Consider the following 65,121-nt stretch of genomic DNA (forward strand, 5'->3'; position numbering starts at 1 on the left):
ACACGAAAGAAGCAGTTTGATTAGGCCATAAATCAAATAGCACTACTATTTAGGGTTGTCACCTTCCCCCCCCCCCAAAAAAAAAAAAAAAAACGGCCCTTTAGAGCAGGGGGGGGAGGTACATGGAATGTTTAATTTGTGTTGAAAAAAGACGCCATGTTTTGACATGCAGTGCCATTTATTGTAGCATTTTCTTGGAGAGAAATCAACATAACGTTTGTACTCGAAGTGATTGAAAGCTTAGTTATTGCTCTGTATGTGCTCCACTGAAAAGCAACCGCAATTGCTAACCGCGGCGGCAGCATTTCGTTGTTTTGTTCCTCCCTTAGGTCCCCCTCCATCTCAGGCAGCGCGCTCGCCCACGTGATTTTTCTGCTCGGGTGTCTTTGCGGAGCTTGTCAACACAAATTTACCGTCTTAGTTACTGAATTGACGCTTACAAAACACCAAAACGAACATAATCATGGCACGCGGGCCAAAAAAAAAAAAAAAAAAACGGCCAATGACGGCCCGCTGTTTAAATAACCGCTCGGCCCGGTCGAAACCGGGCAGGTGGCAACCCTACCACTATTTGAAAATTTTTAATTTTTCAAGTATTTCGAAGTTTGAAAACATGCACTGGCTGCCTCACACTAGCAGTGACGAGCTTTCCCACACTGCTTTGGTGATGTGTGGCTAAACGGCAAGAGGAGGAAGGTGCTTTTCAGGAATGCCTATTTTCTTGGCATTGCACTGACTCCACACGCCTGCCTCTCTTCGTGCCCTGATAACCTCACTAGGCTAAAGCTGCTCTGGCCAACACTTTGTATCTAAGACACCAGAGCTACATACTCTCATAGTCCCTCAATCCCCGGTTTTCTGAGCAAGTGCGATGCATGCGCAAGGTTCATCTTTTTTTAAAACCTGTAAAGTTCCTTTTTTGTGTATGGGACAAAAAGGGAACGACAAACTTGCCTCGCGTTGCGCTCCTGACACAAGCCCTCCTCAACAATAAAGCACTGATACCGCAGTACTGACACTTTTTGTACCCGTGTATTAGGCATATACAGTCACACCTCGTTACTACGAACCCCCCATTAACAAATTTCTCCCATTTACAAACATTTTCAAAATCCCTGCCACATTACCTATAGTATTTTCAATGTAAAAATGTTTCAGAACAACGAATTTCAGTAGCGCTGCTGAGCACGAGGTCACGGGTTCGGTTCTCGACCTCGATGGCCGCTTTTCTGATGGAGGCGAAAAGCAAAAACGCCCGTGTGTACGAGATTTCGGCGCACGTTAAAGATCCCCAGGTGGTCAAAAATTAATCCGGAGCCCTCCACTACAGCGCGCCTCGTCGCCCGCGTTGCGTCGGCGCGTTAAACCCTACAATCAATCAATCAACGAATTTCAGTATAGTGCATATTGCAGAATCACGCACGTAATTTATTTTTTCCTTCACAGTCGAGGAACATTGGAATTAGGAATTCGGGTGAAGTAACACTGCCGCAGCTCTCGAATGAAACAGACACCACCGTTTCTGTGTGTGCTGCCCCAAGTACAGTAGCTATCATCAGCACTACGTTGAGTTCCAATTGCTAGCACCACCACAAAGCTGCAGTTTATAATGTGCAGTAGCCAAGGCAGCCTAGCCACATTTGCCCCTTTTTCCTTTCGTTGCTTTGGGTGCTAGTCGGTGGCCGGTCGGAGGTTCGGTTGTTTCTCCTGCTTCAGTTTGGTAACATTAAGCAGAACGCGCTTCTGGAGACCGAAAGAGTTACCACGGCGTAGTAAACACTGAAACAACAATGAGGGCCACTTGCTAATGCAACACAATGACTGGCTCAAGAACTACCCTGCAGTTGTCCAGTTCAATCCCAGAATGCACCGTTGCAGTGAAAGCACGCGGAAAGCTTTCAGCCCACAATTGAAAGACGTACTCTGGCATCACCAGTGAGTTGGGTCACCAAACATGCGCACTTGCCATCGCTCCCTCCACTCTGAAAGCAGCACTGTATGTAGAGGGGCAAAAGAAAAAAACAGAAACGCTCACTTTTTCGAAGTTGCAAAATGCGCAGCATCCTGCAAAAGTGCGAAAAGTCGCACGACGGTTTGGTCTCCCTTATTTTCCTGTAAGGGGAAGGAAAATTTGTTCATTAGGAATACATACGCAGCTAAAACAAGTTCGACTCGGAACAATTTTGGCAACTGCCTGCGCTCACATCAGACATCTTGCTGGTAGGAAGCACCATGCTGCTTTGAGCCACTGTAAGTACAAATTTGACGCCGTTAAATTTTACCAGTACATAGTTGCACCTTCCAGCCGCGTCCCCAGCATAAGGAAGAGTCTTGCCTTCCTCTTTTGCACTGCTTTCTCAAAGCCATTCACAGTTACAGTAGCATCATGTCAGCAGCATGTTGAGAGGGTGTTTCGGCAGCCCACTGCCGCCACTGAACACGGGTTGTGACACGACTGTGGCATACTCTGCTCATTAAAATCAAAGTGTGCACCCCGGAGGCTTCAAGGTCATCCGATGATGGCCTGCAATGCGCAGTACAAGTAAAAGTCGCACTTTAGTGCAACAAACGTTTTGCGTTAAACAGATCAGTTACCAAGCTCGATACGCTTTACACACAATAAACTGATACTTTACAAACCCGGTACACCAAAATGCAGCAGTTGATCAAGTCTATTGACCACAGCAGCCCAAACATGAAGTTAGGACCAGTTACATTCAACCACCTCGTCAGGTTTTATTTGATGTTCGATTTGAGTACGTGACATCCCTTTTACCGACTACAGTAAAAGCTTGTTAATTCGAACTTACAGTTAATTTGAACTGACGCCCTGGTCCCAGCACAGCCCTGTATATTTCAACGGGGGAAAAACTCCTGATAACTCAAACTCGGTGGTATTCAGAGCGGTTAATTCGAACTGGAATCCCGTGGTTTTTATCGCTCCTCACTGAAGACGTTGGCCCAGGCTGATTACAATGTGCTGCAAACCCAAAACCAACCAAATTTACTAGATATGCAACACAACGAAACAGAAAAATTAAGAAAAATTAAAGCTGTTGGAAGTGCAGAGCAGTGATTCGCCATAATGGGCTGCAGAAGCGTTATCCGCTCACTGCTGCCACCCAATGCATTTCAAATTTGCCGCCTTCGCAGTGCTTGTGCGCCCCCTGCCTGAAACTGCGCCAGCCGGAGTTCTGTCCTTTTTGCGCTTGCTTTAATTTCCTGGAGCTGTTTTGCGTCATTTTGAATGCGTAATTTTTTTCTTGGGCGGCTGGAGCCTTTCTGCGTCATTTCGAACGCGCAATTTCTTTCTTGCATGGCCGCTTTTTTTCGCTTACTATCGTAAAAACCAATGCACCGAGCATTCCTAACTAAATGAACGCGGGGGCTGCCGGTCATATACACAGATTTTGCCTGAAATGTACCTGCAGTTTTCTTTGCGCTAAACAACGGGGAGATGTATGACAAGCGCCAAGCGGCCCACGAGGTTTGAACGGTAATGACTATTCAAACAGCGTGGTTTTCAAAGCCTCAGCGTGACTCCCTGACGCCGGTACAGAAGGCTCTACTTGGGTCCGTTATCTTACTGCGCCGCCTGATTCTGGCAGTCGCATCGACTGTTAGCAAGCTAAGATGACATGGCGAGCCCGTAAAGTGCTCTGCACTTAAAAACAACGCTGTAGCATGCTTGCTACACTGCTGTGATAGCTTATTTCACTGCAACGGCGCATGCCATGCAGGTTTCCCTAGCGCCGCGATCCCTGGTCTGGGCCTGCGATCACGTGGTGGCATGTGCCACAAACGTGTAGTCGCGCCTAATTATGGATAAGGAGTCCAGGGGTGGCTTCGTCTGCCCGCGCAGTGTGGTGCGATGTCCATTCATTCCAGCGCTTGCCCGCTAATTCAAAATTCGCTTAATTCGAACAATTTTGTGGTTCCCTTCGAGTTCGAATCAACGAGCTTTTACTATACTACCACTGAGACAGGTCGTAGCTACCACATCATGTGGCATCTACCCGAGTAAAACAACTATCACTGAGGTTCTTCATTAGATGCCACGCTTGCACATGCATGATCATTTATAAGGTAAAAATGAGTCCGTCCAAGCTGACTTGTGCAACTTCGGAGCACAGACCTATTGACAAAACAACTGATTGCCATGATGGCACAAACCATTTAACTCATGAAGGTAGCGAGAGCAGAGGAGGCAAGCACCTCAGAAGGCTCCCCTATGTACGCCTCGAGTCCGTGAAGGATGATGACGTTGGGCAGCACAGGGAGGTGGTGGAACTTGAGGAGGTAGTTGAACAGCGACTTGAGGTCGGGCATGAACCTGGGTAGAAGGCGCAGGTGAAGACACGTGAGGGGGCACGTTTGACACACACACACACTCTCACTTTCTTTTCAAAGAGGCCTTTTTTAAAGGGGGCCATGAAGAGAAAATACAACATGGTTCAGTTTGAGAGAACATGCACGAAAAAACATGCGAGTGTTTTGACACCATATCCTGTGTGAACATTTGGTTCTGTATTCTTTTTTGTGCAAAGTAGTCGCACATTGAGCGTTCGAGGAGCACGACTGCAAATGTACTCTCTGTAGTCTGTAGCCCTCTTTTTTTTTTTTTTTGTACACTCGACTGCAAGTGTGCTATATAATATACTGTGCCCGCATGCTGCCTGCCACCGGAGCAGGGGCCCTGGTCAGGCTCCAAGCCTTTTGCCTCTGCTCCCCTTTCTGTATGGAAAGAAACAAGAAAGAAAGAAAGAAAGAAAGAAAAGAAAGAAAGAAAACCTTTGGTAGCTCACTGGGCTCCATACCAGACAAGATAGAGGTTTTTAAAATGAAAAAAGAAAGCAAAAATTAATAAAAAAGGTTCAAATTTTCCAGCACAGTGATATAATATGGGCAGGACTGATGCATTATGGGGAAGCGATTAAAACGTAGTTATCAGTGTTTTAACTGCACGTAGCATTCAAGTAATACAACCAAACAGAACTTGAAGCCCCACTACAATCGTCCAGTTCCTGGCTGTGGCTTAGGCTGGTTTAAGCTTACATGGCTGTGGCTGTGGATTAGGCTTGGCTGTGGCCCACTAATTGAACAAACAAGATTCCGTGACGTCCTGCAGAAACCGGCGCAAAGTTGCCCCTGCCTGATCGGTTTTCTTTAATAAGTAGATTACTTGTTTGAAGTTTCCTACGATATCGGTACCATTGTTATTGATATGCTGCGATCGTTTTGAAGAACATTAAACTTGTGTTTTGTCTTCACGGCTCCATTGAGACACAGGCATACTGCATCATTTATTTTACTTTCTTCGTTAATTGTTTTCATTTCGTTTGAAATGGTTGAAATACAGTAGGGCTTCGTAATTTATCGATCGGCATGCAAAGGACAACACCCAAACAGGAGGGCGGCACTCACGCAAGTTTATTTTTTGACAAAACAGGAACCTTATACTCGCGCTTCAGTTACAAGTGTGGCATCAAATTATCTCATAAAGAGGCACCATCAATGAAATTACTACACAGCCGCAAACCATACTACGAACGCGGCTAAACAAGGGCGTTGTTTAGAAGAAGCAAATTCTCATTCATGTAGCACCATTTGAGGCATGCTGATGCACCAACACGCAGACTGTCGTATGAGGGTAGGCCTCTAATCTCTCTAGCTGTTTGATTCCTGTGCTTCGAAAGCAACGTGGCATCTAAAAAAACCAAAGCACAACAAAACATTCTACAGTGTTCTGTCAAAAGGTAGCACAGATTTTCCAGTAACGATCGTCTCTGCTCTGAAGGCCTAAAGCTAATGCACTACCCAGACTGACCTATGAATTAGACACCACTCAATTACTTTTGTCAACTTGGTGCACAACAGAGGAACCTTGAACCAAATAAAAGCGAGTTGAAATAGATTTAGAATAAAGGACTGTGAAAAAAAAAAACATGTGCTCAAAAGCAAGCTGACTAGTCTCACCAGCCCCTCTTAGAAATTCAGTAGTTGTAATGGGGTATTTGGTTATATGCTAAAAGTAGGCAAAAAACACACACCAAATAGAGAATAAGGGTTAACGAACACTAGAACAGGAATCAACAGCTAACAAAAAACACAACGCAATACCACATTACAGAACGAAAAATACACACTTAATCGACGTGACATTTACACACAATGACCATTAAATACAGTCCAATTTTAAGTACCTTGCAGACAGACCTTCAAGTTCCTTGAGAGCTAATGACAAAAGTGATTGGAGTAGTCAGAATTATCAAGACAATGGCTATTACAAACGTACTAAACAGTTAAAGGAAAAGAATAATGTGGGTATGGGCTAGTTCGTGTCACCAATCCACAGCTTCATTTAGCGCAAAATAAAAGCAGCCAATGTGGAGAGGAATTGCAAGGGGCACAGCACTATACACTTGTGAGCATTAATCTCTCTGTGGTTGTCTGCAGCTGGTTTCATTTTGTTAAACAAATCTATGGAGAGCAGAAAAGGGTCCTTCTAACCTTGGGCGTATGAAGTCGACCAGGTCTGTACTAAATGCAGGCATATCACGAACGTGGAAGGCAGTCTCGATGGCGTTGCAGCCAAGAAGGGCCACGTATTCATCGGCGCAGGCAGACGTGACGGCTAGTTGAAGAGCCAGGGAGTCCAGGCACCTGAGGAAAATCAGTTGGTAACGCCTCTGTTATCCAAAGCCATAAAACTTGAGTTTGGGCTAGTTAGTTGCATGACATATTGGTGGAAACTGAGAGGGACAGAGCTTTACTTGGACTTGCGCGCACAATATTTTTCAGACACCCGCCGCAGTGGCTCGGTGGCTAACGCGTTGTGCTGCTGAGCCCTTGCAAGGACGCCGGTTCGATGCCGGCTGCGGTGGCCGCTTTTCTGACGGAGGCGAAAAGCGACAACGCCCGTGCATTCGAGATTTCAACGTATATCTAAGATCCCCCGGTGGTATAAGTTCATCCAGAGCTCTCCACTACGGCGCGTTAAACCCACCAGATATTTGCATTTTGAGATTTTTGAGCCCGACAAGTTAGCGAAGAATGGTGAAAATTGTGTCAGTCAGCCCTCTGTGCTTTAGAAGGAACTCGAATACGTTGATGGCCCATGTCAGTAAATACGGCATCGAAGTGGTGTCGCCAACAGGCATCGTTGCCTCGCCATCGGGTGCTTCCCTTGATTATTTTTACTTACTTCCGTGCTAATTAACTGTCTCTTATCCTGTGAACCTCACGAAAATAAATTGGTCGCACTAGTTCAGCAGCGATCACGAGTCGTTTGTCTGTCTGCGCAGCTGGACGTAATCACTACCGAAGTAACCAACGTCCCATTTTTTTCACTTTCAGCTCACCCTCAACGTCGTAGCGCGCTTACATATGCCGCAAATGTAGGAGATGGGATATCTCACGTGCTGTCATCGCCCAGTAGAAAAGTTTCAGCGGAGGTCAAGCAGGCGTTGAAGCAGTGTTCCCGCAACGGAAAGATGCGTTGTAAGCTCATTGCAGCGGTTTAAACCGAAGAATTTACGTTTAATCTAATCGCACAGATTTTGCGCGCTCAAAGTGGGCGCACTGTTTTGTAAACAAACGTGCACGCTGTAATAATAACGAAAAGCAAAAACAAAGCAAAACAAGACCACATCACCTTGGTTGCCAGTTGCGTGGTTACGTTGACGCATGTTCCGTTGCAAAACGTACTTTATGATGTAACAAAACAAGCTGAGCCTACCTACGGTTTATGTCCTCGCAAGTTATTTGAACAGCTATGCAAAAAAAAAAAATCAAGTTAATGTAGCAACGAGAAGCTACGGTGTTTCTGCCAATATACGTTTTTGTCGTGAACAAAATCAACAAATGTCGGCTGTCACAGCTTCCTAATGTTCATTAGGCAAGGTGCAGCCTCTGATTTTTCTACATAGGCTGATAAATGGGTCACGAAAGTGCGTAAGGGTCGGGATTCAAGTCCGGCTCCCGTCACGCTGTAAACAAGAAAACGCTCATGTTTGCAACTATGAGGCTAAGGTACGTCGTCTGCTACGTTTGGCGCTCCTTTACCGCTGGTCGCTGTGGCCCAACCATGGCCTCCTTTATACTTTCCCATACACAAAAGAGATGGAACAATCACCGGTTTTAATTGAATGTGGCAAGTTTGACAAATTAGATGGGCTGCAAAAATGCGGGGAGCAGAAAAAACAAGAATGGAACAAGGGAAGAAGAAACAAAGCGTCCGGCTACTACGCCGCATGGTTCAATTTTTTTTTAAACAAATATGCCGTAATGACTTCCAGCTCGAGGCAGGAAAAAAACTCGGTAAGGCGTCGCCCAGTGCTTAAAAATACCTCTAAAGAATGCTTAAAAATAAAATGTCTAAAGTTGCATTAATTCTTGTGCACCAAGAACTAATTTGAATGAGATAGTCCAATGACTTTTTTGTGTCGGACCTGAATTTTTAATGATTCAGTGCCAAACTATTGCAACAGGCTAACAGGTCGCTTTGCTTCCTGCAAAACTTAAACAATTTACACATGTAAAGAAGTAAAACATGTAAAGAAGTAAAAAGCTTGCGTGATTAGAGGGGATTTGCAGCAAACATGTTTCCAACCAAAGCCCCACTTCTTTATATGTGTAAATTGTTTAAGTTTTGCAGGAAGCAAAGCGACCTGTTAGCCTGTTCCAATATAGTTTGGAACTGAATCATTAAAAATTCAGGTCCGACACAAAAAAAGTCATTGCATGGACTATCTGATTCAAATTATAGTTCTTGGTGCACAAGCAAGCCTTATATTTAGATTCATTTATGTCATTCTACGCGCGTCCAAATGGATCTTGCTTGTTCTCTGTGACGCGTGTGCACCAGACTCGAGCATGCATGACCATGGTCTCATGCGCACAAATCACATTCATGCTAAAACCAAATAAAGTCCATTCTTTTATGCCATGACGTAGTTACTTAAAATGCTTCATTTATCAATATATATCTTGTGTGATAAAACTGTTATGTGAAGACACATCTGTTATTTGTTTTGAAGTTCTACTCTGAAATTGTGCGATTTTTTAAAACTGAAAGCCTGTTTTTTAATGTATTACTCTGTAATTGTGTGATTTTTATTGTTACTGGGTGAAATGCTGCGAAATTTGATCATTGTTACTGAATGCCCTGTTTGCCAACTGCATATATATACGCGCAGGTTGTCAGACTGTAAAGTCTTTATCCTCTGCGCCCGTCCCTGTAAAGACCCAGAACAAATAAATTCTTTCTTCTTCTTATTCTTAAATGACTTTGTCCGATTCCCCTCCGCAGGCACTTGCTACCCTGTGGTATTTCCGCTAGGCTTAACAATATGCACACGTACAGATTTATTGTGTGAAGCTTTCACAGGAAGCTTTAGTGAAGGCGTGTTAAAAAAAAAAGTCCTGGGACAACTCCACTATACGTGAAACATAAGGGAGGGGCAAAGCATGCTGCTAAAAGTGTATTCAAAGAAGATGTCTCTCTTTTGCCGCACGGCGCGCGCTGATTGCGTGACGGAGAAGCGCCGGTGGGAGGACCAATCGCGCGCTTGCTGAGACGGTGGCGCCCTCTCTTGCGTTGAACCGGATTTACGCGATTAAATGACACTGGCCGTAAGTTGTCTTCCGAGTCACACGCCGCAGCAGGCGTTGGAAAACGAGTGTCCCTGTGTGTTCTTGTAGTACGCGTTTTTGCCCATGGAGATGAAACGTTCCAGCGCGAGGCGTTGAAAACGGGTGTCCCAGTGTTTTAGTACCGTGACTACATGAGACGCCGACAGCCCGAGCCCCTAAGGTGCTTTGCTCCTAAAATAGTCAACCAAGTTTTTTTTGCTCCTTTAAATGACATGCGACTACTGTGAATCACATGCGAAATATTGACAAAGTAATGCTTTTAAAAACATGCGTTTGTTGATTAATCCTCGCCAACATGCAAGTCCTTTAACGAAGCACAATTAATGTTAAGAATGTGACGAAAATGATGCTACCATAGGTGAATGCAACTAAAAATAATTTGATATTCCTGCATTTTTTTTTAAAACAAGCTTTGCAACTGTCTAACAAAACTCACGACAGTAACGGCAGGGTCCACACACAACGTGCCAGAAACATTTTTATTGGGGCCGTGAAAAATCGTTCCCGACTCCTCCACTGCTCCGTCATTAGCAAATTACACTAACAATTGCAAGATGTCAAAAAATCCCACTTGTCGTGCCTGCCACAAAAACATCGACAGACAACTCAACGTGGTGACAAAAAAAAAAGGTAAACAACAGTCAGTCCATCAAAAAACAGACCCAAATACACAAAAGGCGTAACCCGTTGATTACCCAGCGGCGGGGGTGAGAACCCAAGCAGGTGACCCTCGCAGCTGGCACCGTAATGTTAAGAAACAGACGTGATATGTGTGTCACCGTGGCAACCGTAGCACCGATGTCACATACCTCCGTTGGCTCAACAGTACATTGTACTAAATAAACAAAACTCTCTCCACAAAGTCTCAGCCCTCATCACTTCGTTTTACATTCAAGTACTACTTCATCGCTCGCGCGATGCGAGAGTATAGTGCTGGCAGCATTTGTCAGACCTTTGAACGGAAGCAATACAAGCACATGACACCAGGGGCAGAATTCTTAGTTTTGTCCATTTCATGTTCATTTCAAGCGAGCCCGATTGGCTGATGCAGCACAGGCAAGGCGGGGTGGGGCGTCGGTTTCTGTGCACACAATTGGTCAGAGGCCTCACAAGTGCACCAACGTCACGGCTGAAACAAACTTCAAAAGGGGCATTTTTGAAATGGACAAACTCAGAATTCTGCCCAAGGAATCACTGCTCGCAAGAACAAACCACACCAAGTTTTGCACGGCTCGCTGCCCAAGTGTTGCAACACCTTGCACCGAAGAAGCCCCTTACACTCAACAACTGAGCACACCCATTCATCCCAGAGAGGGAGGAAAAAACGAACACGGCAACATATCGGCCACGGACCAAAAAACGAGTAACAATGTCATGCGGGAGAAAAAAAAAATTTAAAAATGGAGCTGTAATGCCCATTAGCAATTGTCATCGACATGTTCTTGCAACTGGGGGAAAGGGTCAACAAAAGGCCCTCAAGAATGCTGCAATCATAAACTACGCCGTAACGATGGCGTAGTTGGGGTTTAAGAAAGCAGGTGAAACAGAGGAGGTGAGTAGTCTGTGAACGTAACCTCTCGCTGATTTCTGATTTACTATTACCGTTAACCGATGATGTCAAGTTTCAATTATTCCAGCTACAACTATAGGGCCTCCGGTGGCAATGTTCCGTTCCGAGGTGGTACACGCCCAGCACTTCCGGAGTGATGCAAGATGTCACACGTGTGGAAACGCCACGCTCCATCTTTAAACCGACCTAAAAGATACCAAACCGCCATGTTTATGAAAAGAATGAGTACAACTGAGCTAAAAGAACATCTTACAGTAAAAAAAGAAATCACGGGTCTCGCAAGAACTTTACCACTGCTGGGGGATTGAACCCAGGCCGGCCATGCCAAAGCCCGCCATTCTACCCCTACGCTACTGGCTGAACGGCGGGGCCCTTTAGCAGTTGCTCATAACAATACAAGGAGTGTTTGAAGTGAACCAGTAGATGGTGCCAGGTGCGTACAGGAAATGGCAGGCTTGTACCCACTAGGAAACGGAATATCGCCTCCCACACTCCCAGAACACGCGCAACCACCTACGCACTCTGTGGCCCATCGCAAACAAGCCAACAACCACAGCTTTTATTGTTCAGGATAGACTTTCCTGGCCGTTCAACAAACAACTCACGTTTTTTTTTTTCTCTTTTCACTGCTGTACAGTACTTACAGAACAGTAGACAAGCTCTTTGTAAACAACACGCACGGTCCACCCGCACTCTCACAGAATAGCTGCACTGAATTGTCCGTGTGCCCTTTTGAAAGGGCTGGGTCTAAGGTGCTGTCCAATTGTACTATAAGCACTCCAGTGAAGTGACAATCACTGGTGTTCCGTAAAAAAAATGCTGCGTCGGGGCCCAGTTCATTCTTCATAACGTAACGTATCGTAACGTAACCTAACGAACAGAAAGGAAATATTTGAAACAGCAAGAACTAACCGAAGCCATCAAAATTAAAACTGAAACTAAAGATGCAACAAAATTATCATAAAAAAGGCAAGAGCCAGATTTGAATACGAAGAGAATTTAGAAAAAATTAGACAGTACCAGTGGCTTATCAATTCAATGAAGTATTCATTCTTTCCCAATACGATTAATGATTGGAACGTGCTCCCAAGTGAAATTGTGCGATCAACGGATATTTTGACTGCAACTGAAAGTGTTTTCCGAGTGCTACTGTTTTAACTTGTTGGTGTTGATGATACCTTGTTGCTAAGTTCTGACCTGTTAAAAGACAAACCTGTATTTCTATTCCCTAGATTGCTTTTGTATGTTTAGTTGTTATTGTGATTACTAATTAACCCCCCTATAATATATGCTCATTGGGTGCTGTAGGTATTTCGAATAAATAAAATAACGTAATAAACTTTTGCACCCTAACGACAGAAACTGCCACCTAAAATTTCGAATGCTGCTGGCCAACACTCTAGACACTCCAGACAGTCAACAAAAACAAGGCTCCCTACGATTTCTACTGGCTTCATGAAGGTGACAAAAGCCCGATGTAAGCGACATGCTCCCATGCCGGAAACCAATGCCTGCCAAAAGCTGCTCCACTCGTTGTGAAGCCGTTTGACGCGGGAAACGGCGACGAGTTGGGAATTTCGAAACGGGTGAAGGTCAGGAAATCAAGCGAGGCGAAACAAACTGCAAACACGTGATGGCATTAGGAAGAAAATGCCCAAAGCATTGCAAAGCACGCAATCTAACAACTGAGTGGGCCTGAGACTGCAAGCATCGTCAGCACTTGTTTAAAGGGGCAGCCAAGACAAAATCCAACTTTCCTCAATTTGAAAAAACTAGTCTTTTGGTTATTCACTCAGCTCCTTCTTCCCAGCCCTGAAAGGTGTTTGGAACTGAAAAAACTGCCAGAAATATCAAACATTCAAATTTTGCGCCACAATGACTCATGGGCCAGCAGTAGAAACATTAACAGTGTGTTACTGCGCATCAGGTTCGAGTGAAACAAGCCCCACTACGATTGTCCAGTCATGTTCCTTGATGGCAGCATAGGCGGGCGACCGCCAATCGCACAAACTAGATTCTACGACGTCATAAAAAAACTGCATTAAGTGACTGAGAGTTGCCACCGCCTCATACGTTTTCTTTCGCCTTCAATATCAAGTCGTCGACTCCAACTATCGAATGCGCGACTCGACGCAATGTCCGCTGCAGCCCCAAAACCGTTAAAAAGGCAGTCAAGCTCCACTCAAAACAGCATACAAAACAAGGTGTCAGACCATGAATTTATGTAATGAAATGACAATATCGTACCCGATGATGCCATCATTAACCGTAACGGCATTCTCATTGGGCTGTGAGATGCAACCAAGTTGCCTTGGTTGCGAGTCAAAAAAGAAAACAGAACTGTGGGACGCGTCTTAACAAGGTGCGTTATACATTCATAAACCACCAGAATCAAATCAGAGCGAAACACCACTCCTTCCATTTCCTCCTCGAAAAAACGATGACATCATGACAGCATAACATTCTGCATAACTCTAGTGCAGTGAGTTTGGTTAATGAAGCCTGTGGCTCAAAAGAACGATGACAAAAGAAGGGGCCATTAATGGTAGCTTGCTTCAAGCAGAGCAATAACAATGCCCTGCTCTCGAAAGCTTAAAAAAAATGACAAAACAAGATTCGCACAACACTCGACCAACTGCCTTATGCACCTGTATTACCCTGTGTAAAAGGTGATGTCTCGTAACAACATGCGCTCTCGAGAAAGACGCAAGAAAAAAAAAAAATGACACGTTATAACAACTAGCAAGTTATAACTCCACAAACTACCAGGGATCTCTCCTGACCAAACATCTCTTATGAGACCGCACTGTGCCAAACTAACAAGCACTGGAGTACCAGATTTGTCTCCCAAGTGGTGTCCGCTACAAAGCATATCAAGACCACAGTGACCAAGTGAACCCAGCACCAATGCACTTTTCCACTAAAACAGAGGTGAAAAAAGAAGCTAGCACCATTACGTCTCCTTTTTGAAGCTTTTTTTTTTTGTGTCGTCGAATGCCACCACTCTCGCACTATTTCTTGTATAGAGTATAAAAGCTGGACATGCGATGCACAAAGTTATTTGCACCTTCTCAAAATTTTCGGGTTTAACGTGCCAAAGTAGAGGGCTTGGGATTAATTTTGATCGTCTGGGGATCTGCCACATACGCCGAAATCTCGACAGACAGGTGTTTCCGCCTTTTGCTTCTATCTGAAAAGCAGCCACAGTGGGTGGGATCGAACATGCGTCCTTGGGCTCAGCAGCACGCTACTTTGGCCACTGAGCCACCACGGAGGGTAGCAAAGTTGGCTGCAGAACCTAAAAGATGGAGAGGACAAGTGAAGCTAATGATTGGTTAAATGCCCGTGTAACCTTCAAACTTTTCGTGCTGTGAGCCAACACCCGGTGACTATTAAAAAAGTTTTGCCACTGAAACACTGTTGATCAATTCCTTTTGCCGTAAAAAAGAAAGTAGTTAATTCATGGCCGATTCAGTAACAAATTATTACGGAAATAAAAGATCCATGGTTTTAAAGAAAGGGCACTGTATTTTAACTGACGGCAAGAACCTCTTCTCTTTTCCAGTTGGTACGAATCAATAGGATGTGTATATGAGGCTTGTTAACATTAAATTAATCCGTCTTCGCTGATGCTTTGCCAAGAAAAGATGGGAAAACCTCAGAATTTTGGAATTCTTCAAAACTGCCTAAACACACAGTGTAATCTACGACGTACTCTTTGACACAATCATCGGTAGCATGGGAGATGTTTCCGCACCAAAGCACAACCACACCAGGTACTGAAGTTTAACAAAAGTGTGTCATTCATAGCTTAAAAACGTGCACAAATGAGTTTTCCTTGATTCGCAGCCAGCGAGTCTTGGTGTAACCTCAAAGATTTTGATGCTGGTGCCATCCACTAGCTCGGCTTAAAAAAAAAATCAACAAATAAAAGCCAGAGACAAGTACCATCAGCTCACCACAGTCCAAGTACGTCAAACGCCTCAGAATGTCAAAGATCTCTCGTAGTGATGTCATCACACAGAACTTGCACAATGAACACACCATGAGGAACACTTCTGTGCAAAAGTGCCTGTCACACAATGTTCCTCAGCAAATTTTTCTTGCACAAGGGAAGCTTGGTGTTCGCGTGCGGTGGATGTTCCAGCAAATGAGGAACTCCTCAAGGTCCTGTTTTTTACCCCATGCTTTTCTTTTTTTTTGAAAAAGAAGCGATCAAAGAGGGGTTGTGCACTCACCCCCCCCCCCCCCCCCCCCCCCGTGTTAATTTTGATTGCACTCCCAAAGTTCCTGTCACACAGCTCTACGCCATTCTGCAGCAACATTGAACACTTACACTGACAGCTCCTCAAGAAAGAAAAACATCACGGCTGGCTGGAAAACCCACAAACAGTTTCCACGTTTTTTTACAACCGACGTCAAACAATATCAGCACTCGGCATCGCTATCATTCAAGAATCGATGAGACAGCATACTTGATTTAATTTTGCGACTAAACGAACCTTCCACAAACTTTGAAGCAAAATAAAAAATGGTGAGTGAGGCGAGCCTGATAACACTTGAAAGCCAATCTTGGGGGTGAAAAAAAAAAAAACGGCGTTGCTTGTGCTGCTCACGTCACATGTGCAGTCAGCTGTGTCACTTAATTTGCCAGTTCCCGCAGGCCAGTGCAAAAGTGTCGCTTCCATGAAAAACTCAATAAAAAGTATTTCCCATCTAGGCCATTCCCCTATTTATATTCGGTGTTCTCAAAGCAGTTGCACTTTGCACTTGCCTTTTTTTTTTGTAACAATGTGCATCCACAATACCTCCTTAATGTGCTTACAACGAAACTAGAGTAATTTGACAAGTCACCCGATAGCATGACAATAAGCACTGCTGGATGCAGCCAGCAATTTCTTCCATAATTTGGTGTTAAAGGTAGAGAGAAAAAGCTAGCCTTCAAGCAAGCTCTCCACGTTTTCAACGAGTGAACGAGAAAAAAAAGATTAAAAAATTTGAAACATCCTCCACAGCCGTAACACTGCCCATTCATTTTCTCCACTCTCCAATCTACACCTCCACAGAGAAACAAAACCTCTCTTCCAACCTCGCCACGTTCACCGCACTTCCATCCAGCAAAAGTCCAGGTCCCTTTCGCAGCATGGTGCAAAATACTGCTCTCGCATGGCAGACAAAAACATTCAAAAAGAAAACAAAAAACGACTGCCAGCAAGGTGTAAAAAAAAAAAACAATTTGAAGAAAACGCGCACGCAACAACAACAGTCCGACGATCACAGCGCCGTCGCGTCCACCGACAGTCCAGCCGGCTCCCGCCGCTTCGCATCCCGCCTCGCGTCAACACCGCCGCCACCACCGAAGAACGCGTACGAGCTCCCGCCCATCAGGTGCTGTCGGTCGTGGATGAGGTGGCAGACCACGCGCGGCCGGTCGCGCGGCCCCGAAACGGTGAACTTGGAGATGCCCGCGTTGGGGCTGATGCGGAGCGCCTGACCTTTCCCGCCGGGTACGAAACAGCCCAGGTCTTCGACGAGGTGCCTGACCATCTCGCGGAGGAGCGCGCCGTGGCTAACGACCAGCACGCTCGCCAAGAGGGCCGCCCCGCTGTTGCTGAGGTCTGCGCCACCTTCATCTGACGAGCTACACGCCGACAGTTTGCGGGGCGGAGGGGGGCACGGCCACTGCTCGACGAGGGGCGAGAGCGAGACGTTGGGCGCCGGGTCGTCGCTCTCATCGTTGTCTTCTGCGTCCGCAGGGGACGACCCGAGGGCGGCGGCCCGGATCAGTTCGTCAGCGAAGGTCGTTGAGGAGAGTGGCGCTGCCGCCGTAGGGGAGGATTTGGGGTGGTGGTGAGGGGAGGGGAGGTAGGCAGCGGCGGGCGGGGAGCTGCTTAGTGGAGGAGGGGGAGAGGAGGACTGGTCATCGCGCTTGCGCTTGGTCGGGCTCAGGTTCTCCAGGTCTTCCGTCGGAGGGGAGCCACGCAGGAGCTGGCACAGGTCGTCGAAGAAGGAGACGGCGCGTTGCCGCACCTGCGTTGATAGGATAAGAAACAATGTCTTGCAAAAATTTCTCCCCAGAAAGGCATGCAACAAATCCCACAGGCTCAACGAAGCTCGCAAATGATGAAACACATAAAACACTTGTTGATGCTACAGAGCATGCGCCGATCACCAGAGCCTGTTCTCATCTCTCGCAACAATTATGTCAATGCGATGAGCATCAAGGGAATATAAAAAGCTGATTGACTTTTAACTGAAAGATTATGTGTTTCGTAGCCTCCTTGGCTCTTGCTTGACGACCAGCGATGCCTTGTTTGACGAAAAACAAATAATTAGAGCTAGAATTTTACTCTGCCATTTCCCTTCTATACCCACGTCCCAAAGAGCACACAGTGAAGCGGGAGGCCAACTTTACTTGACCGTCGCCATCTTCCCGAAAGCCTGTTTGCATCATTGTTTTTTACTATCATCACAAGGATTTGAGGCCAACCAAAAAGGGGTCTTCTTAACACCACCTTGGCACGGTGGTGCCCAGGCAAAGTCGGTTATTAAGCTCCGCACTGTATACTGCCCCTCAAAAAACATGGTGAGGTGTTGCCCCTTGGGCGAATGTTTAAAATAGACGCGAAATGGGCCAGCGTTGAAGTTTGCTGCTCTGCATCTCGGCAGCATAGTCGATCATGCGAATATTCTGATGTTTGGTGCTCGCTGTTGTATATACACACACACACCCCACACATATGCTCTAGTAGGTATGGTAAGCTCTCCTCTTCACCTGCATGTACCTTTCGACTGCGCTTGACTGCAAGGCAAAAGATTTCAACGAAATTGTCACTGAAACAAAACCTTCTCCCTGTGGCAATGTATTTTATTTTAATGTGAAAGCATTAAACGGCCTACTTGGTGAGAAAGTTGGCATTGATGTCTGTAACAGAGAAAAAACTCCTAGACTTCAAAACCTCAGGGAGCCCGAACTGGCACACTTATCTCCTAATCTTTAAATCGCCTTAACTTTTATAATTTCATGCATAAGCTGCATCCTGCCACGGGATGCAATCGTGCTCTGGTTAAAGATAGGTTTACGGCCACATCTTAAATGATGCGTGGCCAAAACATCACTTGTGCTCACATAGCTGGTCGTTCAGGAAATTCCCGGTCTACCCATTGCCTCCTACAGCCTCCTACATGAAAGTGGGAGGCTGTACACGACACGGTCCAAACACTAATTTTAGTCTTTGTTATGTGTATAATTTTCACACAGTGTGGCACAATAGAGTTTAGTTGGAAGTTCGCGCTCTGCGTGTTTGTCCTCACTTTGTCCATGCCCCCATTTTGGCGCAGGTTTTGTAGCGAAAGCTACAACGGCCCTAATTCTCACCGTTTCGCTGTGACTGGTGGCCGCACCTCGGTTGCCTAGCTGGCAGCGGTTCCTAGGGAACCTGTGGCGGCTAGGGAACCTAGCGATTTCCTATCCGCCGCAGCTGGCAGCGCCGCCCACCAGGCAGGGAAAAGAAAGGGGAAAAAAAAAAGAAGAAGAAGAAGAAGAAAAAACCATACATATAGAAGGGACGGCTCGGTGGGATTCGTCGTCAGACCTCGTTCTTGGAATGAAACCAAGAGGAGGCAGCGAGCCAAGGAGACGGAGGAAGAACAAGCCGCACGCCTTGAGAAGTGTCGCAACCCTACAAAGAACCAAGCTAAACAATAACATTAACCGTACGTCTCGCTACACACAGCCAGGCATAACCGAGTTAAGCCACAGCCAGTTTTTTGAAGTAATGGAGTACCAATGTGCCCAGAATGCTGCCTTTCAAAGTCCTAAACAACGTATCTGGGCAGCATTCCATAGGGCGAGGCATTTTGTAGCATGTAATTTAGCTCGAAAGTAGCAAAAAGTGGCCCTCTGTACCAGTATACCGAAAATAAAGTCAGGGAGCCAAAGAATGCAGCCAAGTGAGTGAGCAGCAGGAAGTGAAATCCACCACCGTCATCAACTCTCCCAATACCATATTTTCACAATTCTAACCCGCCCCCGGTTGTAAAGAGCAGGAAAGTTTACTTTGAGGTTGACTTTCGAAGTTTGTTTCGGTAGGATTAAACTGTATTTTTGGAGGCGTTTGTGTAGAGGAAAATACTGCTGGCTGCTTTGAAGCCACATGCACTGTGCATGCGGCTGATACAGCATTGCTAAGCATACAGTACCCATGTCTTTCAAGGTTACCGTAATTACCCGATTCTAACGCGCACCTTTTTTCCGGAAAAATAGGCCGAAAAATCGCATGCGCGTTAGAATCGGATACGAAACCGAAACTGCCGAAACAGCGAAAATTTCGTCCCACCCATCGCCATCGCCATCTTAAGATGGCGCCAAAGCCTTTAGCAACATGAAGGAAGACTTCCTCCATGTTTAGCAACAATTTTTTGAACGGAGGAAGCATAAGCGCCTATGGTTTTCTATCGGCGTTCACACAAATCGTCAAATCGTTCCACTTGCGCACTTGATAACAGCAATGGCAGCAGCGCCTCTCACGCGTTCAAAACGTGCGGTCGGCTGAAGCGTGCAGCTCTGGAGAAGCTCGCGGGATGGGCGTGCGAGGCGTGGGCCACGATCTCATCGACCATGGTTGAACGTTCGTTCAGAAGTGTGGCATCGCGAACGCTCTTGGCGGCACCGAGGTCAGCGGAAAGCGACGAGGAGGGAGATGAGTGAGATTACTTCGGGAAATGAATCGCCCAGTTCTCCCGCATTCGTTTGTTTGGGTTATAAAGTTCTGTGCGCGTTACAATAGGAGGTGCAAGTTTTTTTTATTTTTTTGCCAGGAAAATCGGGTGCGCGTTAGAATCGGGGGCGCGTTAGAATCGGGTAAGTACGGTACTCCCATGCGTAGTGAGCATTGCAAACACCTTTCTCCGCGAGAGCCTTGTTGATCTCAACAGTCGATTTGTTAGGCCAGTTGCATCAAACATAAGCGTGTTCTTCTTTTCTGAAGCCGTTCCTGAAGCATGTATTGGTTCGCAAAAGTGGGGGAAGCAAGAACGAACCTGCCTGCATTAACGCTTCCTTTTCATACAGTTTTTAATGTCAGATGAGCCATTGCTACAAGCAGTTGCACTAACGTTTGCAAGTAGACAGTACCGTATAAACCGGATTATAGGTCGACCCGGTATATAGGTCGACCCCCTACCTTGAGGTGGGAAAAGTTGACAAAAAAAATAATTCGGCACAGAAGCGCACTCACAATGTCTATATTTATTTTCGACGCCCGTCCGTCACTGCCACTCACTATGCCTGCCGAAGTCACTCGTCCGAGCTCTCAGAGTCGTCCGAGGATGACTGCTTTGCAGTGTCATCTTCCATGCCATCAGGCGCGTTGCTGATGGAGCACTTCCTGAACGCTCGTGTACCCATGTCGTCGGGCAGTGACTGCCCAGAGAAGGACACCCAGCTTGACACGGTCGCAACCGGCCCGTATAGGTCCTTTTGTTGTCGCCGGCTATCCACTCATTCTACAGTTCGCGGAGCCGGTCTGCGCATGGCCTCCGGAGCGATCGTGAGCGAAGTGCCCGGACGAAGTCCGCCACTTTGTTCTCCAACTCGGGGTGCACCGCTTGACGTCCACATACCGATCAGTTTCGGGGGTTGCACGCGCACAGCTTAGCTTTCTGGCTCCGCCAGTACCGCACACTTTTCTCCGAAACGCCTAACTGGCGTTGCGCCACCATATTCCCATTCTGCTCGGTGACTCAATCGCTGTCAGCTTAAATGCCGCGGTGAACTGGCATCGACTGCCGCCACTCATCTCGGAACAGCGACGTACAGAAATGTACGCACGCACGCACAATAGACGAGTAAAAGACGAAAAACTAGAGAAAAGCGAAATCAAATAAAGGCCTGATAGTGCGAGAGAGCAGTCCGACACGAATGGCGATGGCAACGGACTACGCTTGCACATTACATTGTTGCCAGACAACGATTTACATTCTGCCAACGACCGCTATATAAGACGAGGGGTGACTTGTGCGGATTTTTTTGGAAAAAAACTCGACCTATATTCCGGTTTATACGGTACTGAAGTTAAATACGGTTAGAAACATGAATTGCAGCTGCATTAAGCGCGAGACACATGGACGATTGGTGCATGCGAATTGCGTGCGACTGATCGTTATGACTATCGCCACGACTAGTCATACGCGTAAATTTAAAACACATGGCCCGATGCGCGTGTGCAATGCGTCGTTGGCGCCGCTCCGCCCACTGTTTTGCTCCATGGTTGCCTCGCTGTTTAGGCGCACTCAGGCCGATTTAGATATGTGCAAGAGAAATCCGAGAAGGAAAAGAAAACATTTATCAACTTGAACTGAAAATGCATAGTGCTATTACGCTATACATTGCATTTTTATATGTTCAGTACAGCGGTGAGGGAACATTTAGCACCCATGAATCCGCTTGTCCATGCTGTGGGTACCGCTGGCAACATGTGTCTGTCAGGTGGAGAGCGCATACATAGCGGATGGGTTGGCGGCGGCAGCGGCGCAGAGTGTAGTAGGGAGTTTTACAAAAGGGGGCCCCAAGCGCTGTACTGCGCATGCACAGAACCCAAGCCGTTCTTGGGGTTTTGGGTTTGCGCTTAGTGCGCACTCTATTTTGCCGAAATACTAGTGGGCACCCTAAAGCTGGAGCTTGCGTTCTCGCGTCGCTCTCGCAGCCAGCGAGATTGCGCGTGACCATGGCTGAAGTGAAACCTGCGGCTCGTTTCTCGATCCACCTGATCAACTACGACGATCGCTGCGCTGAATTGGTAGATTCCGCACGTCGTTTGCAAGTATTGGATAAAGCAGGCAGTCGTGAAGTGTTTTCTGCCATCAGAAACAGTCCGCGCACACGCCGGCCGCGCCTGCCCGCTCTGCCCGCTCGGCCCGCTCAGCGGCTTGAACCGGCGCAGACCCCGGTAGCAACTGCTTGTCGCCGCTCTTCCGAATCTAACTGATCGCGGAAAAGAAGTTCCACATGCGAGAAAGTAGATGTTAGTGTGATGAAAAATTGTGGTAGGGATTGTTATAAGCGCTGATTTTAACCGCAGCGGTCAGATATCTGTTGCGTGCGATGCTAAGCCTACGCCGACTGGCTGCGGAGGTTCGGCGGTCCGACCGGGCCGTGCGGTGCGGAGAGCGGCCGATGGATGGCGTTACCAGCGCGGAAACATCGAAACAGCGGGCTCTCATTGGCTGTGGCCTCACGACGATCGCAATGATAGCACGACTGCATCTGGCTTGCCAGTCGCACGTCGTGAGCCTCCTCCTACCAGTGAACGATGCCAAAACCAGTCCTAACGATCAATCGCATGCACCAGTCGTCCATGTGTCTCATGCTTAATACTTGTTGTGTATGAGGTTCACATTTGCTCTCCGGCTTTGACAAAAGTTCTGTGCGTCACTGCATCGCTTAGACATGTCGAAGATGTGCTTGCTCTTGAGAGGTTTCATCCCCTGTTCCTAGTGTGTGTGCCCATAAATGTATCCAGAGCTGTCAATATGGCGAAGTTTAGCTCGCTGGATTACATTGTTCTTCAGCCGCCTTAACATTCTCCACAAACTGGAAAGCCCTACCAGCAACAAGACTGGTGGTGTCGATACCAAGGAATTGCTTTTTGCTCGATGCAGGTAACAGGGTGTGTTGTGTGCAGCGACCACAGAAAAAAAGAAAAGAAAAGGACTCGCGCACCATTTCACCCAGTAAAAGTGGACGACCAGCGAAACAGACGACTGGACTACACGTGGCCTACCCCCCCCCCCCCCCCCCCCTCTCTCTCTCTCTCTCTCTCTCTCTCTCTCTCTCTCTCTCTCTCTCTCTCTCTTTGTCGCTCTTTTTCCAGAACGGCCGGGCTGTTGTTTTCTCCTCGCAAAAACGCGCCGCGCACTCCACAGGCGCGCTGACACCACCACAAAACCACCCGCACGCTGTGCGGGTCGCAGCCGGCCACGGCAACATGGCAGCGGCTTCAGTCGCAAAGTGGTTCGGGGCACTCAAGCGACCACTTCTAACCACTCTTTATAGTGCCTTTCAAAGCCTACATGAAGTTCTTTCTGCGGTAAGTGAGCTAATACTGTGGGTGAAAACGGTGCTATAAAACATCATCCACACCACTGGTGAAAGCGCCCATGAAATATCTGCCGGGGTGCTCAGCCTAAACACCTCCGGCGGAGCCAGCCGAATGTCTCGAGTACGTCGAAACTGCCGCCATGAGATGCGCATCTCCCCCTTCATTAGCGCAAGTCATCAGGCTCCTCCCACTGACACACCCAACGCACGTCATTTTCTGAGCAAGGCAGAACCTGCCGTGCACGTGAAAAAATTGCATGCACAACGCCAATGCACCCGAATTGCGTGCAAAAACGCACCATGCGGTTCATGCTTTACGGCTTGTAGTGATCTTGGGCACCCAAGTGAAGAGACAAAAGTCCAGAAAGGGCCACTCGGCGACATGAAGGTAAAAAAAAAAAAAAAAGTAGGAAAACGTCTCGGATTTTTTCACGAAAAAGTAAGAAAGAAATAAATGAAAACTTTTTTTTAGTACTCAATTTTTTGGCTTGTGTTGGCTCATACAAATTCTGGATGATACGAATAATTTTCGCAGTCCCACAAGATTCGTATCATCGAGATTTTACTGTATTGTGTTCATAGATTTTACTGTATTGTGTTCATGGCCCTTCTAAGTGCCACAACAGTTGTGTGACGGCGTCACACATTAGGACGTGGGAACTGGACGGTGCAGGGCACTCGCCTGAGCCAAGGTCTCCGCCCCCGGCGGCGTGTAGGAGCCCACTGATTGGTTGGCCTTGTTGGACGCCTCTCGGAGGTAGCCAAAGCTCCGCCCCTCCACCGAGCCAAATTTCTGCACACACAGGACACACTCGATGAGCATCACTCCGCCTACGACAGGCATGTTTCAAGGCTGTTGCGGGCAACGCCGTACAATAACAAGATAGGAAAACAAAGCCGAACAACAACACCACCACCACCAACAACAAAAAAGAATTAAAAAAAGAAGAAAAAAAAAAAGAGCATCCGACATTATCCCAGCTTGGTCCGACCGCCCACTTTCGTAAGCAACCCAAGGGAGCATTACGACAGGCAGCTTCACAACTTTCCCCAGCCCGTCCAACAAGCCTTTTTCAAAAAGACGTAAGTTGGGCTATTTGGCATCACTTCATATTGAATTGCACCGGATTTACGACAAAACTGGAAGACAAGGGGACTTGATCATCTAGTTTGTCGTCGTAAACCTAGCGCAATTCAAGATGAAGCCTTTTTCAGAAATTCTTTTTTATTGTTTATATATTCCTCAGGGGCTTCAAGGGCATCACAGAAGGGGGGTTCCACGCAGTTATCAATGACAAAAACAATTATTTCTTTAATGAAGCAAACATGCGCAGGAAGCACGGTTGGTCAACAAAAATATACAGGAAAAAAACACAAGGTTTTGACAAGAAAGCACATAGAATAAACTGTATTTCAAGCATACATCAGTGAAAAAATGGCAATGGCTAAGATAGTCGATCGCATTCAAGGAATGCAGATAATGCAGTCTGGGAAGCGGATTGCTCAGTATGGGTGACAATGCTAGCTGGCAGAGAATTCCACTCGTTTATCGACAAAACAAGGGGGGAATATTGGTTTCGTTGTGCGAGAAAATATAGGTTTTATCTTATAACCATAGTCAACACGTGTAGAAAAGTACAAAGCAGGGTGAATGAACCCTGCTTTGGTGAGTTACGGGGCCTGCCGAATAAGCTGACTGACTGCCTTTTTTAGACACCAGGGTCGAATACCAGCTTCATACAGAGAGCTCATAACTACGAGTACAGAGAGAAAGAAGAAAATAAACCGAGCATTACGATAAACCACTGTCAATGAACAAAACGAAGGCAGATTGCCTCAAATTAAAAAAAAACAAAGGTCTCATTATTAAGGCTACTCGATTTACTCAAGTGCAAGACAGTTATGAACTGAACAGAGAACTATCGCCAGAGGTACAGTGAGCAATAACGCAGCAAAAGTGACTAGACGTTGGCATTGCCTGCAATCACACACCGGGATACACTACTGTATTGCCTCTGTCAACACAAAAGTCATGTCTGCTTACATTCAAGGATTTCTATTCAAATGTGCCGCCAAGTACTTATCCAAATCTAAAACATGGCTCACTAAACAGAGGGCACGACATCTAAAAAAGCTTGACCGCATGCTCATTCACAAAGTGCAGCACTGCAAATGAGCTTGACAGCCCTGAATATTGCGCGCACTCCATAGAGGTGACACCCATAAGGTGGACAGTAACAACACAGCCAGCCACGATGATTCTGTTCAGTGAACCTGAGCAGGTCCATGGCTAATAAATTCCACTTGACTTCAAAGGCTGTTCTGATCTCGCCTTTTCGGCTGACTAACATTTGAGGACTTTTTTTTCTCGCCTTCTGGATTACACAGGTTGGCTTAGAATGGAGGCCAGCCTAGATTGCAGTAAATAAGGTCAGGTTAATAAACTAAGTAACTTGGGGGACGAATTGCAAAGCATGATTACCGCACTGGACAAGCAGAGTAGAACCGTGGGCGTGAAAATTAATATGCAGAAAACCAAAGCAATGATCAATAACCTCGGGAGAGCACAGCAGTTTGACATAGGTGGCGAAGCAGTGAAAGTGGTAAACGAATATATCAACCTAGGCATAGCAGTCACCCCGGATCCCAACCTTGAGGCGGGACAATTAGCTTGGATAAGACTGGAGTGGAGTGCATTCGGCAGGCATTCTCAGATAATGAATGGCAGCCTACCATTGTCCCTGAAGAAGAAAGTGTATGACAGCTGCATCTTACCAGTACTCAACTACGGGGCAGAAAATTGGAGGCTCACTAAGCGGGTTCAACTTAAATTGAGAACGATTCAGCGGTCAATGGAGCGGAAGATGATAGGTGCAACATTAAGGGACAAGAAGAGAGCGGAGTGGGTTGGGGAACAAACGCGTGTGAAGGACGTAATAGTAGAAATTAAGAAGGAGAAATGGACGTGGGCAGGGCATGTAATGCGAAGGCAAGATAACCAACCGTTGGTCATTAAGGTTAACAGAGTGGATCCTTAGAGAAGGCAAGTGCAGCAGGGGGCGGTAGAAAGTTAGATGGGCAGATGAGATCAAGAAGTTTGCAGGGATAAATTGGTCGCAGTTAGCACAGGACCGGGATAACTGGAGATCTTCTGGAGAGGTCTTTGCCCTGCAGTGGGCGTAGACAGGCTGATGATGATGAATAAACTTGCATTCCCCACCACCAAGCTAATTTTGCCAAGAACAATGCATTCAGTCACTCACTGCACTTGCGTACATGTGGAATTCAAAACACTCCCAACTGCCGCCTCATTCCGTCATCGGTGCATTTATATTCGGTTCAGTCAGAAATCACAGTCAGAAACGAGACAGGTCTCGTTTGATTTGAACTCATTAGTAAGAAACAACACATCAGTATCCCAGAAAGGGGAAGTGACCCTGTGTGCTTGTTACCCTTTCTCGCAGTCGCTGGTCTTCAACAATGGGACCGGGCGTCACGTTGTTCTTCTCCAGGATTGACAGGGCCGTCTGCAAGAGGAGAAGGCACAAAAGACGCCCAGTGCTTTACGTTAAGTCCCCTCAATATGCCCTTGGCTCGAGCAGGAGACATTCACGAAAGCAGGCACAAGGGAACGCACCACTCAGGGACATAAACAAACAAACGAAAAAAGAGAGAATATCCCGAGTGGTAAATGCCAGATAAATGCGCAAGCTGCCCACTGAGCACACCGAGCGACTGTAAAGTTCGCTTCACAACGATACACAAATGCACTGCTTGGAAGACATTTAAGGGGGAAGCTTACGCAGTCTTACACAAAAGGTATGATAGCCCTAGGGCCATTTGTTTGATAAATATCCCCAAAAGCCCTCCGTATCCCTATGGAGGGCTAAATGCAGGGCCCCCTGGAAGTCAGCTATGCCACTACACAGACATGCACTGTAGGGAAGGTATTTTCCCAGGGAGAATACAGGGAGTTTTATATGAAAATATTGGAGTAGTAGTTTTGAATGCGGCAAAAGTGTGACCTCAAGCATTACAGACGGATGTACTGGTTTCCTTGACGAGTCAACATAGAAACGCTTACGCATTTAGAAGTGACACCACAAGGTTAATCCTCTTTTAGAAGGAATTGACCAGGGGCTCAGCACTTAGCCCCAGTACTTAGATGACCGTCGCCTGGCTACAGGACGGCTGTTGTCCGGCCAAAAACGACATGCACAGTAAGCGACAAGGTTAATCCTCTTTTAGAAGGAATTGACCAGGGGCTCAGCACTTAGCCCCAGTACTTGGATGACCGTCACCTGGCTACATGACGGCTGTTGTCCGGCCAAAAACGACATGCACAGTAAGCGTAGCTTTGCGCGTCATTTTCAACCCGTCATTTGAGCGTCAGTTCAACCCGAGGTGGTCCTCCAGGAGCCTCCCCCGCTGATTCTCATCGTTTACTGTCCCTCAAACAATGGCCAAACCTAAGAATAGAGGCATTTGCATGCCAACACCACGTAACTTCAAACAACGGCCATCGTTTTAAAGAACTGAGCCCCAGAATGACTGAATGTGACACGCCCTTTTGTAGACACTGAATGAAGCACTTTTCTTCGCTCTTAATGCTATGATCTTCACCGGCCTTGGACCTTAGGTCAATCCCTCGGCCTTAGTTTTGCCACTTCGATAGCAGCCAACTTTGCTTCAATTAACAGGTTTCTGCGGCAGAATGACAACTGTACCAAGCTAAGGCAAACCGCTTTCAAGTATGCTAGGCAGTAAAAAAAAAGTGGCGATGCCTTGAGCCACTTTCCTGCACTAAATGAATGGTGTCAGCGATGTTACTACAGTAGAATCTCGATGATACGATTCTGGGTGATACGAATTTCGGGATGATACGCATTTCTGAAAAGTCCCGGCAAAATTGCATTGTTTGCAATGGGAAAAATTTCGGCTGTTACGATTGGACCTGCGCGGCCCGGCGGATGATACGAACGAGCCGGCGAGGCGCCCGACTGCCGAACAAGCAAGTGACGGCTCTCTCTCCCCATTTGTCACTCTTCTTTCTCCAGAAACGGCCGGGCTGTTGTTTTCTGCTCGCCAAAACACGCCCCGCACGCCCCATGCGCGCCGCGAAACCTCTCGCATGCTGCGCGCGCCGCGGCCGGCGGCGGCAACATGGCGGCGGCTTCGGCCGCGAAGTGGCACGGCCGCTTGAGCGACTGCTTCTAGCCGCTCTTTAAAATGCCGCTCAAGGCAGACACGGTACTATAAAACACCATCCGCGCCGCTAGTGAAAGCGCCCATAAAATATCTGCCGGAGTGCTAAGCCTAAACATCTCGGGCGGAGCCAGCGGGCTGTCTCGAGCGTTTCGCAAGTCGTCAGCGTCTTTTTCTGACCGAGGTAGGAGATACCGCGGGCGCGAAATCGTCAATGCGGCCGTGAAAATACAGCGCGCGCAAAGCCGAGGTGTGCGAATCGCGTGCAAAAACGCACCATGCGGTTCACGCTTGAATGTTGCGGCGTGTATCGAGCTTCGACACCGGGAGTGAGGAGACAAGCGCGAAGCTAGGCGAAGCGTTACGCGCTCCAGAAAGGACTGCTTTGTCACGTGGGGATTGAAAAAAAGCAGAAAAAATCACGGATTTGTTCACGCGAAAGTAGGAATAGAAATAAACGAAAACTTTTTTCAGCGCTCAATTTTTTGGTCTGTGTTGGTTCATACGAATTTCGGATGATACGAATATTTTTCGCGGTCCCGCGAGATTCGTATCATCGAGATTCTACTGTACCAGCTTGCACGCATTGGCTGGTGCTGCCAAGCAACTGCAGATTTGAGTGGACAAAGACAAGCACCTGACACCAACTCTCTGTACCTCTTGTAACAGCACAGTACTGTCAAAATGAAAAAGAATGTCGGGAACTTTGACCACTCATTTCATCCACCACGGTCGCTCAGTGGCTAAGATGATGTGCTGCTGAGCCCAAGGACACTGGTTGGATCCCAGCCTTGGTGGGTGCTTTTAAAGGAGTACTGACACGAAATTTTGGTGTTACGTTTTTTTCGCTGCTACGCGTGCCTACCCGCCCACTAATCATAGAATGACAGATCAGATGGTCGAGCGCAGCGTAAACATTCATTTACGGCATCATTTATTCGTGTCAGTTTCGGTTTCAACAAAACCAACACCGTGTGGCCACCATGACAGGAGGTATCACGTGACGTCACCATTCTTGCCGTATCGCTGCTGCGCGCGCGAGCGAGCGCACGCGCGCGCCCAGACCGGCCGAGGTCTTCGCTGTCCCCACAGGCCCAGGCCGTATGATGACGTCAGTCCCAAAACCATGACGTGTACACACGCCCGAGCAGCGCGCGCCAACCACAGCCAGTGCGTCGGCTTCGTCACAGGATCCCCGACGTCGGCAGTTTGGGGCAAGTAGCAGATGATATCATGTCGGTCCGCTCTGGGCTTTCTCGTGCGGGCGAAGATTAAAATGGATTTTAAATATGTTTCGCTGAACGGTTGCTGTTGAAACTTGCTGGGAGATATCTCCTGATAATAAGGAAGCGTTTTACAAAGTTATCTCAGCTTTGAAATTTCGTGTCAGTACTCCTTTAAAGAAAGAGGCGAAAAGCGAAACGCATGCGTGTCGAGATTTAAGCAGTCGTTAAAGATTCCCTGGGCGGCCAAAATAAATCAGGAACTCTCCACTATGGCCTCCCTATAGCACAGGTGTAGCATCTTAGCGCTAAACCCCCAAAATTTTAATTTGATCCCTTTTCCTATAGCAATATTGAGGGTTCAATCATGCTGGCCAATGCTAACCTGATTGATTGACTGAAGGGTTTAAACGTGCAGACGCAATGCAGGCGATGGTAGTGGAGGGCTCCGGATTAATTTTGACCAGCTGGGGATCTTTAACATGCGCCAAAATTTCGAACACACAGGCGTTTTTGCTTTTTGCCTCCTTCAGAAAAGTGGCTGCCGCGGCCGGGAATCAAAATTGTGTCCTCGTGCTCAGCAGCACAGCGCCTTAGCCACTGAGCCACCACGGCAGGTAATGCAAAGCTGGGCCTGAGTTTCATCGCCGAAGTAAGTACAGAACTTTCCGTGTTTACCCCACTAATGGTGACGGCCTCATTTCCGATTCCTGCTAGAGTGCACCACTGAATAATTCGTAAGAATTGCAGGCACAACACGAGGTCTTTTTAGTAAGAGGATAATTTCAAATCTTACTTAAAATCCCACTGCAATGGAAACATAGTTTCTGGGTTTGCAAAACAGTAGCGAGGTGTGAATTGTCTAATTTCTTTTAAGGAACGAGAAGCTCTATACTGTCGTCAATGTCACTAATTCAAGGCCTACTGCTGTGTCTTCAAGCTTCAATAAAAATAAACTAATAGAAAATTTGTTATCAATACACATTGTATTTTACTACTGGTGACAGAATTTCAAGCTGCCTGTATGAGCAGTGTCGTAATTACAAGCATTCAAACATTCTTCGGCAAATGACACTGCAGCCACCAGGGTGTCACAATACGACTGTGTGAGTTAATTAGATATAATGATGATGTGAATCCGCTATCGAAGTTTCAAAATCTGTAATTTGTGTTTGTCAACCCATGCTTGGTGATTTGCGACGATTATTACTGTGATGTTGTATCATCCCAACATAATTTGCAGCACCACAACAGTAAGGCTGTATTTTCGTGTTACAGGTCCGAACAATCGTCTTTCAATGTTTTTTTTTTTTTTCCAGTTTCGGCAGCACCGAGAAAACTGCAACAAGCAATGAATACTGAATAAACGGCTTGTATGCATCGCTTCGACACTCTTGTTTCGTTACGGGTGCTTTTACCATCCCAAGGAGCCATTTCAAACAGTGCAGAATGCCCAAATATGCAAACACGCATGGCACCCAGGCAATTCCTTTGTTCACGAGGGTGCTGCTTTGGGCCTGTTGGTATGACATGACGGAATCTTGAAGCGCTGTGTCCTAGCGCTTCAAGATTCCTGTGTCCTGTGTCCTAGCGCTTCAAGATTCCGTCAATTCCTTTGTGGTGCGACGCGCACTGGTTCTTTTATTACCAATGCTGCAAACTATTCCATCTGATTTAAGGATCCTGTCTCCATGACACCTTTCAAAACCACAATCTTTGCTATGCAGCAGATAACTAAAGGTTTTGCACGAACATGAGTCCTCTCCCCCTAAGTGAAGCAGTTGTTGCTGTAGTGACACTGCTTTGGTCCCTCTAATTACGTGTCACTCCCCAGCGTAGCCCGCTTGTTTTAAGGAGTGAACATGTGCAAAACATCCCACTTTGCACCACTCCTTATCCTCACTATGTATACATGCTTTGTGCTTTTAGCCGACCGTATGCAGTTAAAGGGCCTTCCACACTTTGCAAAGGCTCAGTGACATTCGAAGGTCCCTGAAGGACGCAAGAATTCATTCTACTTGCAAAGGTTTGCCAAGACAGCTAAGGCACGCATACACATTTATTTGCTATTAGATGACAGAAGCATTTGATGTGTGCCCTTCGAGCCTCTATCCGATTAAAACAAACAACACATCCTTCCCTCAGCACAAATAGCGCAACAGAAAAGCTGCTATTTATTGCAAAAGGCAAGAAGGAATCCGCGAAATGGTTCTCCAAAAAATTCCCCACCGTGAAGTTGTTTCAGCGAAGGAGTCTCTTAAAATTTCAAACAAACAACCGAGACAACATTTTAACGAGCGGGGCACATTTTTAAACCTGTCATTTTCCAATCACCCGTTTCAATTATGTGAAAAATAATGCCGATCCCAGAGACCATTTAGTTACAATACTTTAACAGACCGGGAGGGCTGGTCAACCCAGTTTTCTGTTTGCCCTAAAGTGGACTGATCCCAGTGAGCGTTGTGTGAAGAAAGGTGTCGGGGAGGAAGAAGCATGGGCCGAATCTGTGGGTCCCCCCCACAGGCGAGCATAGGCGAGAGAGCGGAGAGACCTGTTTGGCCCTGGAGAGGTCGCTGCTGTAGACGTGGGTGAACTTCTGCTGCTGCAAGTGCTTCCCCAGGAGCTGCGCCTGCTCCATGCCGATGTTCGACAGGGGGACATCCAGCTGGCCTGAGGGGGAGAGAGAGGAGGAGAAGAAGAGTCATGGCGAGCGTAAAGTGGGCACACTACACTCAGGCCAGAGTCGTTCAATGTACACCCGTTGAAAAACTCCGCTCCAGAACACAGGACAAGCGAGCATTCCTGCTTTAATGGAAACCAAGGAGCAGGAACAAGACAGGATGGGAAACGGTGCTCCCCGGGTCCCAACATGGCCCGATAATGTCACAAGCTATTGGCCTCGGTGAAGCTAACGGCATCTGTTGTGAGAGAACAAACTGCGTGGCCACCACGATCGGCACTGCACTGTGCAGGCCCCGGAATGAGTTGTTGCTGCTATCATTTCGTCCATTACGCGCTGATACCCTCTGCTTCGCCATCACAGCTACAAAGCTTTGTTTTCATTGTTTGTTTGTTTTCACCTGGGCGCTCCCCGCAATTGCCAAACTGGGGCACTTCACCTCCTAAACATGTTCTTGCTCTGTGGTTGAAGCTATGGGCCAAGTGTATTAATGCAGCACTTAGCGGACAAAAACTGAACCTTGCTGAATATTTACTCAATAATTTAACTTGATAAATAAAAACTTGCTTTTCAAATGAGAAAACATTAGGTTAGGTAATATTTACTTATGTTTCCAGGGGTTCCCCTTCACGATTAATGACAGCAGCCACAAGTGCTTCAGTTCTACTTCTGCATTCTGCCAACACAAGGCAGGCTAGTCGACTTGCCTCCTTGGGAAAGGGGAAGGGGGTGCGGAACTACATACTGGTTTTTTAAACACGGGCCAATAAGGAGTTTTGCAGCTGCTGTCTACTGAGGAAGTCTGCACCCAAACATGTTAGCATTTTGGCTGGCGTGCCCACGCAATTCTTTTTTCTAATCTCCCATGGCTGCCAGACCAGCAGTGTGCTCTCCGTTAAAAAAGCAGCAAAGGCAGAAGGTCACCACTTTATGCGACACTTTCACCTAATGTAGCCTGGCCTTTTTAGGGGCAAAGCCCCTTCGGGGTTCAGGCTGTTGGCGTCTCATGTCGTCATCGTAGCCGTTGTCTGATGTAGTCACAGTACTAAAACACTGGGACACTTGCTGACGCCTCGTGCTAGCACGTAACGAGTACTAAAAAAACACTGGGACACTCGTTTACGTCTTGTGCTAGACAGCTTTGTGCTTCAAATACACGAGACTTTTACAGCAAAGCTGTGTACCTCTACCACCAAACAGTTTCATCTCCATTGGCAAAAACGCCAAGGCACAAAGAATACACTTGTACACTTCTGCATGCCTCGCCCCTCCCCAGGTTTCACGTGTGTGGAGATGGCCCGGGATTTCTTCATCCATCCGCACTCTTTTTTTTTTCTTTTTCTTCCCCTCCCCCATTGCCTTTTCTTTCCTTTCCCTCTTAATTCCTCTCCTGTTCTACCCACTGGACCTGCACTGAAACTCCACTTGTATGGCCTAGGGCCAAGTTTTTGATGCGTGGGTAAACAATAATTTTTGGGAATACCGTTAGCAGACGCCGGAAGTCATGCGAGCTCACAAGACTACATCAAATCGATGACAGTAAAAAGTTGGCAGGATGTCAGCAGTGGTGCGGTGTTGCGCGTCTCATTATCATATTCTCAGGTGCCCAACAGACGAGCGGAACTGGTTTGGCAAAACTTGTCTTAAAGGAGCCATGAAGAAAAAATACAAGTTGGGTTTATTAGAACGACTGCTTAGTTCTGATAACAATGATACCAATATCATCGCAATCTTCGAACAAATAACGGAGATATTGAAGAAAACGTGTGAAACAGTCGCGACCCCCTAGCCAATTTCCCGCATCTTTTCTATGCCGTCACGGAACCTTGTTTGTGCGATTGGCGGCCGTCTAACTGACCTGTCGCGACGACACATGACTGGACGTCTGTAATGGGGCCTCTAATTCCATTTGACTGCATCACTTGAATGCTAACGTGCACTTAACACACTGAAAATTATGTTTTATTGCTGGCCCGTATGACGTCGTTCTTGCTCATAACACGTCACTGTGGCGCAAAATTTGAAAGTTTTTAAATACTTCTTGCTTTTTTTCCGTTAAAAAAACATCTTTTGGGGCTGTAATGGAGCTGAGTGAGATACTGAATCCTAGTTCTTTCAAATTACACGAAGTTGTATTTTCTCTTCATGGCTCCTTTAAAGATGTGCTAACTTGATAGAAGGGGGTCAACGGGAGCTGTTCTATTGCTCCTGTCGCAATAGAAAAAGATTCCATAGCTGCGTATGCCTCATTGTTTGCCAAGCTCTGAGTTGACTAACATTGTCTTTTGATTTCCCTAACCCAAAATATGGGAGATGCGATGAACGCCAACACACTGCGAGAAAAATTTGACATGTGCAACAGGTAGCTTTTTGCGCTCCTCCATGAAAACAAAATTGAGCTCAATAATACTGGTGGTTTACCCAATAGCTGGAGGGTTGTAGATGCGCAGTCAACATTTGTTGGCGGTTGTTAGATCAATGTAAAAGCTGATCACTGGCCAGGTGAACTAGTTGATTGTGCAGATATCTGATGCCTTTTTGATACATGTACCCCCCCCCCCCACCACCCCCCAAACACGAACACACGTACATTTACCGATCTGAAATTGATGTCACAGTTATCGCTATGGCCATTTCTTATGTGAGAAGGTGGAAAAGGAGTTCCTAATTGGCCTTAAAAAACTAGATGTCATGGATGCCAATCCGTAAACAAATTAGCGAGAAGTGTAAACGTGAACGGAAACATGCCAATACGAACAGCAAAAAATGATGCCAAATGTTCAATCTTTATCAACATCACTCTTGGAACCACCATGTCCTGAAATGCAGCTCTCAAAATTTGAGGGAAAACTACCACATCAGCTCTAGCTACCACCCTAGAGGCTTGTTCTTATATTCATGTGGTGCATGCTACCCCACAATCTGAAAATATAGGAACCTAAGCTGCCTGAACTGCTGCTGGAGGAAGAGTAACTGGCTTTACGTTCGAGTGCATGCTGGTCTAAAAACTGAACTCAAGATGAAGTGAGACTTCAAAACCAAGCACCTATACTTTTTTGCTGATATCAGCGAACATTTCTCCTGAACGTCCTCCTAAAAGGTTCACAGGTGCTGAACTCGGTGCAAGCCGCAATACCATGACTAGCCAAGCGAATCTGCTATCTGCTAATTATTGGAGCTACACAAGTGATGCATTTGCAATGTATCGCAAAGTATCACCTCTATACCGCAGACAAATGGATTAGGCAAAGGGTCATCATAGGATTGACGACAGGGAACACAGGAGAAGATGGTAAAGTGCGAACAAGAGCCTAGCCTTGTTCCACAGTGTAAACTGTACTCGGTTACAACTCAAGAACGGCACCACCTCATGTAGTGTATCACTCCGCCAAAGCGCCGGACCCGTGACGTCAGTGCGCGCGCGTTTTGAAAGGGGTTTGCTATGAATGCTGGATATCGTCTGCCGTGTCTCACGCACTTTGTTTGTCGTTACTGGAGTCGTTTATAATAAGTCCAAAAAACCACGGGAACGGCTCATGCCATGTTCAAAATATTCTCAGGAACGCCCTACTTGCGCCGCGCGGAGAAACATCCGGATACGGTGATAAGGCACAGCGGCAGCTTCTGGTGCCGTTCTTAAGTTGTCACCGAGTATAGTCTTGGGCTCTGGGGATGATTATGACCGTAATCGACGCCACATGCTATTAGGTGTCGACACATCTAATGATGTCATGTCCTACAGTGCTGAGCTGCCATAGTGTTCGCAATGGTATGCACACAGACAACAAGGCACTCTACACAAAGATAGGCTTTCAGCTACGCTCAAAGCTGTAAGCTGAGCTTTGCAACTGAAGTCAAGTGGAGGTGCACGTGGCCTTTGACTCGCCTTCAATTGGGAAAATGTACATGGTACGCGAAGAAGCTTAGCAAAATTTGGCACTGAAAATAAAAGGCCTTTGCCGGTGGATCGAAATCTGCACACAATGTTTGAAAAATCGCACTATTTGGTACACTGATGTGTGCCTATTGCTGTTGTCAAAAAAAGACAGGGCTGTGGTTACCGCGACCAATGAGACATAAAATTCCCGAGGTTAAAGTTAGCCACTCCCCCGCTGCTTTATGAAATACACGACGAACGCATCTGGAATTGTTCTGCACATCGACCTCGTTACCATGCGCCAAATCTGCATGGAGGAATAAAAGTTAAATCTTAGCCATGAAACCAACACGGTAAGCCAAACTTCAATAACTTTTTCATTTCATGTTACAAATACCACATAAGTAACCCCTACCGTATTTGTGCCTGTCATGACCTTAAGGAATGCCACGTTTTTGATGCTTCATTTCGAAATCGAGAAAACGTTTTTTCATTATCTTCATTCAGACTACTTTTAAGTGCTACTAAAGCACTTGCTTTTTTCTGTACGGCACGAGTGACCGAGAGCGAATGAAGTGTCTCTGATGGATTTGATGATGGCCAGACATGATATCATCATAGAAATACAGAATCATGGGACCTTTGATAGGCTTCAAGACGGAGTACTTCAGACCACTTATTATTTAGACACGTGATTGAAGCACCTCTTAAACACACCTTTCACATTGCAGTTATAATGTTTTCTAAATTCTACACGCCCTCTCCTGCAATTTTTTTTTACATTAAACGGGATAGTGTGTGCACAATATGGGGGTGCTTAAAATCAAGAAAATACGGTAGTTTATTTTGCTATATGGCGGTGAAAACAGATGCACTACCCTCGGACATTCAGCCTGAATTTTAGCGACCTGGCTTGGACATGAATGCATTATTACCGTCCAGAACAAGAGACGCAGCTGAAGTATTCCTTATACATCTGAATTTTGCACCTAGGTGTCACAATAGCTGGTAATGAAGTAGTCTTATTGCGTTTATAGTGAAATGAGTTTTTAACGATGCACATGTAATAAATTGAGCTCATTCATAAAGTGTGTGCAGAAAAAATAAAGCCCACCTAAATCAAGCCAGCCGCAAGTTTACTAAAACGGGCGTTTGCAATCTTTAATAGAAAAATGTCGACACAAAGACGCCACTTGTCACGTAAAACACAAACAGCGCACTCCTTGCAGTCTTGTTTAAGCAACGTGCGAATGGATTTCTGCGTGCATTCACAAGTTGCCTAGACGACACAGGAATGGATGTTTTTGCAGACAGCATGGCCAACCAAGTTGCAGTCAACAATCACAGAGTTATAGTACTGTAATTGAAAATAGAAGCAACGTAGGTTTAGTTGCCACTAGGCGCCACGAGCAACTAACGTCAATCTTCTGTTAAAGGTATCGGCAGATTGAATGCATACATCGCTACTCTCACCTTGGATAACGTTGTCTTTGTTGTGCCGCGTCTCGCCACTGCACAAAGGGAAAAAAAGCAGCTTCAAACGCGCACATTAAAGGCGAAAAAATACGGCCGACGGAAACCGGCATTTAAAAACTGCTTGTAGAGTACACGCTTCTGATGAGTTGGCATCTTACCCCTGCACAATAACACGGCGTCAGTAGAGGTTAGTTGAACGCTTCCACTCCCAAATCATCGATCAAGGCAAATTAATATCGCTAAGGGACGCAACATCTCGTTAAGAAAACTACGATCGGAAAGAAATGCGCGATCTGGGTCAGCATCAAGCAAGCTGATTCCAGTATAAACAGCTTACACTGAAAACGCATAAGCCAAAGCCGGATTTAACAAGGTTGGTCCACTTATCGTAGCTTTACTTTCGCTTCGCGTCGCAAACAAACAAACAATTTCCTAGCAAACAACAAGCGATGAAATATGAACATATCGCCAGCCTCCCCCCCGAAACAACGCCGCTGCGGCAAGGCTTCGCGTTCAGTGGCTTTTTTCGCCAGCAAGCGTCAAGCCGCCGCCGGAACGAATGGCAAACATTTGCAGTGCACACGAAATCGCCACAGACTTCGCACCCCGTGGTTTTGTTAGCGCTCATGCGTCCGTTTTCCTATCCAGTGGCCACAGCGGGCGTCTAGCGTTACTCAAGTGCCTATGTGGCGGCGGACTCGGCGAAGGCTTGCGAACGCTCGTCAAAGCGTTGGTGCGCGCGCGATCGAGCAGCGTACTTACTGTCGGACCAAGGTGAGTGCAAACATAACCCCCGATTCTAGGGAAATATAACGGGCAAAACTAAGGCACGCTCCCTGACTTCTCTCACGATTCGCGCATAATACACACACTCGTACACTCGTTCGCGAAAACACACACACGCACATACACACACGCTCCCGTCGGCTCAATAAGGGGATGATGATGATAGTGAAGAGGGTGGCTGTTAGTGGCTTTCGGTTTCTCTTTGAAGCCGTGACGTTGTCAGCGCTTACGCGACGTCGCCCGAGCCGTTATTTCTACGTAGTTGGTTTAGCATAGAGTTTGATGAGAGGTCCGTTAGGTTATTCCTAGTGGTGTACCATATATTTCTTGACGTGTTGAAGCCCCCCCTTTTCCACTGAACACAAAACGTTTTATAGATGTCTACCATGGTCTTGCAAGGTTTTAGACATCTTGCGCTATAGCTATAAGACGTCTATTTTTTATGTCTTAAAGATGTCTTAAGAGATATATCTACAGGACACCTGTGCAAGATCTCCGACGTCAACAGCTCCGTGAGATGTTGATAAGTCATCTTTACTAAGATGACTAGAAGACATACGAACCTCAATGTGTGCAAGACGTTCCCAAGCGGCAGAAATTGCCAAGCCCAAGCACGGTAAATCATCAGTGGCCAATGTGTCCGAGCTTGGCAATACCTCGGCCGCCATTATTGGCTGGCGCTTGAGAAAGGTGACATTGGCCAAGCTCTGGAGGCCAATATTGGACAACGCTTGGCAAAGTATGTTGCAATGATAATGCCTATGGGTGCACCCCGTGAATTCTCATGCACATTTTTGGCTTTTTGGCCAGTCTTTATGACCATTGCAATGCATATTTTATGAGATGCCTCGCTGCCCGATTTCTGCTTTATACATGCCATTATACAGGAATTTATTTAACGTTACTTATTTATTTAATGCGCACTCGTTAAATAATTTCCTGTACAATGGCATCTATAAAACAGAAATCGGACTGCGAGGCATAATAAACAAACTGCATCAACTTTGCGAAGCAATTACAGGACTTGCAAAACAATTGAGAAGCAACTCACCGGGTCCCTCTGTGTAGTTTTTTTTTATTATGCACATCAAATTTACAACGGGAAACCTGGCTTAACAGTGGCAAGAATACGAACACAAACATGAAAGCAAACAGAAACACAATAGTCGAGAAAAAATAAAAAAAATCGCAGCTCATGAAGCGCGAACCGATTATGCTTTGTTTAACGGCTTGAGATGCCAAGACAGCTACGCCGCAGTGCCAGCCGTAGGATGGCACGAAGGCGACAGCTGTCTTTCAACCGTCCCACAGTAAGACAGCTACTCCGCAGTGCCAGCCGTAGGATGGCACGAAGGCGGCAGCTGTCTTTCAACCGTCCCACAGTAAGACAGCTACGCCGCAGTGCCAGCCTCAGGATGGCACGAAGGCGGCAGCTGTCTTTCAACCGTCCCACAGTAAGACAGCTATGCCGCAGTGCCAGCCGCAGGATGGCACGAAGGCGACAGCTGTCTTTCAACCATCCCACAGTAAGACAGCTACGCCGCAGTGCCAGCCGCAGGATGGCACGAAGGCGTTGTTGTTGTTGTTGTTTATCCGCCCGGCCAAATGCGCATTCAAACTTCGGCTTGACAGGTTGTATGTTGGGAAAAAGTGCTACTATTACGACGCCATCTCTGACTCCGTACTAGAATGCACCAGATCCCTTTCTAACGTCACTGAAACCACCGAATCATTGACTGATGTCCCTAACTGACGCCATTCTCGACGCCCCAAACCATGCTCACCTTCTCGTGTCGTACTTCAACTTCAACATTGCATTTACAAACATACGAAGCCTAATACCTAAGCGTGACCATCTTCTGAGTTTCATAGATGACATCAATGCTGACATCATTCTTCTAACCGAGCGTGGTTACATGCTGACATTCTCGACCACGAAATCTTTCCGTCAAATCACAACTTCACCCTGTTTCGCCGTGACCGAATCGGCCGCGGGGGAGGAGGCATTCTCATTGCTATCAAAAACACAATTGCTTCGTCACTCATATACCACGACGACTCACTTGAACTAACATGGGTACTAATTCCCAGGCAGTAAAAACCATTATCGGCGTTTGTTACAGACCACCCGACAGCGACTAGTCTTTTTGCGATCTACTCAGCCAATCGCTAACTCGAATTACAAAAACTTTTCCCGACGCTTCTATCTTCCTATCTGGTAACTTCAATTTCCCGCATATAAATTGGCCTTAGCTCTCAGTTCTCAACAGATCTCCATCCAATGAAGCTAACCAATTCGTCCATTTATCACTCGACTTCAACCTTCATCAAGTCAACAATTCAAAGACTCACATCTAACCCGCACCGTGAACGCGAACTGGGAACTGTATAAAAATGAGCTGCTTAGATTACAAAATAAATACATTCCAATACTAACCGTGCCATCTGATTCAAACAACCAGTGGTTTAACCGACACCTCACATCAATTCTTAACCGAAAAAGAGTCTTTATAGATCAGCTAATCACAGTAACAAGCCAGCCACTTGGGAAAAGTACCACGCATGCGCTAAAAGTACGTTAAGGCAATAACGGAAGCAAAGAACAATTTTTTTTCCTGCGATTTACTTTTAATCCTCAAAACAAATCCTAGCAAATTTTGGCGAATACTCCCTCCCAAATCCCGGATTGAGCAACTTGAACTCACTAGCTCTAATGGGGAGCCGATAGAAAGCAGTCAATGCGCAACAGTTCTTAACAACTATTTTGCCTCCGTTTTTACATGTAATTCCGGCAACATCACATTACCACGCTTCTTTTCTTCCACCACGTTTCCCGATATCCAGATCAAACCGGATGGAATATCCAACCTGATCCGTAACCTTAAGCTATCATCATCATCAGGCTGCGACCACATTAACAGCAAGATTCTAAAAAACACAGAGTATTATTCCGGCCTGATTCTACATCTAATATTCACCCAGTCATTGCACTCAGGTTGCGTTCCGGACGATTGGAAGGTTGCTCAGATAGTACCATTATTTAAATCCGGTATTCGCTCACTAATTACAAACTACCGCCCAATTTCCCTAACCAGTATACCTTCCAAACTACTCGAACACATAATCACCTCTAGCTTAAAGACCTACCTAGAATCAATTAATTTTTTTTATTTACACCAACATGGTTTTCGTAAACGGTTCTAATGTCATACCCAGCTCGCCGAATTCATACATGGCATACTACAGTAAATGGACAATAACCATCAAGTAGACGCAATTTTCTTGGATTTTTCTAAAGCATTCGATCGTGTCAGCCACAACCACCTACTTGCTAAGCTATCATCACTAAACATTCCTTATAACCTGATATCATGGATCGAACACTTCCTAAAAGGACGCACGCAATTCCCTTCGGCTAATGAGCACAAGTCTTGTCTAACCAGCGTATCGTCCGGTGTCCCGCAAGGTGCAAGCCTATCGCCTCTGCTGTTTTTTAATATACATAAATGACCTGCCTACTAACATTACAGCAAACCTAAGGCTCTTTGCAGATGACTGTGTATTGTACCAAACCATTCACGCCGCCGATGATCATTCTAACCTGCAATCACTTAGACAGCATTTCATTATGGTGTACAAAATGGCACATGCCATTAAACTTAACAAAATGCAAATCACTCTCATTTTCTCGGAAACATGCCATATCTCAATACACCTATAACGTCAACAATATACCGATCAGCTCAGTCCTATCATATAAATACCTAGGGGTTCACATGACGTCATCGCTTTCTTGGTCAACGCATATCGACACCATTTGCTCGGAAGCCTCACGTACTCTTGGATATCTTCGCCGTAACCTTAAACTTGCTTCTCAAGAAATAAAAAAAAGGCTAGCCTATCTAACATTCGTAAGGCCGAAACTGGAATACGCATCGGCCATCTGGCATCCATCACAAGCATACCTAACTGTACAACTTGAATCCATTCAAAACCGCGCTGCACGCTTTATCACCTCGCAATATTCAAGTCATGTCAGCGTCACTGCCCTTAAACTATTTCTCTCCCTTCCGACCCTTGAATCACGCCGCGTTATTGCTCGCCTATGGCTCTTCCATAATTTCTTTTATCGGCCAGAATCAAGGCCGCCTCACAGAATATCACCCCGCTTAAATCACACTTGCCCATTAGCTCCGATAACCGGCAGAACGTCAGCATTTGTTTCGTCATTTTTTCCTAACGCTATTATTCTATGGAACGCTTTACCCGCCGACATCGCCACATGCACCAATAACAAGCAATTTAGAGATAAGCTTGAAAAGACGTTCACATGATGCATTAACAATGTAATTCTACTGTTCTGGCTTGATAGTTTTATTGATGATGCAACTGCTTTTCGTATTTTGAATTCTGTTCGCTGACTTCACTGTTACCTTTGTACATTTTTGTGTAATTTTTATTTAAGGTATTCTTTGTTTTGTATTTTCCGGCTTTCATGTTCACCTTGTTGTTTTCCTTTTTTCGTTCGTTCAATAGTACTCCTGCAAACCCTGTTATCCCCCCTCCCCCCCTTATGTAATTCCTTTAAGGGTATAATAAATGAAATGAAATAAATGATGAAGCCGAAGCCAGCGGCGAGGTAGCGTCAAACGCCCGAACGAAAGATGAAAAGCATGACGAACATAAGGATACACCTGCTACAGACAAGGATGCTTTTGCGACAATTACCGATACCGACAACAAAAATCTTGAAGGCAAGCACGTGGAAAAAAAAGACAGACTTACGCATAAATGAAAACGAGAACCAAATGACCATGAGAGGGAGGAATACCTTCAAACAAACGGACTGCATTGACAGCAGAACGCGCCGCTTAGAAACGCCGGAGAGGATCTTTCTGGAATACGCAGTGAAGCGATGCGAATACCTGCATGAACTACGCTCCGCGCACATTAGTCCAAGGACAGTTCCGGTTTCTATACATCTCGGAGGCGTTGTTCTTATTGGACCGTCTGTCTCCCGCGTCTCCGCGTGGGCTATCTCCGCGTGATACCTAGCCCTTCGGTGAGCAACATTAGGTTAGGTTTTGTTACCGACGCCTGCATCATGACTGCAGATAACATAAGTTCTGCTCTTAGATGTACTACTTATATCTAGCAAAGTCAAAAATCCTCGACTACCAAGCAAATTGCGTTAGTGCTCACATGAAGTGAGGACTCTTTGTTCTCAAATAATACTGCTGCTCTCTGGCGACATCGAACTTAACCCTGGCCCATCAAAAAACAGTGAAATAGTCGCGGGGCTAGATTCTATTAACCGTGTCGAAGACTACCTAGAAACCATCCGATCAGAGATAGACGACCTTAAAACTGTTCAAACTGTCCAAGAAAAACAAATTTCTGCAATAAGCAACCGACTCGATAACCTGGAATCACCAAGGCCCCAAACCAGCACCCCTAGCGATAATAATTCATCCCAGATAAGTCGTGAAATTTCCGTACTAAAAGCCGCCACTACCGACGCCAGCAACCGTCTACGCCGAAATACTCTTCTCTTCCTTGGCATAAAAGACAACGCAAAAGAAACATGGGAAGAGTCGGAACAAAGGATACTCGCATTTTGTGCCGACAAACTAAAACTTTCACTGGACGTTCAATGGAACGTGCGCACCGAATGGGAACTTTTACCGAAAACAAAAATGGGCACTGACACAAAAATTTTGCATCTTGTTTTTTTTTGTTGTGATAAGTAGCTAGTGACCTACTTATAACCTGTAGAAGCCTCATTTGCTTCAGCGTGCTACGGTTGTTTAATTAGGGGCATTGTCAATGCGGCCAGTCGCAGTTTCGGTTTCAGCGAGTGCCGCGAAAAGATGGATTTTGTGGATTTTGTGTGAACAAAGCTGACCACGTGACCGTCGGAGGGATATCACAGAGCAGAGCCGCCGTAGCACTGTCGAATCCGCATCGACGGCAGTTTCTGCCAATGCCCCCACGTACTGATCTCGTGAGGCGCTTAATTAAAAAGCGACCGTGGATGTGACGCAGGCGCTGCGAGTGCAAATGCTACCGCGGCTAAAGAACGACGCGCGACGCTCGAGACGGTGGGTGGCAAGACGCGCGCTGGGAGCAACCGGCCGGTCTGCCTACAGGTACGCCTACAGATGTGTTCGGCTAAGCACTGCGGCGGATATTCGAGTGCCGCTCTCGTAAGCGGTGCAGATGACAATTTTTAATGCAACCCGCCATCGCATCATTAACTCCTTTCTCATATAAGCTGCCATGGTTTGGACTTTGGTACAATTTCGTGCAGCGGTAACAACCTATCACTCGAGCTACCTGCGCCGGCCTGGGCCACTTCGCGGCGGTGGCCGGCGCCTGCACAGCGACCGTGCGGCTCGCTCAGTGTGCTTTTCGTGTCTCTGGCGCGTTTTCGCATCCAATGTAAATAAAAAGTAATAGAAACAGAGTGCCTGGAATCGCTGTAGAACTTTGGTCGCGGCCAGCTGCAGCCGACGAACTGACGAAATCACGGCGCCTCCGCCGCCAACGGGTAAACGTTCGTTCTCGAGAGCAGAAGCTCCGCCCTCCGGCCCTCCGATTGGAGCGGCGAGCCGGGCGAGCCGGCGAAAAACGCCGGCAGTGCGGAAGCGGCAAACACAAACTCGTGACGTGTTTGGATGTTGTTTATTTACACAATATCCAAGGGATGTCGATTGCGCGTGGTCCTCTGCTGGCTGCTCGGTTGCGTTTCGCACACTTTAAAACTGATTTTAAATATGTTCTAGGCAGTATTCGCCGCTGATATTTTGCAGATGATGTATATGTGTTCACACCAATCTATCTCCGAAGTTATCTCGCCTTCAAAATTTTGTGTCAGTACCCCTTTAACTGGTTTACTGCACGGCGAGAGATGAGCTGAAGCAAGACACGAACGAGATTACAGTACAGGACTCGACAAAGTGACAGCATTGATTCGCTGCTCCAAAACGAATGCGCTTAAGCGCTCGGGGCTCCCGTATTCATGCCTAAAGCGGTAACGGTGAAACAAGCTGTCCTGCTTTTTGCACACGGAGCGAGCATAGTACAGACACTCACAACACTTTTTTTTAGAGTTCGTGAGGGGTTGGTAGTAGCGGCGCTCTCTGAGTCTGAGAGAGGGGAAAGAGGAGTTGCGGCGTCCGCGTCCTTCGGGCAAGTCTCCACACATCGCGTTTGCCCCCGCCGAAGTTTGTCACGCCGACAGCGAGGCGCCCTTGCGCCGGCCGTTCTGCGGCGTGTTGTGATCTGTCCGCCACCGCATTCGTACACACTGGGGCACTCCGCAAAACTTTGCAGGGCGCGCGAACACGGTTGCGGCGCGCAGAGTCGTAACAGTTGCCACACAACCGAATTCATCTTTGCCTTCTGAGGAAGTTGGACGGCCCTCGTCCTATAGTCCAAATCGCTACGCTTGGTAGGCTTACGCTAATTCTCCTCTTTTCGCAGGCTTCAGGATGTAGGAAAAAGTAGTAGTTCGTTAGGTGCCTACCATACGAGGGCACATACACACGCGTAGGTTTGGCCACGAAGCTATCTACCAAATTAGGCTGCCTGCATGCGCTATCGTATTTACACTTTTTGGCTGTGTCAATAACACCTGATGTTGTACCCGGCTACTGCTGGTCTCTGGTCTTTTCGCACAAACCGCAGTTCGTTTGGGGCTCGTTCCGTGCTAACTCAAATCTCCGCACTAATCAGTATTATGCACACATGCGTTAGCAGCGACATTTTGTTCCATGTAGGTACAAGCTAGGCACTCGATGCGCTATGAAGAACGTAAATAAACGAGCTAATAGATGCTGCGCGCGCACCTAAACCAACCTAAAAATACATAGTAAACAACCTTTGTTTATGGCCGGTATTCAATGCCGTGAAATGCATGCAGGCGACCATGCGAGTGCGCCGCCATATCTGTGGCCAAGCGTCTGTTGCTAGGCGACGTTGTGCGCACGGCCCCCAGATCAGGTACCCCTCTTCTCCTCCATGCAACCGTGTGAGTGCGCCCACGGCCTCCGCGATCGGCTGCCGGCGGAGCAACGGCGCGCCGCCGGCAGCCGATCGCGGAGGCCGTGGTGCGCCGTCACTCGTTACGTCGGCCTCCGCAGGATGGCGGCACTTGTCCATGTCCGTGGCGCATCGGCCACGTCTGTGGCCGTTTCTAGTGTTGGCAAGCGAAGAAATTGACCGCTAAACTTTTCAACGAATACCGTCTATAACAACAGCGCAGAGAATTGATCCAAAATATTTCGGACTCACGCCGTTGCCGTGTCAGAACTTGCGAATCCACATCGAGACCAGGTGGTGGTGGTTGCTGTTTTGTTGAATCAGGTGGTGTTAGCCTGACAGGATGTGCCGGCAATCGCTCCGTCCGAGCGCCCCCTGATGATGCGCCAGAACGTAATGTGTTGCCTAAGGCATGCCATGGCACATAGGCACCGCAAGGCCTTACGGCCGACTCGCTTTAATAATGGCTGAAGACAACATTAGGAGGGTTCCGAGAAAACCACTATATGGCACTAGGTTGTATACAGAAAGTGCCTGGTTGGTACCCACATGCTAACGTAATTCCAGGCTTTAACCTCTTTAGCGCATATAAGAGCAGAATCCAGACTGCGTCCTCTCCACAGTGGGTGAGCTGCATATAGGCACATAACATTCTTTCAAACAAACAAACAAACAAACAAACAAACAAACAAACAAACAAACAAACAAACAAACAAACAAACAAACAAACAAACAAACAAACAAACAAACAAACAAACAAACAAACAAACAAACAAACAAACAAACAAACAAACAAACAAACAAACAAACACCAAAGAGTTTCAACTTGAAAACTTCTCCAGCTTCACAAGCTGTGTTCAAACTTATGGCTACTAAAAGGAGGAGAATGTTTTATCAACACGTCCTTTGCTACTTCTAAAACTGATCCAGTCTAAGCCAAATATCAACCCCAAAACAGAAAATTCAGAGTCAGTTTTGACTGTTTACGTGGGCTGTGTTTTACAGCTTATGTATTATTGGTGAGTGTGTTGACGTCGCAGCGAATGAGAGCTTCTTAATCGGGAGTGAGCCTCTGACGTGGCCAATGGCATTCACCCGGGGCAGGTATGTGATTGATTGATTGATTGATTGATTGATTGATTGACTGATTGACTGTAGGGTTTAACGCGCCGACGCAACGCAGACGATGAGGCGCACCGTAGTGGAGTGCTCCGGATTAGTTTTGACCACCTAGAGACCTTTAACGTGCGCCGAAATCTCGAACACACGGGCATTTTTGCTTTTCATGCGCCCCTCAGAAGTCAGAACTCCTACTGGTGCAGAAGAGACCTCGACACAAGAACGACACTAAGACAACCATACAAATGGGTCATTCCATGCCAAATGTCCCAGCCGTAAAATCGACCATCACGGATTTGCTCAGTAAAAATTGTGGGTCATCCTCGCATCACCCACAAAGCTCCCTGAAAGTGTGTTTGTCCAAAAAAATTTTGTTCTTTTTCTAGCGGCCCTTTTACCTCCAGGGTTTAAAGCAAGCTTACGTCGGTGAAAAAATTCATGAAAAAGTAACTTCTCTTGCAATGGCCACCATTTTTTTGTGAACATCATGTTGAGGCCCTCGGCTGCTCTATGTAGCATTTTAAAAAATAATTTACCTTTTCTTTGCTGTGATTACGCCATTCAAAAAATACATGATGTCGAGCATTTTCAAACATTTTTAGCAAATACGAGCACATTCTCTCAGCCAATGAAGCATTAGTAGCTGTATCTCAGCATTGTGGAAAATTGGGAAAAACTATATTTACACTGAAAAAAGGTGAAATGTGCAAGAAAACGTTTGTCAAACTTGGAAAAATCTGCTTTCTGGCGCGTATTCACCTTGAAATTGCGCATTGTTGTGGTCGTAGTAAAAATATCAAACACAAGCCATTGACTAGCACAAATGATCGCAGCTTATTTCAGGAAGTTTAATCAGAACAGTTTTTGTTTTAGTTGAAAAAAAATTCAATTTGTACAGCGACACTACTTCACCCCGTTGTTCCACAGAGCGTCTTCTCTGCACGGCATGCACCTGCCTGAATGAAAAATGCTCGAGCCAGCGGGTTTGCGCTACAAGAATACCTTTCGCCGCAATGGTATTTGTAGCGTCAGTACAGGAAAAAGGAATAATTCGCGTGTTAGTGGGAAAAGTACAACGTGGAGCTAGCGGTGGTGCGCCCATTCCATGAGCACGGGTAACTCAACGGCTGGCTGGACATGGACGTGCATTTAAAGAAGCAGGGTATGTTATACGTGGTGTCTTTTAAGTATGCCGAAAATTACGAAATATTCAGTGGCGGAGTCATTGAGTTAAACGGATTTATTTGTATGCGTTAGCGGGGATTGTACAACCCGATGTTTTAAATGTACATCTGATGTCCGGCCGTTGAGTTACCCGTACTCATGGAATGGGCGCACCACCGCTAGCTCCACATTGTACTTTTCCCACTAACACGCAAATTATTCCTTTTTCCTGTACTGACGCTACAAATACCATTGCGGCGAAAGGTATTCCTGTAGCGCAAACCCACTGGCTCGCGCCTTTTTCATGCAGGCAGGTGCATGCCGTGCAGAGAAGACGCTCTGTAGAACAACAGGGTGAAGTAGTGTCGCTGTACTGATTGAATTTTTTTTTCAGCTAAAACAAAAACTGTTCTGATTAAACTTCCTGAAATAAGCTGCGATCATTTGTGCTAGTCAATGGCTTGTATTTGATATTTTTACTACGACCACAACAATGCGCAATATCAAGGTGAATACGGGCCAGAAAGCAGATTTTTCCAAGTTTGACAAACGTTTTCTCGCACATTTCACCTTTTTTCAGTGTAAATATAGTTTTTACCAATTTTCAACAATGCTGAGATACAGCTACTAATGCTTCATTGGCTGAGAGAATGTGCTCGTATTTGCTAAAAGTGTTTGAAAATGATCGACATCATGTATTTTCTGAATGGCGTAATCACAGCAAAGAAAAGGTAAATTATTTTTTAAAATGCTACATAGAGCAGCCGAGGCCTCAACATGATGTTCACAAAAAAATGGTGGCCATTGCAAGAGAAGTTACTTTTTCATGAATTTTTTCACCGACGTAAGCTTGCTTTAAACCCTGGAGGTAAAAGGGCCGCTAGAAAAAGAACAAATTTTTTTTGGACAAAAACACTTTCAGGGAGCTTTGTGGGTGATGCGAGGATGACCCACAATTTTTACTGAGCAAATCCGTGATGGTCGATTTTACGGCGGGACGTTTGGCATGAAATGACCAAAATATATTAGATGGGGTCCTCATCAAACCCTCACCCTCCATCAAAATTCTGGGAATGATGCTTCAAGAATACTGTAACAACTACCAGGTGATCCGCAAACTCGATTCTTTGATCAGTCAAATCACCCGCATGCTACGGCGTATCACAAACAAGAAGCACGGAATGAAAGAACAAGACACAATTCGCCTCGCACAAGCTTTCGTTGTATCAAGAACTGTCTACATCGCTCCCTATGCCATACTTAAAACTTCTGAACGCAAAAAGTTGGACGCACTAATCAGGAAGGCCTACAAACAAGCCCTCATATTACCGATAAGCACATCGACCGAGAAACTGCTTGAGCTTGGACTCCCCAACACCATAGACGAGCTCATAGAAGCCCACCTGACCGCTCAGCAGCAACGACTCGCCACCACTCCAACTGGCCGGCACTTTTTGCGCCGTCTCGGATATTCGGTTGTGAATTCGGCGCCTGCCATGGAAGACATTCCCGAAGAAATCAGAGAAAACATCAGAGTTACCCCTTTAGCTCGAAATATGCACCCTCAGCACCATGAGGGCCGAATAACGGCCATAGCCGAAATCTTAGCGAGGATTCATATGGGCAAAAAGGCAGGGTGGTGTACACAGACTTGGCAGACTACGCCCAAGAGCGTGCTTTGACGGCAGTGGTCACCGACACGGCGTGAACACTCACGAGCCTGACACTTAGACGCACCAATACACTGCAAGCGGAAAAAACAGCCATTTCGTTTGCCATCCCTCAAACTGAAGCCATGACTGTCATCTCAGTCTCGGAGGGAGCATGCGGAAATTATATCAATGAAAGAATTTCCAAAGCCGCCCTTCAAATTTTCAAATTCTCCAGCAAACCCTCCTAGGAGAAATGTGACTATCGTTTGGGCACCTGCCCACTCCAGTCTTCGTGGAAACCTCGTGGCTCATACGAGTGCCCGAGAATTAGCAGGCCGGGCTCCACAAGAAGATCAGCAGAGGGTGAAACAGCCGTTAGTCACGTACAGAGATATCACTCAAAATTGTAGGCTTTCCCGACAGATATATCCGCCAGGCCATAAATCCCTCAAAAAAGAGCAAGAAACCTCACTTGGGAAGCTACAGACCAGTAATTTCCCGCGCAATACCAGGCTTCACGCTATATTCTCAACAATGTATACATCCACTTGCCCTGACTGTGGAGAGCTCTCAACCTTATATCACATGGTGTGGGTTTGCCAACATAATAAGAATATAGACACAATAAGAAATCCAACTTCAGAGCAGTGGGAGCGAGAGCAGGCCAGCTCTGATCCTGATCGTCAGCTTCGGCTCATCGAGAGGGCGAAGGCGGCAGCTAACTCTACTGGGGTCCTAGCTCAGAGCATCCTTCGATGCAGCGCAATGCCTTCTGAGAACAAAACTCGCTGTTCAAAAGTGCCCTTGGTTTTACAGTGGAACTGTGCTGGCCTATATAGCCGTTTATCGGAACTTAATTTGTTTTTGAAGGAATCCCCTATATCAATATTGGCTTTGTCAGAAGCAGGATTACCCATGAAATGATCGCTATCCGTCTACGTGGGTCATAAGAACGTCTGAATCCCAACTTTTCCAGACGGGAGTGCAGCTCTAAACGTCCCGTGCGGAATTCCCCACGTATCTTTGTCGGTGAACGACCTGTGCCCTGAAACCATTGAGGTTGTACGCTGTGAGAATCCAGCTGGGCACTCGGAAAGCTAGCGTCGCATCTGCGTACGTGTCCCCACGATCACACATGAATATGAGGTATTTTAAGGAGAAGCTGTGTGCCCGTTGTCTAGCACCGCAGATAATTTGTGGCGACTTTAATGAGCACCATCCGCGGTGGGGTTACAAGAAAACAGATATTCGTGGGAAGCAACTCGTTGAAGCTGTCAACCGACTGGAGTTGTGTATTGCAAACGATGGGTCACACACCTGCTTCAGGCCTCCCTCTTCTACTAGCGCCATAGATTTATCACTGCATACTAGTGATATGGACATCACCTGGAACACTGCTCTAGATTGAATGGGCCGCGATAATTTCCCCATTTTTATCGTGCGGCTGGTTTTCAACAAAGTGGGTGCAGAGTCGGAAGTGTCGTCAGCTGGGAACGGTATAAAGACGAAGTGAGCACTTCTGACAGCGATGTCTTCGAGGCCACGCTCGCTGAAAAGACAGCAGCAACTACTATTATCAAGCTACACAGGCGGCACAGAACGTGTGTCCCAAGACCGGCCCGTCTACGGCCGTTTACTGGCATGTCCGGCAAGCATCCACGTTTTGGCAGCCGCTGATCATACGTTGAACAGCCAACATTCGGCAACCAGCGCTTCGCTATTTCGCACGTTCGGACTCCTTGCCCTCCCGTCCTTTTTCATCGGAGAATTAGGCACGTGTTCGCTTCACTGCGCTTCGAAAGGTCAGCTACTCTGAATGCACCGACTGCGCTAAGGTGGCAGCTCATGAAAATTGTTCATGCACGTACGCAGACAACCTTCTGAATCTTGACGCTTAGAGCCTCGCTGTATTCCAACGCTTATCGCTAAACGCGTTTACCGAGGGTCGCAAAATCAGTGTCCTGCAGATTAAGCGATGGGTGGTTAACATACTTTGACCCTCCCCGGCTGAAAGAACCTCCGCTAGGGGGCTAGAGCGTTCGAATGGGTCCCGTGTTGGTTCCGTGCAAAATCTCTTCTCCCCCTCGTATCTCGCAATCAACACTAACGTTTCTTATGTGACGGACTAGCTAACTACAAGTGGAACCCGCGGATACCACCCTTTGGACTGTGAGTGAATTATGTTTCATTATAATTCCATCAGAAGCGGACCGGCGCCCGGGGACCGCGAGAAGCCTAACGCCCACCAAGGCAGCGGTGGCTGCGGCTGCTCGCCGCACAGCTCAGGACTTCGGCAGCCATGAAGAAAACCACGAAGAGCCCCGGAACATCCCGACAAGAAACTCAAGGCAGTAGGCGCACCTCAGGTGAGCGATGTTAAGACAGCGAAATGGAAGAATGTGACAGAGAAGTGTCTCCTGCGACGGCGCCGCCGAACCAGCATGGCGACGCTGCCGGCCAGGGGCCCTTGGACGCCGGTAACATGGACGCCAACGACGATGTGGGATGGATACAAGCCCTGAGCAGAAGAGAAAAACGGAGGTTGAAGAAGGAAAAGAAAGCGGAGTTGAGAGTGAAAGAGAGCGATAAGGCCTCGCTGTCAAGTAAGCCTTTTTCAAAACCTGAAAAAAATATGCAACGTCTTCAACGCCGGCGACTCCCACCGCTGCCGAGGGACAACGTGAAAATAGCCATGAAGCCGCGTAAGGGACTCTCGCTGAAAGACTACAGCACCATCGAAATAACGAAAGGCATTGCTGAAGCGTGCCAACAAGGGGAAACATATGTGCACGGTTTGTCGTTCGCCCGCGTCTCGGCTCAAATATTCTGATAATGAGTACGCCAGACACGGAAGTGGCGAACGCGTTGCGAAAAATCGCTCGCATCAATATGAAAGGCACCTCACACGAGGTTGTCACATGCGTAGCCTTTTTGGAAAAGGAGGTGAAAGGAGTTATGCATGGTTTTACGAAAGACACAACTTCATCAGAACTCGTGAACGGATTACGTATCCCTACCCAAAACACCAAGATCATAAAAGCTCACATGTTAAGAAAATCGAAGACTGCTTTGATTACCTTTGAATGCAACACCGTGCCAAAAGTGGTGTATTTCTACGGCGGAGAAATGCCCTGCTTTTTGTACAGACCCACCAGGCAAGTGTGCTACATATGCATGACACCCCGACACCGATCTGATGTGTGCCCCACACCAGCAGTCAAGAAGTGCCCGAACTGTGCAGTGGAAAACCCAGAAGGCTGCCACCCGTGCCAGCCCAGGTGTGCGATGTGCAACGAACAACATCCCACCGGCTCGAAAGAATGTCCAGTGAAGCTCAGGAAAGCAAAAATACAGCAAGGCAACCAAGATCAAAAGAAGTCAAGAAGAGACAACACCAAGGACCGAAAACAACAACGCCACAGGTTGTTCAGCACCAAGTGGCCAGAATTGGAGGAGCAGAAAGAGGTAAGAGACAGATCCCAGTCCAGGGTGATGCCAACACAAGTACCCCCCCCCCCCCCAACTTCTCCCGGAACATCAAAGATGAGGATACAAAGACGGTTAAGCCTAAAGACTCCAGAGGCGCAGAAACCAAGAAACCCCCAAAGGTGAGTTGGTCCACGGTCGTTGTCGCCCTGGCTAGCACTAATTCTAAAGTTGACGCCCACAAATCAGAGCAACATCGAATAATTAAGGAGCTCAAAACAAAAAAAAATTGACAAACAGAACGTACAGATTGCATACCTCAAAAAACAACTACGGGAACTTCCCAGTCGAATGGTACGCGAAGACCATCAGCCACAATCCAAAAACCGCATGTCGTTCCCTCAAAGACACCGCCCCCCACCCCCCTATACCTCAGCCCTCGGTTCTGGAAGGTCTCCTAAATGACCCCAGTGGTATTGGGCTCTTCCTAGCTCAAATGCTCGAGGTTTTGAACAACCCTTTCGGTATCCTACATAGACAATTATATGCAAATAAATAAGAAACACTCCCGGTAAGAGAAAACTGAAAATGCCGGGACATCCAAGAAAAGAAAAACAGCAGATCCTAGAAAAGGATGCAAGTGACTCTGAATTCAGATTTAGCGATGAAGAATAGAGGGGTGTCCACTGCCAAGAATCACCTTGAAATCTGGCAGTTGAATTGCAGAAGTCTACAGCTTAAACAACACAGTTTAGAAAACCACATAGAAACAGCACCAATCCAACCTGATGCCATATGTCTTCAGAAAGCAGGCAACCACGCCAGCTGCGGGGCTACTATACAACAAAAGACAAGAAAAAACCCGAATAGCTACTCTCGTCAGAAAGGACATAACCATACAACACACGCTCGAGACAGCCACTGCTCCCGCCATTCTCATAGAGATAGTTCCAACGAAGAGGTGGAAGAAAAGCACCTTTGTGGTAAACATTTACAGCCCCCCGCGATAAAGCTATGATAAATTCGAGAGTCTATTCCACGAAGCTATCAAGAAATCGAAGGGTAATCAGGTCATCGTGCTAGGTGACTTCAATGCTCCCACAGAGAATGGGGCTATAAACATAACTCGAGAAAAGGAGACAATATTATTACAGCAGCGAAGATCTGCAACCTAACTCTCATCATTGAACCTAATCAGGCAACCAGAACAGGCGGAGAAAATGCCAGAGATACATGCCCCGATGTAAGCTTCGTAAAGGAGGAAAAAGACGTCGTGTGGACATAATTAGGAAAGAATTTGGGCAGCGGTCACTCGATAATTTGTATCCCAAACCAAATTGCGCAATTTCAGAAGCGTCTGGGGAGAGTTAGGATCACCGATTTGCAAATGTTCAGGGAATACTTGAGTGGTGACAGCAATCCGGAGGAAATTACTTCCATCAGTGAATGATGTGCCAACCTGAAAGAAAAGTACAAATACTCCACAGCATTTTTACGAACATCAACGCAGACTCAAATATAGACTCTCATCTCCCGAATACTCTCAATACTCCCAATAAACAAATAGTCTGACGAGAAGGTGGACGAGGCAAAAAAGAAACGGAAAGCTAAAAAAAAATGATTGCAGAAATCACTCAGAAAGCGAGAGAATATGCCGATGTCTTAGTAAGAAAAAATTGGAATAATAGTTGTGAATCGCTGCAAAGAACGTTGAGGACCTCAAAAACGTGGGCAATCCTTAGAAGCATGCTAGACCCCCTTGCAACGAGGATGGAAAACAATCACATGCTGAAAAAGATTACCAATACATTTGAAGGTAGCAACGAGGACCTCATTGAAGAACTAAAGGACAAACTCAAAGGCAAACAGATCCTGGAGCCGTACGGTGAAGTGTACATCGGAAAACCAGACCAACTTTGGGACCGAGACATTACAAAGGCGGAGGTTTACAGCGCCATGATGGCTATCAAAAAGAACAACGCCACAGGATCCGATGGTATCACAAATGCGGTGATCTGGAACCTTGGTGACAAAAAAGTAGAAAAACTTACAGAATATAATAAAAATAATCTGTAGATCCAGGGCGAAGCCTCCGCCCCCCCTCCCCTCCCCTGAATGGAAGCTCTCAGATGTCGTCACAATACCGAAACGAGGAAAAAAGCCAGGAATCGACTCACTGAGACCGATATCTTTAAAAAAATGTGCGGGGAACATACCCGAAAGAGTATATGAACAGACTGTCAAACTTCATAGAGGACAACAACCTTGTACCACACACCATTTTGGGTTTCAGATTGGGCATCTCCACGCAGGATGCAGGTGTAATCCTCAAGAACAGAAAATCCCAAGAGAACGCGAACACCTTACCCTGGCCTTATATTTAAAGGAAGCCTTTGATCATGTGTCCCACAGTGCCATTATAGAAGCACTTAACAATTTGCATTGCGGGGTAAGGACATACAACCATGTCAAAGCCTTCTGATCAGACTGCACAGCATCCATTGGGATTGGAGATGTTCGCTCCGACTCCTTCAAAACAACCGGCAACGGAACGCCACCGGGCTCTATTATCTCCCCCTTGCTTTTCAATATTACAATGATTAACATATCAAAACAACTCCAAGACATCCCCGACATTGGTTCCATTTTGTACGCCGACGACATAAACATCTGGGCCACTAAAGGCTCCCTGGCTCAAAAGGAACAGGTTCTCCAAGAAGCCACGAACTGGGTATAAAAGCTGGCAAGGGATAACGGCGTAGATTGCGCACTAGAAAAATCCGAAGCCATCACAGTTCACGACGCCAGATATAGGAGCCCAGGGGAGATAAAAATCAAGCTTGGGGACCACGAAGTAGCAGAGACAGATAAATTAAGAATTCTTGGGATGATTGCTCGAAGCAATCGCAGAGCAAACTTCACAGTTGCAAAAATTAAAATAAAATTCACGCTGCAATTTGCAAAGATAGTTAGGAGGATAACCAAAAAGACAGCAGTGATTAAGGAAGAAGAAACCTTGCGTATCGTGCAGGCATTAGTAGTAAGCAGAGTTGCTTATAGTGTGACTTTTCACTCTCTAAACAGGCTGGAAAAAGAAAAGGGCGACATTATATTGCGTACTGCATACAAAGCGACTCTCCGCCTTCCGAACCACACGGCAAATGAAAAACTCATGAGTCTCGGCATGTCCAACACTTTTGAAGAAATTTGTGAAGCTGCCCTTGTTTCACAAAAGGAAAGGCTGCAAGAAACGAGAACTGGTATGGCCATTCTGCAAAGAGTAGGCTCCAGGGTAGATGTACAATCAATTGTCGACAAAGAGGACCTCAGCAACGACGCCAGAGAGAAATTGAACTGCTCCCCATCTCAAGAAACATAGACCCCCACTTGCATGAAGACACAAGGAAAGCCAGGGTCAATTTCCTACGCAGAAATTTGAAAAAAATCCAAACGTTGTATATACTGACGCTGCCTTTCACGACAAGACCAATACCTCCCTAATAATCGTCGACCAAGGAGAAATCAGGGACTGCCTCACATTAACGAGCATCAGCGCATAGGAGGCCGAAACTGGCGCCATTCTATTGGCCGTAAGGTTTGGAGAATTCCAAGGAAAAAGCCTCCAAGTAATCGCAGAGTGTAAGAAAGCTGTAGAAAACATTATAAATGGCCGAATCCACAAAATGCTCACAAAAATTTACCTCTCAATATCAATAAGTTTCAAAACATCATATGGACACCGGGACAAGAGGAGCTTGAGGGTAATGAGAAAGCAGACCAAGCTGCGCGCGAACTTACTAACCGCTCAGAAAGTACTCCTAGCTTACTCACCACTCTACCCAATACCTTCGGTGAGCGCCTCAACCTTCAAAGGAAAGTTAGAGCTCTCTTTTCTTCACCACATAAAAGCTTAACAGCTGCAGAGCATCAGTCTCTCAGACAAATACAGACGAACACTTATCCCAACAACCTCAGACTATCGAAGATATATATGTTCCCCGAATAATTCTCAAACGCATGTAAAAAGTGCGGTGAAATGTTCACTCTATTTCATGCATCCTGGGGTTCTCATAGTATATGGAACCTCGGTAAACACCAACACTGAGTTATATGAGCTATAGGAGGCAGCTCTGGCTGACTCTGACCCTAGGGTTCAATAGTATCTGATCTTTAGGCCCAAGACTGGAACAGAGGATACAGCGGCCCTGGAAGGAGGACACCTGCCCTAGCCCAATCAAAACCTTTCATTTCAAAAAAACGTTTCATCTCTGTTTCTCCCTCACTCCCCGGCTGATACTGGAAGCTTCGAATATTTGCCTCTGCGTCTAGACATGGCGCTTGTAAATGACTGTTTTCCGTAGAGGGGCTTAAAACCGTGCACCTTTCTTGCACTCCATGCAGGGCCAGCCAAGGGGCGGCATTCTCATGTTTTGTCCGTTTTGTGTCCGTTTCAAAAGTGCCCGTTTTGAGTGATCCCTGATTGGCTAAAAGCGAAAACCCGGATGTGACGCCATGGAAGCACGGCAGAGCTATGAGGCGCGGCTTCTCGGAGCAGACAGTTTGGAGCAGACGATATTTCGTCTCCTTGTTTTTAGTTCGCTGGAGGAACAATAAACACATAAAAGATTGTTAAAAATAGGTTTAGTCGCGTAAAATGTGTTAACAACAACAGTTGCGGAAAAGTGAACCCAAAGCCCGTCTACAACTGGAAGTGCGTCAGAATAAAACGGACCGAAAGCTGACGTTTTCGAAACGGACAAACACAGGAATACCGCCCCATGTGCGCGAATGTACTGCCAAGACAATAACGGGTGTGCTCAGGTAGTGTAATGTTTAAGCATCGACCAGTTTTCCTGATGTACACCTTTGCCCATGCCAGCAGAAGCTGATACAGTACTGATTCTTCGCAAGGAAAGAATTGCTTTGCATGTTTTATTTTGCTTCCTCTCTTGTCGTGCTTCTCCGACTTATCTATCCTGTTGCCACCCGCAGAGTAGATACGGCCAACCTTTCTTTCGACGGAAAAAATTGAACGTTCACGCCGCAGCGAAAACAAACGAAATTTTCTGCCGTGTGCAACGCCGTGTAGGGAACATGCCTCAGTGTTCTGCCCCGGAATGTGGTCCTTGTTGTCGCGTGATAGACGATTACGGGAGACGCCTTCGGTAGCTAGTATAGTTGGGAACAATTTCTTTATCGTACGGGTACCTGCAACTGGTTCCGGACCGGCCGCGAGCTTTCCTTCGGCTGCCAGATACGTTCATCCTTTGCACCTGTATAGCCTTAGCCAGAAGCTTTTAGTTTTCGTGTGCACAACGTCGCACCTCAAATGCTGATGCCCTGCTCAGGCACGGGATATGTGCCTCTGAGCGAGAATACAGAATTTGGTGGTTCTCACTAGAAGAGAAAAGATTTCAGAAAGCAAAAAAAAGCAAAAAAAGAGAATCAGGCAAAAAAAAAAAAAAAAACAAAGAGAGTCCTAGGGTTGTGATTCCCCATTATCGCTCTGGTACTATGATACGAAAAAAATATAGCGAACTTCGCGAGTGCGGGTCACGAGCAAGGCTATAGCCGTCCCCATCAGCGACCTTGTTCAGCTCGTTTGGTGCGCTGGGCACAAGATCGGCCGGTGGATGTCCAGGTGTCCATGGCGCGCCCTTGAATATGCAGTCTTGAGTAATTCACGTGGGTCTCGGAAGGCCCGGTTGGAGGGAAGACCTTTCTAGTGGTGCAGTATATTGGTAGGTTGCATTTGCTTTGACTTTTGTGCGTGTAGCATCACACTCGTCCAACGTCGCTTTGCCCGCGCTTCTCTGTTGCTTTCCCGCTGCGTGCTTCTCCCCAAGTCCAGTTGACCTCCTGCTCCGGTGCGCACACTCCACTGCCGTGTCGACACCAGCCGACATAGTTTTGCCGATTTTGCGGATGGTGTAACAGCGTATGGGCACGAGCTAGTTGTAACTCCATTATAACGCCTTGAAGCGCAGCAACGAAGAAAAAGCAAAAAGACAAGGACCGGCGCTACTTACAACTTTTTTTAATAACCACCACGGGACGAATAAATAGAAAAAATTCCCCCGCATTTCCCCGAGGGGGAGAATGTGAAAGTGCGAATGCACGGTTGTCGGCCCGCTTGCGGCGCTTGTGCTCGGCCCCCGCAGCCCACCGCCTCGCCGCCTTCTCTTCCATCTCTTCCATCGGGTTTGTAGTATCACGTGTACACCACGCAGTTATCAAGCCGCTATAACGCCGCTGAGTCGCCAACGCACGCCGTTGACGACGTAGTTTGAATGCGTTAAAGATATAAGGCGCGTTACTCACACTGATATCAGCGTGGCGTCCGTGGCTCGGATCGAAAGTCCTCGGATCGAAACCTGGCGCCGGATGCTGTTTCTTTTTTAAATATAGAGGAGCACTGCGGACGCCGCCGCCGCCGCCGCCGACGCCGCCGCCGCCGGCGGTGGATGGTTTGGGGTCGCTTATAAAGTGCATTCGCACTTAAAAAAAAAGAACACGTTCACATGACTATAGAAGTGCATCATGTCACCGCGGAGCCAACCGCGCACACCGTCACACACGCATGTGTTACGAACATTCATCCAAAAAGGGCAGCTCTCACAAGATCGAAGATAGGGACATCGTGTTTACGCAGTCAGCGACACGCTGCAACTGTGAAATGGAGCGTGCTGCTGTTCACAGATAGGGCATTTCCTCATCCGTGTACTAACCAATTCTTCCCCCGCGAGTCTTATTTCAGAGATGTAATTATACATGGACAAGGAGCGGGAAAAGCCGCATTGTACAGGCTTATGACGCTCCCTTCCCCTGAGCTATCACCAGCAGCAAGGGTAACAAACAGCAAGTAGCAAGAAACAAAGCACTGATGCAGTTTGCAGTGTAAACAAAAACAGTTAAATACTTGTGTACCGATCACGTGACACAAAAAAACAATTCATACGTAATTACACAATCCAAGACAAATATATCTAACGCAACAAATATAAAAAACACGGCAAAGGCAGGGGTAGAAAAAGACAAGTCCACACCACAAACAACAAAAGGCACTAAAAGGAATAGATACACTGAAATGCACTGTAATAAAAAGAATGTTTTTATCGGTTGGTTGGACGGCAAACAATCCGGGACAAGATCCTAAACCGGTCGCTACGCCGTAACATGCACGCGAACAACCATGTCACCCGCACGAAACAACGCACACGTTACTTGGCGGAAAAATAATTCATGAACTCCACAACCCACTATGTAAATGCCGCAAGCTACCGAAACCAGACAGCCTTTGCCCTGGCGGTCATCCACCTCTTCCTCATCTCTCACCATCTGCACCTACATACCTACTCTGGCGGAGGTGGCGGCGGTAGCACTAGCCTCTCTCAGAGCCCTACACAGTGCTACAGTGCTACAGTCAAACCAGGTTATAGCGAACTGCAATATGCGCCACGATTTATTCGATATATCCAATAGTGTAAAATAGCCGAACACGCCTACAACGAGGTTTTTGTTACGAGTTCGCAATACGCGGGACCCCCGCATCCAACCCCCTCCCCCTGCCATCCTCGCATGCAGAAACGAACACAATAAATATGCCATTGCCATACAGAAAACTATCTATTTATTGCAAGCAATAAAGCTACTTTCCGCTGTAACTACCTGCTTTCCCTAAAAGCAGTGATTCTTGTTCTCACTTTCGTTATGGCGGCGTCCACTAGCACAGCATTCTCTGCATAAGACATCGTTTGCATCAGTTGCAGTCCGTGTCCTTTTTTATCGAAGCAATATTGCTGGAGCACACCGACTACCGAAAGTGCTTCGTTAAGCATCGGACGGCTTTAACTCGCAACATCCTACGCCTCTTTGGTGCCTCCAGCAGCACCATAAACCTTGACATCGGTGACGGTGTCGGCGTCCGAGGGGCTCGCAGTGAAGTTGCGCAACGTCGTCGTCGACACTCAGGCAGTCCTTTCAGCACAACATCGGGAACGTTGGCGAGCTCTTCTAACAGTTCATCGATGCTTCCATCTTGGTCCGGACTCGCTGATCGGGAGGGTTTATTCGCCAGTCAGGCGCGTCGAAAACAGTTACGGGAAGTGCCGGGAGTCACGTCGCACCATGGAAGACTCAACATCTCCATCGCTGCCAATCAACATCTCTATCGCCGCTCCGAGACCAGATATTATGGCGGCAATTCTAGGCGCGCCGATTTCGATTTTAGATGCAAAGCATCTCTTTCTTGGGGCTATGTCCGTTGTCCTTCGGGCATCCGTCCGCACCTCTCCTCTCCACGCCAGCTGTGATAACGTCACTCTCTCCCCTCTACCTCTCCACACACCTGTGCGCGCTGCTCCTCCTCTCCCCTCCTCCTCGCCACTTCAGATAACCAGATCCGCGCCGCTGCTCCCTTCAGTTGCTGCTTCGGTCTGCGCCGTCCGATGAACTGTCAATGGACGCCAACGATTCTGGCAGTGACCCGCCGCGGTGGCTCAGTGGCTAAGGCGTTGCGCTGCTGAGCACGAGGTCGCGGGTTCGAATCCCGGCCGCGGCGGCCGCTTTTCTGATGGAGGCGAAAAGCAAAAAAATAACACCATCTTCCCACGTGGGAACCCTGAGGAGATGCAAAGCGTCTCGAGTTTCCATCTCCTCAGGGTTCCCACGTGTGAAGATGGTGTAAATTATTCAGATGTGAAATTCGTTATAAGGAATACGTTAGCCCCATTCCGTGTCGCAAACACCTTCATCGCATTATACTTCGATCAGTACCCGTAATCCCTACACCCCTTCTGTGGAGATGACGACGCCATCTGCCACAATATCTGGGCGGGCCCCCGAAACCCCTTTCCCCTAAAACCTGCCATTAATGAACACGACGTGGAGTTGGATGCCTCTGACTCCTAGGTCCAAAAGGCCTGGTGAAACGTACTGCCGAGGGCACTGCTGGGCTGCGCCCAGTAATAACCCCGCCCTAAATTGCGTGCTGCAAATAAGTCCGGGAGGACGAGGACTCCGTTTTTTAAATTGGTGACTAACAATGCGGTTGTGTTTAACCGGTATTACAAAAGGCGAAAGGAGCAACTGGTTCTGATAAAGATCGATTATAAAAGTTCCCTCCGCTTTCTCGCAATTCTCAAACTTACTAAAATAACTATAGTTTAAATAGGCATAAATGGGCATCACTAAGCTCACATGCCAAATTGTTTCGGCGTCTTCTCTTGTGTCGCGCGGTGGTGTAGCCCCAAGCTAGCCCATCACGGTAGCTATGTTCCGCTGTCTTACCCTTCGAAAGACGCCCCTCTCCGTTTTCTTTCTCACGACTCACGGCCGGGCTACAGCTGCGGAGTCCGCCGCTGTAGGCAGGCCGTGGCCCACGCTGTATCTGCGCTCGGGACGCCGCGCCCGCGAATTCCAGGCAACGGCTGGCACAATCTCTGGTTTTACTCTTTGAAGAGCCATGTGTGTGAATTCTAGGGACGTCACATGGGCAATTGTTGTGGGTGTCTTTTAAAGCTTTGCTTTCCAGCCACCTTCACAGCGTGGATTGGAGCCGATTTTTTTAAAGAGCTGAAGTAAGTGGGTAATCGATCCCTGCCTCGTCTTCCAGTCGTTGATGCAAAGTTGGTATGCGTCTCTAGTCTTCCCCTGTAATACCAGAAGCCGTGGCCCACGATGGCGCAACTGACTTGGAGCACGCACCCAGGTTCCCTACACAGGTCTCAGGTAGGAGTGCCATTGCTCCGCTTTTGAGGTTGCTTGTATATCAAACTTGCATCTCGGGAAGCTTGACACACATTGGGGGGGCGTAGGGTGTCCGCTTTCATTTTTTGATTTGAGAGCCAGTGCTAAGACACCGCTCATTTCGGAGCAGAACACTATACGAATGGCCGCTCTGACTCACGCCCGTGTCCCCTTTGCCATATCCGCTAGCAACTGTTGGCTGACTCTGCTGGTCGAAATTTTTTAAATTACCACCCCCCAAAATTCCGGGAAACCTGATGACTGCTATGAGTGGAGTGCAGGTGAAAGCCATAGCGTAAATTGTCTGACAGGTATGCCTTTATTATGCTCCCCGCCATGTTGCGTTGGTGCAGGCGCCTTGGCATATTTGATTAGCATTGAACATTGTAGTACTCCTTGCACGCCATTTGTTGGTGCGGAGCCATATGGGTGCAGTTGTTTGAGGGCTGTTACTGAAGTAGCGCCATTGTAGTTCATGCCTGTACCTTCAGCTTCTTCGCTGCAGCATCTCCTGGTTCTTTATCGCCGTCTTCACCGCTCCGCTCTCGGTGCTTTTCTCGTTGCGAGATTGCACGTCCCCTGGCGCTGGGTTGGCCGCTAGTTTGGCTCCCTTCGCCGCGTTCCGTCCTTGCCGCTCCTCTCCAGCGTCGCATTGCAAAGGGTGACTGCATTTCAGACCGTCGCCGAATTCACTTGACCGATGATGTTTGAAGAGCGTAGAAGGTTGCGCGCTCATTTTATCGGCAATCATGACGTAGTGACCCGAGTGACGCCATCGTACTCGTACGGGCGTAAACCGACGTTGACGACTGGTGCCCCTTCATTATTGTCACCATTCTTTTCCATCCGCGTCTTTGTCTCCAGGTCTTCGTTACCAAGCGAAGATGTTTGGCCTATTCTCCTTGTCAGTGCTGTTACCAAACACGCTCTGTATACTTGTCACGCTACTGATGCTGTTGTTATTGGGTCTCCGAAAGTACCGCTTTGGCCACAGTCCATAACGCAAGTTCGTTAGTTGACTGTTACAAGCCATTCACTGCGTGTACATTTATTCATATGGAATGGTCGAACTGTGGTGGTTCAGGGTTGCAGTTGGCCAGTGGGGTTCCATGACCCTTTCGCATTAAAGAGGATCGTGGTTCGAATCCCATCCAAAGCCATATTTATCCCAACTTTCTTTCAAACTTCAAATGGGATGTTGCCCAAAAATGGTTTTTCAGAAGGCATCAGGTCAGACATTTATTCACATGTGGGGCATTAAATCACCTCTTCGACCAGTATGCCATTTAGTATGCCATTTATGTGCGAGTTTACTTTGTAGGCAAAACTTCGAAATTCATGGCGCGCAAAATGTGGCACAATACACTGCAGACCCTTTTAAGGCATAACATATTGAATT

The 65,121-nt window shown here is 47.0% G+C and overlaps 2 protein-coding genes across 3 annotated transcripts in view; both read right to left on the reverse strand.

The window, feature by feature from the left end:
• Window positions 1-7,611, reverse strand: part of LOC144141794 (uncharacterized) — a 12,676-nt gene extending 5,065 nt beyond the window's left edge. The window contains exons 1-4 of the mRNA XM_077673287.1: window positions 7,419-7,611; window positions 6,511-6,663; window positions 4,216-4,333; window positions 2,036-2,112 (exon numbers count right to left, since the gene is read on the reverse strand). Of these exons, the coding sequence (XP_077529413.1) occupies window positions 2,036-2,112; window positions 4,216-4,333; window positions 6,511-6,663; window positions 7,419-7,510 (440 nt within the window). The 5' untranslated portion in view covers window positions 7,511-7,611. The remainder of the gene's footprint in view (window positions 1-2,035; window positions 2,113-4,215; window positions 4,334-6,510; window positions 6,664-7,418) is intronic.
• A 2,503-nt stretch (window positions 7,612-10,114) lies between these two features.
• LOC144141079 (fructose-2,6-bisphosphatase TIGAR-like) lies at window positions 10,115-38,733 on the reverse strand. Of its 2 annotated transcripts, none has more exons than XM_077672599.1 (6): window positions 38,548-38,733; window positions 37,783-37,820; window positions 32,304-32,422; window positions 26,777-26,851; window positions 24,007-24,117; window positions 10,115-17,254 (listed from the first exon to the last, which is right to left on the reverse strand). In XM_077672599.1, exons 1-6 carry the CDS (start codon window positions 38,691-38,693, stop codon window positions 16,499-16,501), a joined length of 1,245 nt encoding a protein of 414 aa, XP_077528725.1. In that variant the 5' UTR covers window positions 38,694-38,733; the 3' UTR covers window positions 10,115-16,498. The 2 variants fall into 2 exon arrangements, with proteins under 2 accessions (XP_077528725.1, XP_077528726.1); XM_077672600.1 differs by lacking the exon at window positions 38,548-38,733 and adding an exon at window positions 37,944-38,541.
• Window positions 38,734-65,121: the final 26,388 nt, after the last annotated feature.

Source organism: Haemaphysalis longicornis, unplaced genomic scaffold, assembly GCF_048455015.1.
Source record: "Haemaphysalis longicornis isolate Haplotype H1 unplaced genomic scaffold, Haemaphysalis longicornis Haplotype H1 scaffold_6, whole genome shotgun sequence".
NCBI classification, from domain to species: domain Eukaryota; kingdom Metazoa; phylum Arthropoda; class Arachnida; order Ixodida; family Ixodidae; genus Haemaphysalis; species Haemaphysalis longicornis.

What these genes read in the sequence shown, in the direction of transcription:
- LOC144141079 (XM_077672599.1), bottom strand. Translation starts at nt 38,693, where the DNA reads ATGTGCGTGTGTGTGTTTTCGCGAACGAGTGTACGAGTGTGTGTATTA. An exon ending in GCACTCACCTTGGTCCGACA is followed by an intron (nt 37,821 to 38,547) that starts GTAAGTACGCTG and finishes CCCTTTGTGCAG; the next exon opens with TGGCGAGACGCGGCACAACA. An exon ending in GGGCGGAGACCTTGGCTCAG is followed by an intron (nt 17,255 to 24,006) that starts GCGAGTGCCCTG and finishes CTATCAACGCAG; the next exon opens with GTGCGGCAACGCGCCGTCTC.